Source organism: Triticum aestivum, chromosome 4B, assembly GCF_018294505.1.
Source record: "Triticum aestivum cultivar Chinese Spring chromosome 4B, IWGSC CS RefSeq v2.1, whole genome shotgun sequence".
Classification (NCBI taxonomy): Eukaryota; Viridiplantae; Streptophyta; class Magnoliopsida; order Poales; family Poaceae; genus Triticum; species Triticum aestivum.
The window spans coordinates 666693120-666765208 of NC_057804.1; the positions used below are offsets into that span (position 1 = coordinate 666693120).

A 72089-nucleotide genomic window follows, 5' to 3' on the forward strand; every position below is an offset into this window, starting at 1 on the left:
TAAAAGCGCCCCAGGGTTCGTATGTCGTGGAAATCACTTTGGGACCCGAAACAATGAGTAATAATCCATGAAACGGGCCAGAATCAGCCAAAATTGTGTGTTGATGACCGACACATAAACGCACGCTGGGGTTTTTCAATCGTGGAGATCACTCCGGATCCCAAAACAGTGATTAATAGTCCACAAAACGGGCCAGAATAAGCCAAAATTGCGAGTGTTGATGACGGGAACGTAAGCGCACACTGGGGTTCAACAACCGTGGAAATCGTTTGGGACCACAAAACGGTGAGTAATAGTCCACGAAACAGTCATAATCCACAAAAACCGCGAGTGTCGATGACCGACACGTAAATGGATTCCGGGATTCGTCAATCATGGAAATCACTCCGGGAAACCAAAACAGTGAGTAATATTCCACGAAATGGGCAAGAATCGTCCCAAATTATGAGTGTTATTGACCGGAACGTAAACGCACCCTGGGTTCGTCAATCATGGAAATCACTCTGGGACCCCAAAACCGTGAGTAATAGTCCATGTAACGGGCCAGAATCGGTCAAAATTGTGATTGTTGATGACCAACACGTAATCGCACCCTGGGGTTCAACAACTATGGAAATCGCTTCGGGGCCCCAAAACGGTGAGTAATAGTCCACGAAAAGGGTCATAACTGGACAAAATTGTGAGTGTTGACAACGCACACGTAAACGCACCCCGGGATCGCCAATCGTGGAAATCGCTCTGGGACCCCAAAACGGTGAGTAATAGTGCACGAAAGGACAAGAAAAGACCAAAATTATGAGTGTTGATGACCGACACGTAAATGCACCCCGGGGTTCGTGAATCGTGGAAATCACTTTGGGAATCCAAAACTGAGTAATAGCCAAGAAACGGGTCAGAATCGGCCAAAATTGCGAGTGTTGATGACCAACACGTAATCACACACTCGGGTCACCAACTATGGAAATTGCTTCGGGACCCCAAAATGGTGAGTACTAGTCCATGAAACGGGCTAGAATTGGGAAAACTGTAAGTGTTGATGTCCGACACGTAAACGCACCCCGGGGTTTGTTAATCATGGAAATCACTCTGGGACCCCAAAACAGTGAGTAATAGTTCATGAAACAGGCCAGAATCAACCAAACCTTTGAATGTTGATGATGTTGGAAATATGCCCTAGAGGCAATAATAAAAGTATTATTATTATATTTCCTTGTTCATGATAATTGCCTTTTATTCATGCTATAACTGTATTATCCGGAAATCGTAATACACGTGTGAATACATAGACCACAATATGTCCCTAGTGAGCCTCTAGTTGACTAGCTCATTGTGATCAACAGATAGTCATGGTTTCCTGGCTATGGACATTGGATGTCGTTGATAACGGGATCACATCATTAGGAGAATGATGTGATGGACAAGACCCAATCCTAAGACTAGCACAAAGATCGTGTAGTTCGTTTGCTAGAACTTTGCCAATGTCAAGTATCTCTTCCTTTGACCATGAGATCGTGTAACTCCTGGATACCGTAGGAGTGCTTTGGGTGTATCAAACGTCACAACGTAACTGGGTGACTATAAAGGTGCACTACAGGTATCTCCGAAAGTATCTATTGTTTTATGCGGATCGAGACTGGGATTTGTCACTCCGTGTAAACGGAGAGGTATCTCTGGGCCCACTCGGTAGGACATCATCATATGCGCAATGTGACCAAGGAGTTGATCACGGGATGATGTGTTACGGAACGAGTAAAGTGACTTGCCGGTAACGAGATTGAACAAGGTATTGGATATCGACGATCGAATCTCGGGCAAGTAACATACCGATAGACAAAGGGAATTGAATACGGGATTGATTAAGTCCTTGACATCGTGGTTCATCCGATGAGATCATCGTGGAACATGTGGGAGCCATCATGGGTATCCAGATCCCGCTGTTGGTTATTGACCGGAGAACGTCTCGGTCATGTCTACATGTCTCCCGAACCCGTAGGGTCTACACACTTAAGGTTCGATGACGCTAGGGTTATAAAGGAAGTTTGTATGTGGTTACCGAATGTTGTTCGGAGTCCCGGATGAGATCCTGGACGTCACGAGGAGTTCCGGAATGGTCCGGAGGTAAAGATTTATATATGGGAAGTCCTATTTTGGCCACCGGAAAATATTCGGGATTTTTCGGTATTGTACCGGAAAGGTTCTAGAAGGTTCCGGAGTGGGGCCCACCTGCATGGGGGGACCCACATGGACGTGGGTAGTGGGGGCAAGGCCCCACACCCCTGGTCAAGGCGCACCAAGATCCCCCCTTAGAAGGAATAAGATCATATCCCGAAGGGATAAGATCAAGATCCCTAAAAAGGGGGGATAACAATCGGTGGGGAAGGAAATAATGAGATTTCTTTCCTCCCACCTTGGCCAACGCCCCAATGGACTTGGAGGGCAAGAAACCAGCCCCTCCACCCCTATATATAGTGGGGAGGCGCATGGGAGCTATACACGAAGTTCTGGCACAGCCCTACCTCTCTTCCTACTCCTCCTCTCCCATGGTGCTTGGCGAAGCCCTGCTGGATTGCCACGCTCCTCCACCACCACCACGCCGTTGTGCTGCTGTTGGATGGAGTCTTCCTCAACCTCTCCCTCTCTCCTTGCTGGATCAAGGCGTGGGAGACGTCACCGGGCTGTACGTGTGTTGAACACGGAGGTGCCGTCCGTTCGGCACTAGGATCATCGGTGATTTGAATCACGACGAGTACGACTCCATCAACCCCGTTAACTTGAACGCTTCCGCTTAGCGATCTACAAGGGTATGTAGATGCACTCTCTTTCTACTCGTTGCTGGTCTCTCCATAGATAGATCTTGGTGACACGTAGGAAAATTTTGAATTTCTGCTACGTTCCCCAACAGTGGCATCATGAGCTAGGTCTATTGCGTAGATTCTTTGCACGAGTAGAACACAAAGTAGTTGTGGGCGTTGATGTTGTTCAATATGCTTACCGTTACTAGTCCAATCTTGTTTCGACGGTATTGTGGGATGAAGCGGCCCGGACCGACCTTACACGTACTCTTACGTGAGACAGGTTCCACCGATTGACATGCACTTGGTGCATAAGGTGGCTAGCGGGTGCCAGTCTCTCCCACTTTAGTCGGAACGGATTCGATGAAAAGGGTCCTTATGAAGGGTAAATAGCAATTGGCATATCACGTTGTGGTTTTGCGTAGGTAAGAAACGTTCTTGCTAGAAACCCATAGCAGCCACGTAAAACATGCAAACAACAATTAGAGGACGTCTAACTTGTTTTTGCAGGGTATGCTATGTGATGTGATATGGCCAAGAAGAATGTGATGAATGATATGTGATGTATGAGATTGATCATGTTCTTGTAATAGGAATCACGACTTGCATGTCGATGAGTATGACAATCGGCAGGAGCCATAGGAGTTGTCTTTATTTTTTGTATGACCTGCGTGTCATTGAAGAACGCCATGTAAACTACTTTACTTTATTGCTAAACGCATTAGTCATAGAAGTAGAAGTAGTCGTTGGCGTGACAACTTCATGAAGACACGATGATGGAGATCATGATGATGGAGATCATGGTGTCATGCCGGTGACAAGATGATCATGGAACCCCGAAGATGAAGATCAAAGGAGCTATATGATATTGGCCATATCATGTCACTACTATATTTGATTGCATGTGATGTTTATCATGTTTATGCATCTTGTTTGCTTAGAACGACGGTAGTAAATAAGATGATCCCTTACAAAATTTCAAGAAGTGTTCTCCCCTAACTGTGCACCGTTGCTACAGTTCGTCGCTTCTAAGCACCACGTGATGATCGGGTGTGATGGATTCTTACGTTCACATACAACGGGTGTAAGACAGGTTTACACAGCAATACACTTAGGGTTAACTTGACGAGCCTAGCATGTGCAGACATGGCCTCGGAACACGGAGACCGAAAGGTCGAGCATGAGTCGTATAGTAGATACGATCAACATGAAGATGTTCACCGATGATGACTAGTCCGTCTCACGTGATGATCGGACACGGCCTAGTTGACTCGGATCATGTGATCACTTAGATGACCAGAGGGATGTCTATCTGAGTGGGAGTTCATAAGATGAACTTAATTATCCTGAACATAGTCAAAAGACCTTTTGCAAATTATGTCGTAGCTCACGCTATAGTTCTACTGTTTAGATATGTTCCTAGAGAAAATATAGTTGAAAGTTGATAGTAGCGATTATGCGATCGGTAGAAAGCTCATGTCCTTAATGCACCGCTCAATGTGCTGAACCCCAAACGTCGTTTGTGGATGTTTCGAACATCGAACATACACGTTTTGATAACTACGTGATAGTTCAGTTAAATGGTTTAGAGTATAGGCACCAAAGACGTTTTCGAAATGTCACGGAACATATGAGATGTTTCGAAGGCTGAAATTGGGATTTCAGGCTCGTGCCCACGTCAAGAGGTATGAGACCTCCGGCGATCTTCTTAACCAGCAAACTAAGGAGAGAAGCTAAATTGTTGAGCTTGTGCTCAGATTGTCTGAGTACAACAATCACTTGAATCAAGTGGGAGTTGATCTTCCAGATGAAATAGTGATAGTTTCTCCGAAGTCATTACCACCAAGCTGCTAGAGCTTCGTGATGAACTATAACATATCAGGGATAAATAAGATGATCCTTGAGGTATTCACGATGTTTGACACCGCGAAAGTAGAAATCAAGAAGGAGCATCAATTGTTGATGGTTGGTGAAACCACTAGTTTCAAGAAGGGCAAGGGCAAGAAGGGATACTTCATGAAACGGCAAATCAGCTGCTGCACCAATGAAGAAACCCGAGGTTGAACCCAAACCCGAGACTAAGTGCTTCTGTAATAAGGGGAACAACCACTGGAGCAGCATTACCCTAGATACTTGGTAGATGAGAAGGCTGGCAAGGTCGATAGAAGTATATTGGATATACATTATGTTAATGTGTACTTTACTAGTACTCCTAGTAGCACCAGGGTATTAGATACCGGTTCGGTTGCTAAGTGTTAGTAACTCGAAATAAAAGCTACGGAATAAAACGGAGACTAGCTAAAGGTGAGCTGACGATATGTGTTGGAAGTGTTTCCAAGTTTGATGTGATCAAACATCGCACGCTCCCTCTACCATCAAGATTAGTATTGCACCTAAAATGAATGGTTTATTGAATCTCGATCGTAGTGATACACATTTTCATGCCAAAAGATATAAGATAGTAATGATAGTACCACTTACTTGTGGCACTGCCATGTAAGTCATAATGGTATAAAACGCATGAAGAAGCTCCATGTTGATGGATCTTTGGACTCACTCGTTTTTGAAAAGTTTGAGACATGCGAACCATGTCTATTGGTATATATGCATGAAGAAACTCCATGCAAATGGACCGTTCGGACTCACTTGATTTTGAATCACTTGAGATATGCAAATCATACCACATAGGCAAGATGACTGAAAAGCCTCGGTTTCAATAAGATGGAACAAGATAGCAACTTGTTGGAAGTAACACATTTTGATGTGTGCAGTCCAATGAGTGCTGAGGCATGCAGTGAATATCGTTATGTTCTTACTTCACAGATGATTCGAGTAGATGTTGAGAATATTTACTTGATGAAACACAAGTCTGAATTATTGAATGGTTCAAGTAATTTCAGAGTGAAGTAGCAGATCATTGTGACAAGAGGATAAAATGTCTATGATATGATCATAGAGATGAATATCTGAGTTACGAGTTTTGGCACACAATTAAGACATTGTGGAAATTGTTTCGCAATTAATACCACCTGGAACACCATAATGTGATGGTGTGTCCGAACATCATAGTTGCACCCTATTGGATATGGTGCGTACCATGATGTCTCTTATCGAATTACCACTATCGTTCATGGGTTAGGCATTAGAGACAACCACATTCACTTTAAATAGGGCACCACGTAATTCCGATGAGATGACACCGTATGAATTATGGTTTAGAGAAACCTAAGTTGTCGTTTCTTAAAAGTTTGGGGATGCGACGCTTATATGAAAAAGTTTCAGGTTGATAAGCTCGAACCCAAAGCGGATAAAATGCATCTTCATAGGAAACCCAAAACAGTTGGGTATACCTCCTAATTCAGATCCGAAAGCAATATGGATTGTTTCTAGAATCGGGTCCTTTCTCGAGGAAAAGTTTCTCTCGAAAGAATTGAGTGGGAGGATGGTGGAGACTTGATGAGGTTATTGAACCGTCTCTTCAACTAGTGTGTGACAGGGCACAGGGAGTTGTTCCTGTGGCACCTACACCAATTGAAGTGGAAGCTTATGATATTGATCATGAAACTTCGGATCAAGTCACTCCCAAACCTCGTAGGATGACAAGGATGCGTACTACTTCAGAGTGGTACGTAATCCTGTCTTGAAAGTCATGTTGCTGGACAACAATGAACCTACGAGCTATGGAGAAGCAATGGTGGGCCCGGATTCCGATAAATGGCTCGAGGCCATAAAATCCGAGAACGGATCCATGGACTTTGGCGGACTTGCCCGATGATCGGCAAGCCATTAAGATAAATGGATCTTTAAGAAGAAGACGGACGTGGATGGTAATGTCACCGTCCATGAAGCTCGACTTGTGGCGAAAAGTTTTTCACAAGTTCAAGGAGTTGACTACGATGAGATTTTCTCACTCGTAGCGATGCTTAAAGTCCGTCGGAATCATGTTAGCATTAGCTGCATTTATGAAATCTGGCAGATGGATGTCAAGACAAGTTTCCTTACTAGTTTTCGTAAGGAAAGGTTGTATGCAATACAATCAGAAAAGTTTTGTCAATCCTGAGGATGCTAAAAGGTATGCTAGCTCCAGCGATCCTTCTAAGGACTGGAGTGAGCATCTCGGAGTTGGAATGTATGCTTTGATGATGATCAAAGATTTTGGGTTTGTACAAAGTTTATGAGAAACTTGTATTTCCAAAGAAGTGAGTGGGAGCACTATAGAATTTCTGATGAGTATATGTTGTTGACATATTGTTGATCAGAAATGACGTAGAATTTCTGGAAAGCCTGGATTAAGCTGCTTGAGCATTGAGCATCAAGATCTATAAGGATAGATCAAAACGCTTAATAATACTTTCAAATGAGCACATACCTTGACATGATCTTGAAGGTGTTCAAGATGAACCAGTCAAAGAAGGAGTTCTTGCCTGAGTTGTAAGGTACAAAGTTAAGACTTAAAGCTCGACCACGGCAGAATAGAGAGAAAGGACGAAGGTCGTCCCCTATGCTTAAGACGTAGGCTCTTCAGTATGCTATGATGTGTACCGCACCTGAAGAGTGCCTTGCCATGAGTCAGTCAAGGGGTACAAGAGTGATCCAAGAATGGCTCACAGGACAGCGGTCAAAGTTATCCTTAGTAACTAGTGGACTAAGGAATTTTCTCGATTATGGAGGTGGTAAAAGAGTTCGTCGTAAAGGTTACGACGATGCAAGCTTGACACCTATCCGGATAGCTCTGAGTAGAGAGACCGGATACATATAATGGAGCAATAATTTAGAATAGCTCCAAGTAGAACAGTTGTTTGGAATAGCTCCAAATAGAGCGTGGTAGCTGCATCTAGGAGATGACATAGAGATTTGTAAAGCACACACGGATCTGAAAGGTTCAGACCCATTGACTAAAACCTCTCTCACAAGCAACATGATCAAACATAAAACTCATTGAGTGTTAATCACATAGTGATGTTAACTAGACTACTGACTCTAGTAAACTCTTGGGTATTAGTCACATGGCGATGTGACCTGTGAGTGTTAATCACATGGCGATGTGAACTAGATTATTGACTCTAGTGCAAGTGGGAGACTGTTGGAAATATGCCCTAGAGGCAATAATAAAAGTATTATTATTATATTTCCTTGTTCATGATAATTGTCTTTTATTCATGCTATAACTGTATTATCCGGAAATCGTAATACACGTGTGAATACATAGACCACAATATGTCCCTAGTGAGCCTCTAGTTGACTAGCTCGTTGTGATCAACAGATAGTCATGGTTTCCTGGCTATGGACATTGGATGTCGTTGATAACAGGATCACATCATTAGGAGAATGATGTGATGGACAAGACCCAATCCTAAGACTAGCACAAAGATCGTGTAGTTCGTTTGCTAGAACTTTGCCAATGTCAAGTATCTCTTCCTTTGACCATGAGATCGTGTAACTCCTGGATACCGTAGGAGTGCTTTGGGTGTATCAAACGTCACAACGTAACTGGGTGACTATAAAGGTGCACTACAGGTATCTCCGAAAGTATCTATTGTTTTATGCGGATCGAGACTGGGATTTGTCACTCCGTGTAAACGGAGAGGTATCTCTGGGCCCACTCGGTAGGACATCATCATATGCGCAATGTGACCAAGGAGTTGATCACGGGATGATGTGTTACGGAACGAGTAAAGTGACTTGCCGGTAACGAGATTGAACAAGGTATCGGTATACCGACGATCGAATCTCGGGCAAGTAACATACCGATAGACAAAGGGAATTGTATACGGGATTGATTAAGTCCTTGACATCGTGGTTCATCCGATGAGATCATCGTGGAACATGTGGGAGCCATCATGGGTATCCAGATCCCGCTGTTGGTTATTGACCGGAGAACGTCTCGGTCATGTCTGCATGTCTCCCGAACCCGTAGGGTCTACGCACTTAAGGTTCGATGACGCTAGGGTTATAAAGGAAGCTTGTATGTGGTAACCGATTGTTGTTCGGAGTCCCGGATGAGATCCCGGACGTCACGAGGAGTTCCGGAATGGTCTGGAGGTAAAGATTTATATATAGGAAGTCCTGTTTCGGCCATCGGGACAAGTTTCGGGGTCATCGGTATTGTACCGGGACCACCGGAAGGGTCCCGGGGGCCCACCGGGTGGGGCCACCTGCCCCGGGGGGCCACATGGGCTGTAGGGGGTGCGCCTTGGCCTTCATGGGCCAAGGGCACCAGCCCCAAGAGGCCCATGCGCAAGGAAACTTGGAGAGGGAAGAGTCCTCAAGGGGGAAGGCACCTCCGAGGTGCCTTGGGGAGGATGGACTCCTCCCCCCTCCTTAGCCGCACCCCTTGCTTGGAGTAGGGGGCAAGGCTGCGCCTCCCCCCTCTCCCCTGCCCCTATATATAGTGGAGGGGAGGGAGGGCATCCACACCTGAGCCCTTGGCACCTCCCTCCCTCCCGTGACACCTCCTCCTCTCCCGTAGGTGCTTGGCGAAGCCCTGCAGGATTGCCACGCTCCTCCATCACCACCACGCCGTTGTGCTGCTGTTGGATGGAGTCTTCCTCAACCTCTCCCTCTCTCCTTGCTGGATCAAGGCGTGGGAGACGTCACCGGGCTGTACGTGTGTTGAACGCGGAGGTGCTGTCCGTTCGGCACTTGATCATCGGTGATCTGAATCACGACGAGTACGACTCCATCAACCCCGTTCACTTGAACGCTTCCGCTTAGCGATCTACAAGGGTATGTAGATGCACTCCCCTTTCTACTCGTTGCTGGTCTCTCCATAGATAGATCTTGGTGTTTCGTAGGAAAATTATTGAATTTCTGCTACGTTCCCCAACAGATGACTGACATGTAACCGAACCTTGGGGCTCAACAACTATGGAAATCGCTTTGGGACCCCAAATCGGTGAGTAATGGTCCACGAAACGGGCCAGAATCGACGAAAACCGCGAGTGTTGATGACTGGCACGTAAACGCATCCCGGGGTTCGTCAATCATGGAAATCACTCCGGACCCCAAAACAGTGAGTAATAGTCCATGAAATGGGCCAGAATCGGCAAAAATTGCAAGTGTTGATGACCAACACGTAATCGCACCCTAGGGTTCAACAACTATGAAAATCGCGTCGGGGCCCCAAAACAGTGAGTAATAGTCCACGAAAAGGGTCAGAATTGGACAAAACTGTGAGTGTTGACGACGCACACGTAAACGCACCCTGGGATTGTCAACCGTTGAAATTGCTATGGGACCCCAGAATGGTGAGTAATAGTGCACGAAACGGACCAGAATCAGTCAAAATTGTGAGTGTTGATGACCGACACGTAAACGCACCCCGGGGTTCGTCAATCGTGGAAATCACTCAGGGGCCCCAAAATAGTGAGTAATAATCCACGAAACGGACCAAAATCGGCCAACATTGCGAGTGTTGATGACCGACACGTAAACCCACCCAAGCGTTCGTTAGTCGTGGAAATCACTCCGACACCCCAAAAAAGTGAGTAATAGTCGACGAAATGGGCCAGAATCTGCCAAAATTACGAGTGTTGATAACCAACACGTAATCGCTTCGGGGCCCCAAAACGCGTAATAGTCCACGAAAGGGTCAGAACTGGATAAAATTGTGAGTGTTGACAAAGTACACGTAAACGCACCCCGGGGATCGTCAATTGTGGAAATCGCTCTCGGACCCCAAAACGGTGAGTAATATTGCACGAACGGACAAGAATAGACCGAAATTGTGAGTGTTGATGACCGACAGGTAAACGCACCCCGGGGTTCGTGAATCGTGGAAATCACTTTGGGAAACCAAAACTGAGTAATAGCCAAGAAACGGGTCAGAATGGCCAAAATTGTGAGTGTTGATGACCAACACATAATCGCACACTCGGGTCACCAACTATGGGAATCGCTTCGGGACCCCAAAACGGTGAGTACTAGTCCATTAAATGGGCTAGAATTGGCCAAAACTGTGAGTGTTGATGTCCGACACGTAAACGCACCCCGGGGTTCGTTAATCGTGGAAATCACTCCGGGACCCCAAACAGTGAGTGATAGTTCATGAAACAGCCATAATCGACCAAACCTTTGAATGTTGATGACCGACACGTCAGCGCACCTTGGGGCTCAACAACTACGGAAATCACTTTGGGACCCCAAATCGGTGAGTAATGGTCCACGAAACGGGCCAGAATCAACAAAACCCGCGAGTCTTGATGACCTTCACGTAAATGCATCCCAGGGTTCGTCAATCTTGGAAATCACTCCGGGACCCCAAAACAGTGAGTAATAGTCCACGAAACGGGCCAGAATCGGCCAAAATTGCGAGTGTTGATGACCGGAACATAAGCGCACACTTGGGTTCAACAACCATGGAAATCGTTTTCGGACCCCAAAACGGTGAGTAATAGTCCATGAAACAGTCATAATCGACAAAAACCGCGAGTGTTGATGACCGACACGTAAACGGATCCCGGGGTTCGTCAATCGTGAAAATCAGTCCGGGAAACCAAGACAGTGAGTAATATTCCACGAAATGGGCAAGAATCGGCCCAAATTACGAGTGTTGATGACCGCCACGTAAGCGCACCTTGGGGTTCAACAACTATGGAAATCGCTTTAAGACCCCATAATGGTGAGTAATAGTCTACAAAACGGGTCAAAATAGGACAAACAGTGAGTGTTGACAACGGACACGTAAACGCACCCCGGGGATTGTCAATCGTGAAAATCGCTCTGGGATCCCAAAACGGTGAGTAATAGTGCACGAAACGGACCAAAATCAGTCAAAATTGTGAGTGTTGATGACCGACACGTAAACGCATCCTGGGGTTCGTCAATTGTGGAAATCACTCCGGGACCCCAAAACAGTGAGTAAATAGTCCATGAAACGGGCCAGAATCGGCCAAAATTGCGAGTGTTGATGACCAATACGTAATCGCACCCTGGGTTCAACAACTATGAAAATCGCTTCGGGGCCCCAAAACGGTGAGTAATAGTCCACGAAAAGGGTTAGAATTGGACAAAACTGTGAGCGTTGACGACGCACACGTAAACGCACCCTGGGGATTGTCAAACGTGAAAATCGCTCAGGGACCCCAGAACGGTGAGAAATAGTGCATGAAACGGACCAGAATCAGTCAAAATTGTGAGTGTTGATGACCGACACGTAAACGCAACCCGGGGTCCGTCATTCGTGGAAATCACTCAGGAACCCCAAAACAGTGAGTAATAATCCACGAAACGGGCCAAAATCCGCCAAAATTGTGAGTGGTGGTGACCGACACATAAACCCACCCTGGGGTTTGTCAATCGTGGAAATCACTCCGGGACCGCAAAAAAGTGAGTAATAGTCGACGAAACGGGCCAGAATCGGCCAAAATTGTGAGTGTTGATGACCAACACGTAATCGCACCCTGGGGTTCAACAACTATGGAAATTGCTTCGGGGCCCCAAAACGGTGAGTAATAGTCCACGAAAAGGGTCAGAACTGGATAAAATTGTGAGTGCCGACAAAGCACACATAAACGCATCCCGGGGATCGTCAATCGTGGAAATCGCTCTCGGACCCCAAAACGGTGAGTAATAGTGCACGAATGGGCAAGAATAGACCAAAATTGTGAGTGTTGATGACCGACAGGTAAACGCACCTCGGGGTTCGTGAATCGTGGAAATCACTTTGGGAACCCAAAACTGAGTAATAGCCAAGAAACGGGTCAGAATCGGCCAAAATTGCGAGTGTTGATGACCAACACATAATCGCACACTCGGGTCAACAACTATGGAAATCGCTTTGGGACCCCAAAACGGTGAGTACTAGTCCATTAAATGGGATAGAATTGGCCAAAACTGTGAGTATTGATGTCCGACATGTAAACGCACCCCGGGGTTCGTTAATCATGGAAATCACTCCGGGACCCCAAAACAGTGAGTAATAGTTCATGAAACGGGCCAGAATCGACCAAACCTTTGAATGTTGATGACCGACCCGTAAGCGCACCTTGGGGCTCGACAACTATGGAAATCACTTTGGGACCCCAAATCGGTGAGTAATGGTCCACGAAACAGCCCAGAATCGACAAAAACCGCGAGTCTTGATGACCGACACGTAAACGCATCCTGGGGTTTGTCAATCGTGGAGATCACTTTGGGACCCCAAAACAGTGAGTAATAGTCCACGAAACGGGCCAGATTCGGCCAAAATTGCGAGTGTTCATGACCAACACGTAATCGCACCCTGGGGTTCAACAACTATAAAAATCGCTTCGGGGCCCCAAAACGGTGAGTCATAGTCCACGAAAAGGGTCGGAATTGGACAAAACTGTGAGTGTTGACGACGCACACGTAAACGCACCCGGGGATCGTCAATCGTGGAAATGGCTCTGGGACACCAAACGGTGAGTAATAATGCACGAAAAGGACCAGAATCGGTCGAAATTGTGAGTGTTGATGACCGACACGTAAACGCACCCCGGAGTTCGTCAATCGTGGAAATCACTTCGAGAACCCAAAACTGAGAAATAGTCCAAGAAACGGGCCAGAACCGGCCCAAACTGTGATTCTTGACGACCAACACGTAAACACCCGTTGGGGTTCGACAACCATGGAAATCGCTTTGGGACCCTAAAACGGTGAGTAATAGTCCATGAAAGAGCCCAGAATCGGCAAATCTAGGATTATGGATGAACGATACATAAACACACCCCAGGGTTCGTCAATCATGGAAATCTCTCAAGGACCCCAAATCAGTGAGTAATAGTCCATGAAACTTGCCACAATCGGCAAAACTGCAAGTGTTGATGACCGACACATAAGCCCAAATTACGAGTGTTGATGACCGCCACGTAAGCGCATCTTGGGGTTCAACAACTATGGAAATCGCTTCGGGACCCCAAAATGGTGCGAAATAGTCTACAAAACGGTTCAAAATAGGACAAACTGTGAGTGATGAAGACGGACACGTAAACGCACCCCGGAGATTGTTAATCGTGAAAATCGCTCTGGGATCCCAAAACGGTGAGTAATAGTGCATGAAATGGACCAAAATCAGTCAAAATTGTGAGTGTTGATGACCGACACGTAAACGCATCCCGGGGTTCGTCAATCGTGGAAATCACTCCGGGACCCCAAAACAGTGAGTAATAGTCCATGAAACGGGCCAGAATCGGCCAAAATTGCGAGTGTTGATGACCAACACGTAATCGCTCCATCGGGTTCAACAACTATGAAAATCGCTTCAGGGCCCCAAAACGGTGTGTAATAGTCCACGAAAAGGGTCAGAATTGGACAAAACTGTGAGTGTTTACGACGCACACGTAAACGTTCCCTGGGGACTATCAAACGTGGAAATCGCTCAGGGACCCCAAAACAGTGAGAAATAGTGCACGAAACGGACCAGAGTCAGTCAAAATTGTGAGTGTTGATGACCGACACGTAAACGCACCCCGGGGTTCGTCAATCGTGGAAATCACTCAGGGATCCCAAAATAGTGAGTAATAATCCACGAAACGGGCCAAAATCGGCCAAAATTGCGAGTGTTGATGACCGACACATAAACCCACCCAGGGGTTCGTCAATCGTGGAAATCACTCCTGGACCCCAAAAAAGTGAGTAATAGTCGATGAAACGGGCCAGAATCGGCCAAAATTGTGAGTGTTGATGACCAACACGTAATCGCACCATGTGGTTCAACAACTATGGAAATCGGTTCGGGGCTCCAAAACGGTGAGTAATAGTCCACAAAAAGGGTCAGAACTGGACAAAATTGTGAGTGTTGACAACGCACACGTAAACGCACCCCGGGGATCGTCAATCGTGGAAATCGCTCTCGGACCCCAAAACGGTGAGTAATAGTGCACGAAAGGATAAGAAAAGACCAAAATTATGAGTGTTGATGACCGACACATAAACGCACCCCGGGGTTCGTGAATCGTGGAAATCACTTTGGGAACCCAAAACTGAGTAATAACCAAGAAACGTGTCAGAATCGGCCAAAATTGCGAGTGTTGATGACCAACACGTAATCGCACACTCAGGTCGCCAACTATGGAAATCGCTTCGGGACCCCAAAATGGTGAGTACTAGTCCATGAAACTGTGAGTGTTGATGTCCGACACGTAAACGCACCCCGGGGTTCGTTAATCGTGGAAATCACTCCGGGACCCCAAAACAGTGAGTAATAGTTCATGAAACGGGCCAGAATCGACCAAACCTTTGAATGTTGATCACTGACACGTAAGCGCACCTTGGGGCTCAACAACTACGGAAATCGCTTTGGGACCCCAAATTGGTGAGTAATGGTCCAAGAAACGGGCCAGAATCGACAAAAACCGCGAGTGTTGATGACCGACAAGTAAACGCATCACGGGGTTCGTCAGTCGTGGAAATCACTCCGGGACCCCAAAACAGTGAGTAATAGTCCATGAAACGAGCCAAAATCGGCCAAAATTGCGATGTTGATGACAAACACGTAATCGCATCCTCGGGTTCAACAACTATAAAAATCGCTTCGGGGGCCCAAAACGGTGAGTAATAGTCCACGAAAAGGGTCAAAATTAGACAAAACTATGAGTGTTGACGACGCACACGTAAACGCACCCTGGGGATTGTCAAATGTGGAAATCGCTCTGGGACCCTAGAACGGTGAGTAATAGTGCACGAAACGGACCAGAATCAGTCAAAATTGTGAGTGTTGATGATGGACACGTAAACGCAACCCGAGGTTCGTCAATCGTGGAAATAACTCAGGGACCCCAAACCAGTGAGTAATAATCCACGAAACGGGACAAATTCGGCCAAAATTGCGAGTGTTGATGACCGACACGTAAACCCACCCTGGGGTTCGTCAATCGTGGAAATCACTTCAGGACCCCAAAAAAGTGAGTAATAGTCGACGAAACGGGCCAAAATCAGCCAAAATTGTGAGTGTTAATAACCAACACGTAATCGCACCCTAGGGTTCAACAACTATGGAAATCGCTTCGGGGCCCCAAACCGGTGAGTAATAGTCCACAAAAAGGGTCAGAACTGGACAAAATTGTGAGTGTTGACAATGCACACGTAAACGCACCCCGGGGATCGTCAATCATGGAAATCGCTCTCGGACCCCAAAACCATGAGTAATAGTGCATGAAAGGATAAGAAAAGACAAAAATTATGAGTGTTGATGACCGACACATAAACGCACCCTAGGGTTCGTGAATCGTGGAAATCACTTTGGGAACCCAAAACTGAGTAATAGCCAAGAAACGTGCCAAAATTGCGAGTGTTGATGACCAACACGTAATTGCACACTCAGGTCACCAACTATGGAAATCGCTGCGGGACCCCAAAATGGTGAGTACTAGTCCATGAAATGGGCCAGAATTGGCCAAAACTGTGAGTGTTGATGTCCGACACGTAAACGCACCCCGGGGTTCGTTAATCGTGGAAATCACTCCGGGACCCCAAAACAGTGAGTAATAGTTCATGAAACGGGCCAGAATCAACCAAACCTTTGAATGTTGATGACTGACACGTAAGCACACCTTGGGGCTCAACAACTATGGAAATCGCTTTGGGACCCCAAATTGGTGAGTAATGGTCCACGAAACGTGCCAGAATCGATAAAAACCGCGAGTATTGATGACCGACAAGTAAACGCATCCCGGGGTTCGTCAGTCGTGGAAATCACTCTGGGACCCCAAAACAGTGAGTAATAGTCCATGAAACGGGCCAAAATCGGCCAAAATTGCGAGTGTTGATGACAAACACGTAATCGCATCCTCGGGTTCAACAACTATGAAAATCGCTTCGGGGCCCCAAAACGGTGAGTAATAGTCCACGAAAAGGGTCAGAATTGGACAAAACTGTGAGTGTTGACGACGCACACGTAAACGCACCCTGGGGATTGTCAAACGTGGAAATCGCTCTGAGACCCCAGAACGGTGAGTAATAGTGCATGAAACGGACCAGAATCAGTCAAAATTGTGAGTGTTGATGACGGACACGTAAACGCACCCCGGGGTTCGTTAATCGTGGAAATCACTCAGGGACCCCAAAACAGTGAGTAATAATCCACGAAACGGGCCAAAATCGGCAAAATTTGCGAGTGTTGATGACCAACACGTAAACCCACCCTGGGGTTCCTCAATCGTGGAAATCACTCCGGGACCCCAAAAAAGTGAGTAATAGTCGACGAAACGGGCCAAAATTGTGAGTGTTAATAACCAACACGTAATCGCACCCTGGGGTTCAATAACTATGGAAATCGCTTCGGGGCCCCAAAAAGATGAGTAATAGTCCACGAAAAGGGTCAGAAGTGGACAAAATTGTGAGTGTTGACAACGCACACGTATACGCACCTCGGGGATCGTCAATCATGGAAATCGCTCTCGGATCCAAAACGGTGAGTAATAGTGCATGAATGGACAAGAATAGACCAAAATTGTGAGTGTTGATGACCGACAGGTAAACGCACCCCGGGGTTCGTGAATCGTGGAATCACTTTGGGAACCCAAAAGTGAGTAATAGTCAAGAAACGGGTCAGAATCGGCCAAAATTGCGAGTGTTGATGACCAACACATAATCGCACAATCGGGTCACCAACTATGGAAATCGCTTCGGGACCCCAAAACGGTGAGTACTAGTCCATGAAATGGGCCATAATTGGCCAAAACTGTGAGTGTTGATGTCCGACACGTAAACGCACCCCGGGGTTCGTTAATCGTGGAAATCACTCTGGGACCCCAAAACAGTGAGTAATAGTTCATGAAATGGGCCAGAATCGGCCAAAATTGTGAGTGGTTATGACCGACACGTAAACGCACTCCAGGGTTCGTCAGTCGTCGAAATCACTCAGGGACATCAAAACAGTGAGGAATAATCCATGAAACGGGCCGGAATCGGCCAAAATTGTGAGTGTTGATGACCAACACGTAAACGCACCCTGAGGTTTGTCAATCATGAAAATTACTTCGGGACCCCAAAACAGTGAGTAATAATCTTTCAAAATATGCCCAATTGTGAACTAATTATAGCGTGGAGGGTGCCCCCTGCTCATCCAGTGGCCGTGTACGCCCTTCAATCCAATGGCTTGCTATTGGTCTGATAAGAAACTAGATCAGTAGTTTGATCCCTGGCGGTTTCCAATTTAGAAACGCCTGGTTAGTGGTTTCTCCGATCACCAGCCTCCCTGCCTGCCCAGGTGCCCTGACCTTGTACGAGGTGAGCGATCAGAAGGGTGTTCGGGTGGTTGCATGATGGTGAGACTTCTACACTACAACAACGGTGGGTGCACATCTCTTTTCTTTTTTGTAGCCCAAGGTATCCACCAAATAAGATCCAATTAAAAAGAAAAATAAATGTAGTCACCTGCTTCGGGATTTTTAGGGTTTCATACTTTTAACTACCTTAACTTCCCCAAATATGTTGTTTTGGTTGTAAAATCCATGCCATGACACTTGTGTCAAAAAAGGTGGATGAGCTTGCATGTTAAAGAAAAAATGAAACTGTATTATATAGATTGATGAGTGACTTTTCATTGCCTCTTTGGAATGATTAAGTTGTTCTGATATCATGGGCACTCAGTCGAAACTCGTAGTTGGTAAACTCCAAGATTGCAGGACCTATATCAAATTTTGTATGTGTATGTTGTGTGCATCCTTGGCTTGATTATATGCTGTGAGCCGTCCCCGCTAGGTTTCCCTCCCCGCGCCGCCACCCGTGAGGCGGCCGGCGAGGGCCCCCAAATCTGCTCGCTGTGCGCCTCCCCTCCTCCTCCCTCCTCCCTCGCCGTCGCCAGGGGACGCGGCCGGGCGAAGCCCGACCGGCGCCGGTGGCGGCGGGGCCTGGTCTTCCCCTGGCACGACGGGGCGGCGCGGGCCGCTCCTTCGGGTGCGGGCGCGGCGTGGCCGGCTGCGCGGTGGTGTGTGCCTCGCCGTGGCGGCCGTCCCGTCCGGCAGGCGACGCGGGCTGCGGGCGGCGTGGGCGGCGGCTGGGGTCCGGCTTCGGGCCCTCGGCGGCTGCGTTGGTTCCCCTCCGTCGCGGGCGTGCGGTGGTGGTGCGGCTCGGCCGGTGGCGGTCCGGCGACCTGGTGGTGGTTGCCAGCGGCACGTGTGGTGGTGGTGCTTCCTCTTGGCGGCTCTCTATGCGGGGAGGCAGGGGAGCGGCTTGGACAGGGGTGGCGGCGTCGACGGCGTGCCGGCTGCAGCACGAAGGCGGGAACTTTACGGGCCTCGGAGATCCCGATTGGGCCTGTGCGGCCACGTGCCTGGTATGTTCCTGCTATTCCGTCCGGTTCAGCTACCGTCGAGACGGTGGAGGTGAGGCCCTCCCGCGTGCCGACGGTGCTACTGCCCTAGTCCCGGCTCCTCTCCTTTGTGCAGACCATGGTTCACGGTGCCGTGGTGAGACGGCGTGAGAAGCTTTGAGACCGGGTTGGCGCAGGGTGAGGGTCTATTTGGTGGCGAGCTCTGGAGTGCCTGAGGTGGTGGTTGGGATTGGGAGAAATCTCTGTTGGCTTAGCCGACACTGACGCGGTGGCGCTTGTGGGTACCGCCTGACCTTCCTGAAGGGCGTCGGGGCTACCCTTCCTCTCTCCTCACAGCGTACCGGGGGAAACCCTTGGCAGCAGCGTCGTCATCGTCGCGTTCCTTCTTGGAGGTGCTAATTGGTACCGGCGCTTCGGAAGATCGAAGCTTGGTGGGCGATCTTCGGTGGGTGCAGCGGCCTCGAGGCTTCTTCGTTTTTTTGTCGATCCGCCATTGTTGGCATTAGTTTCTTTTCTATTTTCTTTTTCTTTCCTTTTGGGCGTGACTGTGCTGCTTCCGCCCCAGCACCTATCGTTGGATGTTCGGTTGGTTGCTTTGTATACAAAGCGGGGGGGAACCCTTTTTCGGTGATTATATGTTGTCCAGTGTTGTAAGATGGACCAACTGTATCAACACCCAACTTGTACCACCAGAGATTATAGCTGGTAGCGATAATCAGTATCAAAGTTATTCAGAGAAAATAACTTTTTGGGGAGCTTTTTTTAGCATATTTGTTATGGTTCCTGTGGCAACTATCATCTTTCATATTCAAATGATACATGGCCATTGTCATTGCGGATGTCACAAACCATCTCTAGAGAGATTGAATCACTGCATCAAACTTGAGTAGAATATAAGAAAAACATCACAATTATTTGTCCAAGATTTGAAAGGTATACAAGAATAATAGTGCACTATTTTCTCGCCACGAGTCTGCAATACAAAATAGGTAGCCAAACAATGTTGATTACATATAAATTACAAATTAGTGTCTGAAATCGGAAAATCTTTCATATTCAAATGATACATGGCCATTGTCATTGCGGATGTCACAAACCATCTCTAGAGAGATTGAATCACTGCATCAAACTTGAGTAGAATATAAGAAAAACATCACAATTATTTGTCCAAGATTTGAAAGGTATACAAGAATAATAGTGCACTATTTTCTCGCCACGAGTCTGCAATACAAAATGGGTAGCCAAACAATGTTGATTACATATAAATTACAAATTAGTGTCTGAAATCGGAAAAATCAGACAAATTGTTGAGATCACACCATGTCTAAGAGATCGGAGTTGAAAGTTTCTCCCAAACGGAGTCTGAGCTTCAAAACAGGCCATTCGCCAAGAAGCTTGGTTAGAATGGGCAATAAAGCTACTAAAACGGAAATTCCTGTGGCCAACCAATGGAGACGCGGGGCTAACACCGTGTATAAACCAGTTGAAAAAGCCATAGTAGTTGCCACATATGCAAACCACATGAGCTTCTTAGTGAAAGATGTGTAATAAATCAAGAACTCATAATCCTCCCACCTTGCTATGACACATATGAAAGCAACGGCAAATGAGGAGCACATTGCTAAGGTGTCAAAGATCAAGAATGCTTGAAATGCAACCTTCCGAGACATGATCGGAAGTCCCTCGCTTCCATCAACACTGCTGTATCCTCCGGGCAGGGTGAAAGCAGCAGCAAAGGTGATTGTCGTAATGAGAATGGCCACTAATGAAATGTTGGTTGTGTATGTCTTAGTTAGTGACTTTGCATCCTTCCTTCCAGCATCGATTGCTTGTTGCTTGGCTTTCCCGTGAAGATTGTAGAGAGATCTGGCATTTTGGGCATCTGCTTTTAGCATAAGCATCAAGACTTCATTCTGCATGATTTTGAATGAAGGTATAAATGCAGTTCACAGGATAATAAAGCTTAGCTATTCTACTATATGTGAATAAAAGAGGTGTTCCTCCTAGTCTGTAAGTTTTTGGTGGCAAACTAAAGCTACGTCAGCTAATAAATGAAATAATCGAACTTGTTATTATAATATATTGAGTGTAGAACATCAATAAGGCATACATTTCTGCACCATAGAGCAGCAGCACCCGTGAGGTTGCCAGAAACGACGTCGGTTGTCATTCTTGATCCGGCACGGCCTGGAGTCCGAGACCTTGGGGCCTGTGGATAGCCTGTTTTTAATTGCTTCTCCTTTACTGTTGTTGGGTGTTAGGGACGTCGGCAACTAGACATTAGCCGACTAACTGGTCATCTATGGCATATTTGGCCTGTTAGTGACGGGCATGTGTACAGTGTACTAGTATTGTGGACATTAATTTATCTAGGTTAATGTTTATATTGTCAAGAATTTCCTTATAACATGGAAAGATTTGCCCAGAAAAGGGGGGAGGAGGCAGGCATGCTCTGCAGCCGAGCAACAATTGGGTAATAGGCGTGGACTTAGACGTTAAATGTGTGCTTGGACTCTATCCAGATAATTACAATGTATCTAGCAAAAATCTCACACATTTGACAAATAATTGGCAAGGATATGAATAAAAATGACCAAAGGGGGCATTGACAAGCAACAGCTTGGTAGCATAGCAAAGTGACCCATATTCTTGAGCGCTAGTGGGTGGTAGGCTGATTTACACACAAATCAAGCACATCCAGTAAAAAATGTCCTGGGGGTGGGTCACTTTTGATGATGATTATATGACCAAATATGACTCCAGTACCTATATGATCGATTAACCTTTGCTAAAAGCCCGGGTGAGTAGTCATCCTAAGTAACAAACACAGGAAACAAGAAGGAATATTCCTTCATCCGACCACTAGCTAGGATTAGGTCTCCAGGATTAACAATCAAGGCATACTATTAAAAAACATATACATAAATAATTTTAAGAGCCATGTAGTAGTGCCAAGTGTCAATATGTATATATGTATTTAAGCAAACGGTTTTATTTGAACAGCAAATGGTTAACTAGACTTGAAAACATGTCTAATGTATGTGCATACCCAGTTTAAAGTCTTGGCATTCTCCATGACGTACTTCAGTTCCCAAGCCGCTGAAACACCGATGTTGTCAAGCACTGTCGCATCTATATCCTCGTGAGATAGTAAAATACTAACTAGTTCCGGATCACACTTCCGGACTGCATAATGTAGAGCGGTTTTTCCAGTCTTGTCTTGCATGTTGATGAGTTTGCGAAGTAGCGGTGTCGTCAGGACAAATTTAACGAACTTTATTTGGTTATCCCATACAGCTCTATGAAGCAATGTCCCACCATTTTTTTGGCGGTAAGGAGCATCAGGGCAGTGTTTCAGAAGCTCTCGAGCAGCATTAATTCAACCTCGATATGCGGCAGCGGCAAGGAGAGGATCACCCATGATGTTTATTTCATATCCTTTGGTTGGATCATGTAACAGTATTACTTGTAACATGTCAATCTTGTCAAAAAGTACAGCATGCCTTGTTGGAGTAACTTTATTAATGTCTTCAGTGATCATTAGTCCAGGATAGTTGAATCTGCTTTGCCATTTCTGAAGAAAAATTATCAAGAAACGACTGTTAACATCATGAAATGATATTGCAACAATTAAGTTGATGTTTAGTAACTGTAATTTGCACTCCACGTATTAATCAAGCCTCACCTGGATTCCCATTTCTGACTGCAGCATGTAGGCAATTGCGTTCGTGTAGTCCTCCCGTGTAAGAAGAAAGAGGATCTTGAACTAGTTGCTCATACACACGTGTAAAATTCCTTGTCAAGGCGAAGAACATGGGTGACTCGTTGCGTTCGCTCACAGCTCGCAACAGAGAAGGCTCTGCTGTAATCAGCTCCAGCGCAAGCTCCTCATGCCCGTTGCGAATGGCATGGTGTAGTGCGATAAATCCACATTTGTCTTGTTTTAAGATTGCTTGCTCCATTCCTAGATGATTATTAAGGGGACATCATACACCGGACCACACCATATTTAAGATCGATTGGAGAAAATACTGTAAAGATAATCAAAAACAAATAACCGAAAAGACAGTTAAAAAGTCAATCAACTGAAGCAAAAAGTGAGCTTGTTATTAAGCATGAACGCTGAAAAAAGTAACACACCTTATACAATAGCACCGGGTAGTCGCAAGATGAAGATAGCTTTGCAGTAATGCTGTGTTGGGATGGCAAGTACTTAAGGCACCTGGAAGTCGATGTACCACTTCAACTATTCATGGATGGAAACCAAGTTAGTTTATCATCTGCATACGTACAGAACGACTTGACTGCTCGTTCGACAACACGGTAAAATTGTCTAGGATTACCACTTGCCAGTTATTTTAGCAATTACATCTCAATCATTAAGTTTTAAACAACATCGCAATCTTTCCTGTTTACAGATCACAAGTTGTTTTACTAAACAAAAGTCAAGTGGTTTGTTGAACCTGATAAGAACAGGCTGTAGTTTGTTGAACTCAACTCCCCCTATGGGAGTGGGAGGCCTATGTAAAAACAATTACTGCAAAGTAACAAATTGTGGCCATGAATTAAATATGTAGTGAATACCATGAGATCCAAATCAGTGACGAGCAACTTACGACTAATCTAAGTTATGCTTTAATTTAATTATTTGATAGATCGACAGTGGCTTTTCTTCCCCTAAGTCCAACAGAAAAGTACAAATGCCAGTTTTAAATGAACACTCCAGGTCCATAGGACAATGGCGAGTTCTGAATCGTCAGCATATATACTACTCACTCATTTGGGCAATTTGCTTATTCAACTTTGACGAATGCGTAAGAGGTAAGACCATGGATGTGCAATTTCTCAGAAACTGCCGATTCCATGCACACCATTTCTTGCTGCGTCTGCAGGCATAAAACAGTCCTCAATACGGAGTATCACTTCATACTGTGTGTGATGGAGAACCAACGCAGGAATGCTTTCTCGTCGCTTTGCTTGTAATGGCTCATCTCGTCTGTAAGGAACATAACGGCAGGGTGTTCATTCTTAAGGTGTCGAGCTTCTTCGACATCTGCAATTGCTTATGAAAATGAGCCGAAGATCTGCGTAATAGTGCTGCGATCAAATGAAAAGAACATTAACAGTTCCAACAGATAGAACCAAATACAAAAACCTACGTGTTAGCTGCAATAAATCAAAAGGTTCCATGGTGATAACAGTCGGTATTGCACAGGGTAAATATAAACATCTGAATTATCTTTGACCTATGTTGTCAGTCTTTCATAGATGTAAAACAATTTCTTGAGAAAATCAAATATATCTAGAACAAAGTTTAAAGGTATCATGATAAAGTCATACTCCCTTCATCCCAATTGACGTGGCACACGCGTTTCAAATTACAAGTTTGACCATCAATTTAACCGACTAAACATTAGTTATCTGTCACAAAATGTGAATCACCAAAACTGTATCCAGAAAAAGTTTTCAATGGTATGATTATTATGACACATACTCTCTCCATATCAAAATATAAGACATTTTTGTAGGCTAGTTTAGCCTATAAAGTCTTATATTTTGGTACAGAGGTAGTATTATTGATGAAATTAGTGGTCACAGTTAAATCACGAAACGTGAGGACGCCGTGTAAATGGGGATGGTGGGAGTATTACTCGAGAATCCTACAGATTAGTTCTTTTTCTTCTTTCAGATACGAATCGGACATGGACAAGTTTGAAATCGATACTCCCCATCTAACCAGTACTAAGATCTGGTAAAACCTATGAGATCAACCATGTACATGATGCATCACCCCTCCAAATTAATCAATGGATGGCAAATATACAAACAGAAATACTAGCTAACAAATACAATCTAGATCACCCGCAATGCAACTGGTGGTCTCTACAAGAGAACGGGGCCAAAATTTCCATGTACAAGGTAGACTGATCAGTGTGTGTCAACATCGTTGGATCCACTTGGATGGAAAACAGAGCAAGAACCCATATAATATCTTATAAGGGACATGTACACTTAGATCACCTTGATTTCCAGAAAAGATGGCACTACAAAAATATTAAGCAGAAAAATAGCCAAGATAATTGACTAGATCTTGAGAAGATCAGTACCACCAAATGCTGGATCTGTGATGCATTGAGCAAATAAGTAGTAGTATGTGAGAAAATGGAGTAAAAGGGAGACTCACCGTGCACTGTTCAAGCTGCAACTCACTGGTATTCCTCCTGCGCTTTTGACTCTTCTTTGGACTAGTCTCCTGTTACTAAACAAACTCTACACAATTAGCACTCCCAGAAGTAGAGGTTCCTACATAGATAATTCCTCACTTTACAATCAGTTTGTGTCTCCAATGGCACATGTTTCATGCAGGTAGCATATCAAGAATCTAGATGTTTATGCCTTTTAGCAACAAAAAGGAAAAATAAAGCGGCACACAATGAAATATGATTCTTGGTCTATAAAGGACTAGAATATTGTGTATGCATATCAGTAAAACAGCCAATGATCACATGTCTAGAGGCAATCAACTAAACTACAAGCAGTGTTTAGTGAATTTGGTTAAACATCGCATTTTATCAATGTTACCATCGACCAACCAGGTTACCTACAAACACGATATCGTCCATCGACTACATATGTATCTGTAGAAAGAGAGGATCTGCTGTGGATATGTGCGCCATAAGCAGATCACTCTGTCACTGGACAAATAACAGGGAAGGAAAACAAGGTCATTTCAGAATATCAGGTTGCCCATTTTTGTCTTTCTGGATTCCATAATTTTTCTTCTTAGTTAAGAGTGCATTTCTAGTAATGTACCCTCAATAGCAAATCTGTACCTTGTTTTCTGCATCAACTGCTTCTGCTCTCAATCTGCCAATCTCATCATCCTTCTCTCTGGCTGCCACTTGCAGCTCCTGTATGTTCTGCTGAAGCTTTTGTGCTGCTTCAGTAGCTTTTGCTGCCTCCACTTCTTTTAACTTGTTTATCTCTGCTCGTAAGTCTCTTGCGATGTCCTCGTGAGCAGAATTGTTTTGCATGCTCTACATGACTTGCAGCTTCCTTCAGTTGCATCTACAGTGTTGAGAACAGCCATGCTGCCCATGCACGCAAAACAATGATTACATGCACAAGCTAGATCGAATACTTTTGATCTACAGAACCAATATTTCTGTAAATACCTCTGGTCCTGTGTCGAAAAGAGCTACACATGTACTGGAATCCTCCAGGTCGCTCTGTTAGAGTTCTACATTGAACACGTAAGGTATGATATCAGCAGCAACATAACTTGATAGAAATTCAGTATTTCCTTCTACAAGTTAAAATCCCACAGAGATGCACAATAAAAATCCTCAATTAGAAGGGCATAAGCCTACACAAACTCCTCCCTCAGAGATCGAGCCAGAACAAGGCCAAAATAGTGATCAGTTTTTCCACCACAAGCAACATGCGTCATTGAAAATAACTAATTAAGTCAAGAGGAAGGCATCAAATCATCGGCGAGCTTGGGATTAGCACCAGGACGCATCTCCGTGTAGGCTGCCTTCCATCTCACAAGGCTAACACACAGATAAATCATACTGAGATGGAAGCATTTGAAACAAAATCAAGCATAGTGCTTCCGTACATTGTGTTCTTGCTGTCAGCTATAGCAATGGGTAGAGTTTCAGTTTCAGAGTTGCACTTTGGTGTCTCCTAATTTCAGCTAATTAATCATCATCATTTGGTGAGCCTACCTTGAGCTTCTGATTTGTAATGCACCAGGTAAGTTAAGTAGGTAAATAAGATGAGAGATCCCAGTTTTTCAGAGCTACTACCTCCGTCCCAGTGTCAAAAACGCTCTTATATTATGGGAATGGAGGGAGTAATTTACTGAACCTAAGGTATGACTGAATGATCAAATTCAGGGCAATTATTTTCAGAGTCCCAGGAAAGTAACCACGACAGGCTTTAGGGTATCAATTTACTGAACTAAAATTGAACAGAAAGGAAGCCAGTTTTCAAAGCAATTGATTACTTTGTCAATATCTCTTATCCCCTACCAAATCCATTCAAGGCAGAATGTACCGGGTCTGAAATATTTATGCATGGATGCAAGCGCAGAAGCCTTACTTACATCCTTGTACGACGTGCTCTCCTTGAATAATTTGATGCAGGAGACAAGCAAAAGTTGTAGTGATCAGCCCTGGTGATTGGTGAAGATCCCCATCATCCAATTTTCCTCTGCATCTATATGGTTTAGGGATTCTGAGAAGAAACAGAAACAAAATGTAGGCAAAACAGAGCAGCACAATGCTCATGAACATTTAATGTCTGGACATCAAGGGAATAACCATATACATATATTTCTCCTTAATACTACCAAACTCAAGATTACTTGTCAGGCTAACGACACCATAAGCACCACACTGAAATTACCAAGTACTTACACACAAGCATATATTATTTCCTTCAGAGAAACCCCACGTGCATACCTACGTACACAGGTCTGTTATTACGAGCCCAGAAACTACAACACTTCACTCATTTTACGCCCTGCATATTGTTGTACTAAAATAGCTACCAAGTCTGACTAAGCGAGCTCTCACCAACGGTACCACCAAAAGCAAAGGACCAATTTACATCCATCTCACCAACCACCAGGAGGCCGGATCTGCAGAACAACGGTGCACGAACGACGGATCACTTCCGCCAGGGGGGCGCCGTCCTCGCCAGAGAGCTGCTGCTCCTCCGGGAGAATGCACAACTCAGAGTAGATCCACGCTTTGATGTTGTCAACGGCCTGTCTGCGCTTCATCGCACGTTCAATGACTTTCTTCCCGGTCACCGTCCTGACAGAGATGCGCATCTGACCGCTCCGACGCGTGATGCCGCGAAACGCGACACGAAGGGTAGATTCATTTTGCACGTCGTAGTCAGCCAAGGTGCGGCCATCCTCCAGCTGCTTCCCGGCAAAGAAGAGACGCTGCCTGCCTGGGGGGATGCCAGTTTCATCGAAAAACTTTGCCTTGACACTGTACAGACTATCTTCTCCCTCAACACCCATCGTCATGATCTTGCCACTCCGTGCCCTAATAAAGATGTGCATCCCTTGGGGAACAAGGTGAAGGGTGAGGGTGGACTCCTCCTCGATGTTGTAGTCCTCCAGGCTGCAGCTGTCCACCAGCAGCTCACTGCCAAACATGAGTCTCCTTGTCTTGTATCTTTTCCTTGACATCGTAGATTGTATTTGATCTCATGACCTCAAGAGTGATTGTCTTTAAACAGTGGGTCTTTCTGTTTCTGAGAAAAATTGAACAGTTGATCTTGACAAAGATCTGCATCTGTTGAACAAGCACACAAAACATTAGCATCTTATTAGACAAAGGCTTTCATTGAAGACACCAAACGGTAAATAAAAAGAACAGTGGCAGTTCTAACAGATAATAGAACTAAAAAAAGAAATCTGCACATTAACCACAACAAACCATCAGGTTCCACGGTGATAACTGTCGGTGTTGCGAATTTAGTGATAAATACAATTATCAGGACAGTTTGGGCTATGTTGTCAGTTCTTCACGTACAACCATGTCTTAGGAAAATCAAGTATCTTACACAAAGTTGACAGATATTGTGATATAAATACATAATACTCAAGAATCCTACAGTTTGCAAATTAGATGATTCACTGGCCAGAAACAAGTGTGGGGCAATGTTAAGCGATGAATTGAACAGAAGCAGGAAGACCTTCAAGTTGCTATAGTTCTCATGTGCAACTTGCAAGGTTAATTCATTAGGGAGCCTGTCAGCAATGTTGGATCCACTCAGATGACAAAGGGTGAAAGAAACAGCTATCTTATAAGGAATATGAACACTTGAATCCACTCGATTTCTAGAAAAGATAACACTACAAAATTGTTTACAGCAAATGAACCGAGAAAAATCGTCTAGATCTCGAGGAGATAAGCAACACAAATGCTGATTCTGGGATGCATCGGGCAAAGGTGGAGCAGGGTGAGGGCGTGAGAAAAGACGAGCGAAAGGGAGACTCACCGTGCACCGTTCAAGATGCATCTCACTGGTAAGCTTCGTGCGCTTTTCTTTACTAGTCTCCCCATTGGTAAGCTTCCTGCGCTTTTTTTGACTAGTCTCCTCATTGGTAAGCTTCCTGCGCTTTTGACTAGTCTCCTGTTACGAAACAGACTCCAGTCTGTTAGCACTCCCCCAGAAACTGATTATCCTATATGGAAATCAAACTTAATAATTCCTAATTAGCTTTCCAGTAACCTTCCTTTGGTTGTATATCTTGCATTATTAACAAAACAGGACCCCATGGAGTTTTAGTAAGTACCTTCAGTAGAGAGTTATCAGCATCAGGAAGAGCTTCTTCATGGGCTTCCGAATCCACCAAGTCGTGCTCTTGAAGTTCTGCGTCATCAGTCGCAGCAGCATGATTTCACCGAAATTGGGCGCTTCGTCGTACAAGTTAAAATGACAACCAAATTGATATTGAGCAGGCAGGTCATAAACCTACATAGACAAGTCCCTGACCCAAAGGGATCGAGAAAAAAACGGGAAAATGATGCCAATTTCTTCACCCAAATCATCCAAAAGAGAGAAGAGGAGATCCAATTCTCACCAGCGAGCTTGGGATTGGCACCGGGAGGCAGCTGGGCGTAGGCCGCCTTCCACCTCTCCCTGCTCGCCTCCGCCTGCAATCAATCACAAACACAAGAGCCAGCATTATTCATGGAAACCCCAAATGGATAAATGGAAACCCTAGAGGAGAGGAGAGGAAACGAAACTCGCGAACCACCTGGAGGAGGCGGGCATGGAGGCTCTTCTCGCGGGCGTCCGACAGCGTGACGGCCTCCTCCAGGCGCGCGCGGTCGGCGGCGAGCGCCTCCACCCGCGGCAGCAGCCCCTGGAGCCGCTCGTACACGCGCCGCCACTCCGCGGAGGGGAACTCCAGCGGCGCCGCCTCCGGGCCGCCGCCGCTCATGGAGACGAAAGATGATTTATTTGTTCCCCCCTAGCGGTTGCCCTGGAGCGGAGAGCAGATGAGATCAAATGCAGGTGGGCGAGGCTGGGATCGACGGGAAGCTCGCGGGACGGGGGATCCGATGGTGCGGCGCGGGTGAGGAGGGGATTTGAACTTCTCGGTCACGAGCAGTCGCAAGGAAGCTCCTCATCCATCCATGGCGGCGGCAGGAGGAGGGTGGAGAAGACAGAGACAGAGATGAGTCCTCTTTTACTCCTTGACCGTGTCTTTCTCCCTTTCTCCCCTCTTCTTTTCCCTCTTCCACCACAAAATGACCGATTTGCCCTTGATTCACTGTATCATGTCGGCTTTCCCCCTCTCTCCCGGTCCCGGCGAGCAATGTCGTATGGGCGGCGACTCCAGTCCTCCCGGCGAAGCCGTTGGTCCCCTCTCCCTCCGCTTGCACTTCGGCGGTGAGACCCTATGCTTTGGCATTTTAGGCTTGTGGTTAGGGTTTGAGCCGGCACGTCATTAGGCAGTGTTTTATGTGATAGCGATGGCGCGGTGAAGAAATAAGTCCCTTTGACGGTAAATGTAGGGTTATCGACATCGTGTTGGAGTTTGTGAAGATTGCTTCGGAAGCATGGTCAACGATTGTTGTCTTTTCGACTGTGGCGTTGGCGGGTGAGAGATGTTAGTTGTGGTTGATCTAGGCAAGCGGCTAATGGACAACGCCTTTCTCCGGCAAGGTTGAACCAGTGTGTCAGATCTATAGAATTACGAAACTGCTCCACACACGACACTGCAGTGCCCGATCTGTGCACGGCCAGCAAATCCAGCGGTCAGTGCCCTTCCAATCCTAGGCATGTCCGGCTGGATGTAATCGTTGTGCATGAATCATCTGTTGTTTCATCGTTCGCATATAGCACTGCTCATAGAATTAAGAGGCGCATGGACACACCTCTATTCGACGTGCCACAAAAACAAGGGCTTCTATATTCGCGCCGCGCCGACCATCTTTGTCGACTCGCAAAGTGGGTAATGGTGCATCCTGACTCCGTTGGATCTCCAATGAATGCCTCGGCCATGCTGGGATTATGCATGTTTTACCTCTCGAGGCCTTTTTTTTTTTGCACTGCTAAATGCTGGCATACTGTGTGTGCTTAAGGGCTGCATTTTGATGTGTGAGAATAATGGTCATCTTACTTAATTCACTTCACATGATGCACCATTAGCAATTCTATGTCACTGTTTTTTATTCATAGCATTATTTTTCAGAAATTAGTAGTGCATTTAAACCATATTTCCCAGGAAAAAAAACAATTATCATTTTGTAGCAACTTATAATTTCGACTTGTAGCAACTTATTATTACATCATCCTAACTAGTACTAGTAACCGTCTGGTTTGCTTTCGCCTCTCAATGATTTTATTTTCCACATATCGATTTTTTTTATAACATTGAGCCAGTCCATTCATACCGAGCAAGAAGAGAAACCTTGCAACAATTCATGCCGAGTCCGTCAGAACCCCGCCAAAAAAAAGAAAGAAACCGAGTCAATCGGCGAGTGAGACTGACTCGCGGGGCCCAATTTGGACACGAGCTGAAAGAAGATAACCCTATCAGTGGCAGTGACAGACAAAGAACACTGACTAGACAACAGCATTGAGCATTCACAGGCCGAAGAAGTATGCTGACGAGGTTCAGGTTCAGAGCACAAGGGCTCAGGGATCTACATCAGCTGACGCCCACGCGACAGGGTCGACGGCGAAATGCAGCTCCATGTCCGGATCAAACTTCGATGCCCGCAACTGCATCTCACAGCGAAAACACAAAGAAATTAAATCGAGCATCGACACAGTGGAGCATAGCACTAGCTGTCAGCTATAGCAAGGTGTAAAAAGTTTCGGTTTCAGAGTTTTTGAGCTCGGTGTCTCCTGATTTTAGGTCACCAATCGCCAGCGTTCTGCACGCCTAGCTTGAGCATATCTGGTTTCCAATGCGATAGGTAAGATCAACTAAGATATCCCGGCTTTTTTCTCTCTCTCGAAAAAGAAAAAAGAAGATATCCAGGTTTTCTGAGCAATTATTTACTGAACTGAAGATGGAACGGTCTATTTTCAGAGCTCCAACAAAGTAACCACGACAGGTTCCGAACTGAAGGGATAGACGGTCTTATTTTGTTGGGTGTGGATGATCCAACTTTACTGAACTCAACTTACCCAAAAGTAAATAAAGTTTTCCGAGCACTACTCTACTTCTGTTAATACATCTTATTATTGTCTTGCCCTTGATGAAAAACAAAGTTCCCCTTTATTCAAACCAGAACTTACCGGCTCCCTAATTTCTATGGATGCAAGTGCAGAAATCTTACATCCTTGTAAGCTGTGCTCTCCTTGAATAATTTGAAGCCGTCAGCTGTTAAAAACAAGAGAAAGGTAGTAAGTAATCAGCCCTGGTGATTAGTGAAGATATCCATCATCTATCTTTGCTCTACAATCTAAATAGTTTAGGGATTCTCAAATGGAACAGAAACAAAATGTAGTGAAAACTTACTTGATGTAGAACGGGTAGCGGCAGCGTGACTGCACATACTGTCCACACGACCCTGGCAACAACCTGATTTGAAATATATCATCAGGAACTGTTCTTTCAGACCAAGAATAAACTATGCAGAGGAATATGCTTGTGCAACTTATAAGTTGTCAAGCAGATCAAGATAGAAGGTGTGGGCAAGTGCAGTGGAGATACAGAGTCATATGTAATGGATGATCAACTTGTGAAGATGAGATAATGCATCCTCCACTGCCTTGTGGGACCTTGCAACACCCACTCATCAATTAGTCAGTGAGTGGGTCCCAATTTGGATACGAGCAGAAGACAACCCCAGCAGGGTCAGGAGAAGAACACAGGCTACTACAAGCAGCAGCATTCACAGGCCGGAGAAGTGTGCTGACGAGGTGTGACACACAGCACATTAACACAAGAACTCAACATCAGCTACGGCTCAGGAATCAGGATCCATCTTTTAGATGTGGCAAAGTTCGATTTCAGCTTCAGGTTCAGAGCACGACCGCTCAGGATCTATCTGCATCAGCTGACCGCCCACGGCCACCGGGTGGACGACGAATGAAATCCAGCTCCACACATCTCTCCGCAACTGGATGCACATGTGCATCGATTTCACAAGGAAAAATAAAGAGTTTGTAGTGAGATCTGCATCGACGAACATGGTTAGGTACTCGCGACACAATCCAGTTTCAGAGTTTCAGTTAGAGCATCTCTTGGTGTCCGCTAGAGCAGTGTGTACAGTTTCAGTTTCAGAGTTGGACTTGGTGCCTCCTGATTTTAGGTAACTATTCAACTAAGCAGTACGTAAAAGTAACTAACAGATACCAGGTTTCAGGGCAACTATTTACTGAGCTGAAGGTATGGATGGTCTAATTTCAGAGCAACTGTTATCAGAGTTCCAGGAAAGTAACCACAACAGATTCTAGGGTATGAATGATCCAGTAATTTACTCAATTGAAGTCACACAGAAGCGAAGCCGTTCTAGTGAAGATGTCCATCATCTCTATCTTTGCTCTACAATCTACATGCTCTAGGGATTCTGAAATGGAACAGAAACAAAACGTAGTGAAACCTTGTGCGATGGAAGACGGACAGCGGCAGCGTGACTGTACATATTGTCCCTACGATCCAGACAACAACCTGATTCGAAATATACAACATTAGGATTCTTTCAGACCAAGGAAAAATTATGCAGGGGAATGTCTGTCCAGATTATAAGCTGTCAAGCAGATCAAGATAGAGGGTGCAGTCAAGTGCAGTGGAGATTCAGAGTCATATCAGCAATGTGACGACAGAAGCAAAAGATACCCGTTTTCATCTGCATCCATTCACAAGTCAAACATGATGAAATTATATTCAGATGGAACTTGATTAGGCATTCGTGAAATTATGTTCAGTATTCTTGCTGTCAGCTAGAGCAAATGGGCAGAGTGTTTCAGATTTTAGCCTAGCTTGAGTTTCAGGTTTTGCAATGCAGTAGGTAAAGGTAACCAAGATGAGAGAGATCCCAGTTTCCAGAGCAATTATTTACTAAACTGACGGTATGACTGAATGATTCAGTTTCAGAGGAATTATTTTCAGAGCCCCAAGAAAGTAACCACAGCAAGTTTTAGTGTATCGAACTAAGGATGATCTAGTAATTTACTGTACTCTTGTTAGTCTCTTAGTATTATCTGATCCTTGATAAAAACAAAGACTCCCCATCAAAATCCATCCAAAACAGAATTTACCAACACCGAAATTTCTATGGATAGAAGTGCAGAAACCTTACATCCTTGTACGCTGATGGAAACCTTACAAAATGCAGTGAAAACTTACTTGATGGAAAACGGATAACAGCATCATGACTGTGCATGTTGTCCATATGATCCAGACAACAACCTGATTTGAAATATAACATAGGATTTGCTTTTTCAGACCAAGGACAAACTATGCAGGGGAATGTTTGTGCAAATTATAAGTTGTCAAAGGAGATCAAGGTAGAAAGTGCAGTCATGTGCAATTACTCCTTGCCTGTACAAAAGTAGGCTCTGGAAGATTTGAAGGGGGCTGCAATAGTGCTTTTCCAAATAAAGATGACCAGGCCATAAATTAGTTAGCAACAATAGATCGTACAGCTAAATGTTAATGTGATCTTTCTCCCCAATAAACATCCTCCACATCAACTCAATGTTTAAACACAGATCGGTTACAGCTCCATGCATTTTATCAAACTCCCAAACAGGGTAACAACAAGATTATATACCAAACAACAGTTTTCACTGCTAAACTCTTGGAATAATAAAGAGACAGTAGCATTAGTCGCAAGTGTTGTAGATTTGCAAGTTCAGATGATTACCGCTAAATTAGACTGAAGAACAACACTGTCGGTCGTCATGCTGGATTCAGATATAACGATGAGTATTGAAGAGAAATAGTGATAAAACAAACTACAAGGAGACAGTAAAAAAGAAGGAACCACCATTTGCCATAAATTCGAGACAAACCTGCAAGGTGATAGCCTTCTGCCCAGGGATCCAAAAAAGAGCAGACCGGCAGGCAAGATGCATGTATCCTTGATAACTTTATACGTGCTTCGTGGCTGGAAATCATGCTAATCTGTTGTCGTTGAAAGATAAAAATAAGTTTTTGCAAATTTAGTGGCGACATCAATTCATTTGACAAAGAACATGTTCCCCACCACATCAGGTGTCTTACCAGAAACATTTATGTCCATGGCTCGAGCACCGTCAAAAAAATAGTTCATTCTGCAAAGCATTGTAAAGAAATTACAAGAATGGCATGGTTAAATTTGGAAAGAAAGAAATCCATCCAGAATCCAACTGAAAAATTGGTGGAAAGAATATGTCGGTTCATCAAACAAAAAAGATAATCCATGAGTTAGCAGTACAAATTCTGAAGGTCTTTTACAAATAGCTAACCATTTGGTATTAGTTTGCATTAATATATTTCAATTATTCTCCCCAGGCATGAAAGAAAACCAGACTGCTAACATATACATGAGATGGGACAATACTGAAGTATTGACTATGCAGTGATCGATCACCTGATTGAGATGGTTGTAAGCCATGAAAAAGTAAGATATCCAACAGTTCTGCAAATTTCTTTTCTTTTACGGGTTTGGGGTGGGGTCATGTTCCTTTGTGCAGAGCACACATTTTTATGGCCAAATTGAAATAGTTCTAAGATCTCACAATCGACACAACCAACAGTTCCAGCTTCCTTTGTCACAAAAATTAAGGTAGGTACTTATTATGGCTTTTTCAGATATTGGTCAACCTCCTTAACCACAACATGCAAACAAAACAAGGTTTGTATGTGTCATTTTGACCAAAATAATCATATTTGACAAACATTCTTCAGTTTACACAATCTTACAGAAGCTGGGCCAGAATCATAGCAATTTCTACTTCAATGTTGCTATTACTCAAATGACCATATGTTTCACGTCAGACAAGATACTAGACAGCAATGATCAGTAAAAGATCCAGTATATATTATAGGCAAGTGTTCGCTGCTGAAAAAAGCACTTAACAAATATTCACCTGAAAGACAAAGTGACGGTTATATTCTGCTCTGGCTGAGGCTGGCGGAGTGACGGTTCCAGATATGTTACTTCCATCCATGTGCTCTGCTATTTTCTCCAAATTGGAGGAAGGAGATGTGGCATATATGTTCATGTAGCATTATGTTGACCTGCGATTCTGCAAGGGACATGGCATAAGCAAATGTAAGCATAAATTTCTCACAGAAGTGACAAGTATTAATAATTGCTACATTAACTTTCTGATACAGGAACAGTCAATGAATAGAGCAAGAAAAGAGATGTATTAGTTCAATATAAAGAACCTCATCTTCTTTTCAGGTGCAAACATACTACCTAGTGACACAATTGTCATCATTCAGAATTTGGACAGTGAAATAAGCAACTGAGGTACCTTCTCAGTAATTATCTCCTCGAGCAACTTCCCCTGTTTCAGAACCTTACGACAAGATTAAACAAAACATGTTACCAGGAAGTTACCAATACAAGCTAGCAAGAGAAGTATTTTGTTTTTCACTCTAGTAACAGAATGGGAATACATGGTAAGAAACTAAAGAAGCTCATAGATGGCATAAATAAATTACTTCACTTCCTCCAGGGATTCGACCTTTTTCCTGCAACACAATAATTGCTGCAGACATGCAACAATGTTCAGTTCATGGCCAACCAAAATATACAGACAAAGTGAAGAAACAAACCCAACCTTTCCAAATTAGTTAGCAACAATAAACCATATGGTTAAATGTTAATGTGATCTTTCTCCAAAATAAACATCCTCCACATCAACTCAATGTTTAAACACAAATAAGTCACAGTTCCTAGATATAAGCATTAAACGATAGCATATGTACTACAGCGATTAGGCTACATGTTCGCCATAGCCGACTTGACGGAATTCAAGATTCTAAAGTAGTCGTAGAACAAAGATGAGTGCTCGCCCTCCAAGCCATCACGATGGTGTCGGTTGCTTCCGGCAAGATTGTTACATGGGCTGCCCCCAATCACCAAGTCGAAGCCGCCAAATCGTCTAACATATGTTGCAATTTCATCATCCTTGAGGGATTTCACATCAGCTATCTCAATCAATGTGCCCGTCTGGGTCTGATCCCACCAACTCCTCAAAATCTGCCTATTAGCTTCGCCTATCTCAACGGAAACTACTACCCTCATGTGGATCCCAAGCTTGTGCAAGGCAACCTCTCCTCCTCCAATACCGGTGAATAAGGACAGCACCCTCACACCATTGGGAAACATGCCCCTCAGCACTGACAAGTGGTAAGCGACAGTATCGACTTGGAATGAGTTGCCGAGAGACTTGTATCTCTGTGTCTTGCCGACTCCTCTTTTGTGGTCCTTTGGGAAACCAAGAAGATACTCCATCTCATGAGGTTCCAATGGAGCAGCTTTGTCTTTGCCAACCCAGACAAGGTTCCATTTTGAGCACTCATGCCTGACATATTTCTGTACACTTTGAGGTGGTGGATTGCCTGAGCTTGAAAGTTTCTGCTGGATCCGTTCTGTCACCGTTGCAGGGGCCATACATGTTTGCAAGCAATTGAGGTGCGTTCTCTGGTCCCAGGATGGCCACCACTTCTTGTAATGAGGGAATGCCTCAAAAATTGTCTTTGGAGGCAGAGGGAGAAGCGGTGACCTGTTCTCGGTTGGCAAATTGTGGATATATCCCCTTTTCCTGGCAGCTGCACACAGATGAAGAGAATCCACAAACTCAGGCTGGATGTCAAACAGAAATCTTGTAATTTTTGCCCATACACCTTTTGGAGCTCTGGCCACATTTTCATAGTAGAAATAAGGTGGTCCGGTAGCTAGTTCAGGAAGCACTCGGGTCATTGATGGTCCCCTATAACCAGGAAGGTTAAACCCAACCATTGGTTTTGGGAGAGGCATTGATTCCTCATCGCTGCCATCCAAGGAAGGTCGTTTGCCTTGTGCTCCACCTCCATATCGCTTCCTCTTTTTCTTGCTCTCTTCAATCAATCTTGCCCTCTTTCTCCCTCCAAAGGAATCGAAGCATCTAGCTGTAACCTGCCAATGTACACAGATTCCAGTGTCCTTCATCAAATTAAAAGAGCGAAACCATTTTCCTGTTCGAATGTGCATCAAACCACAAGATACCTGATGGTCAGATAAGTTTCTAGAGTGACAAACTTCTGTAACCTGTGATGCACTAATCGAGTCGACCAATACAGAGAGATCAGCATCCACACCTAGGAAAAATTCAAACAGAAGTACATAGCATAAGGTGGTGCCTTTTCCATGAAGAAAGAATGACGGTCAAACAGAGGCATACCGCATATCGTAATGGCCATGTTTGCTTCATCTTCAGAAAAGCCCATGTCTCGCAATGAGTTGATCTTCTCGTCCTTGTCTGACATCTCTCGTAGAAACTCCTGCACAGAGGTACGACAAAAGCCGAGATTAGATGTCAGCTCTAACAGGTAGATGTTGCTTTCCTGAGGTTGGTCTTGGAGGGCAGTTTGATGCAACTAATTAATGTGGTAAGTGATGTTCTTTTCCAGCATTATGATCATTTTCAAATAATTTGCTTGTAGCAAAATAAATCCACAAATCGTAAGACTTGTTACTGATTTTCAAATGCATACGAACTGAAGAGAAAACAAGTGGTGTCTAACAGAAATTAATTCTCTGATTCATGAAATTCACAAAGAAGCAGGACAATAATACACTCAGTTTTCTACTGTTTTTCCAGTTTGTTTGATTACTCTGCGGGAGATATTGTCTAACGTTATTCAACTCACTCCTTATATTACGCTCTTATAGGAAAAAAGAACTTTAACATGGTGAAAATTCTATGTAGAAAAATCAAGTGCTCAAACTTCACAATGCAATACTACACTGATGAAAGCTCAAAACAGTAAGAATTCTTTGCTGCTGAACTGGAGATAAGAAATCAATTACCTCATAACCAGAGTCATCAGAGCTTGATACTCTACCACCAGTATCATCATCGTCATTCCAGTTCTCAAAATCAAGATCATCATTATCTTCAACAATAGGGGGGTTGCAGCCAGAAGTAGAGTGATTGCCCACTGCATCATCATCATCACCTAGTGCCTGCATTTCACATCTCAATCGGAATAAACGACCCTTGCCATGAATCAAGAGCAGTACAGAATAAATTCAGTAATAAAGCACATGGATAAATAGTCAAATACCTTGTACGTGAGGAGTAGCTCGAGCAGTGCCTCTGCATCACTATGTCCTGAAATCAAAAGGCGTTAAAAAAAGGTACAAACACAAACAGGATAAATAAAATGGAACTGATTACTTTTATATTACCAATCTCCTTAATACTCCTCACGACCATCTCCTTTGGGAAGCCCATTGCCACATATCCCTCGATCAAAGAAGTAGGCGGCGCTTCCCCGTTGATCCACCCATTGGAACTCTTTAGGCAGTTACACGAACAAATATCACACCATGACCATAATTATAACAAACCATGTATAGCTCTTGAGATGAAGTACAAAATTTATATCTCACTTACGAGTGTGGATGGGCCAGGAGCATCGAAGTTCCTCGTAGCCGGAGCCGATGAGGGCTCAGCCTCACCATCACTGTCCCAGTCAAACTTATCACTATCATCACTACCACTGGTCCAGTCCTGTGACATGAGTTAAGCACAACTCGATTAATATTGAAAGCAGACAACCAGAAAAGCAATTATAGAGAATAAATTGATGCGAGAGAATAATAATTTTATTATGCCACAAATCCACAACAGACACAAGATATCACAATTGAAATCTCCGCCATGAAAACAGTACAACTACATTTGACTCTAGGGTTTAGAATGCATCGAAAGGGAAGAAGAAAAAACCAATTTTTTTATTGAACAAAGTCCCCTCGACCACAATCACAAGAAGAAATTAAGCTAATACCCAGAAAATATACATCAGTGCAACTAGAATCTGATTTGTAGTTTTGGGGATGCCTAACTAACCAAAGTATGCTATGTTTCAGATAGTGGGAAGGATAGTTCGCTGGGCAGTATGACACAACATGCATAGTATTTACAAATCATGATGGAGTAAACTAAAGTGATCAAGTAGGCAATTCTAAAAAGGTGAGCAGATTGACCAGGATTGACCATTATCATGCCTAGAGTAAGATTAACTAAACAAGCACTACTGCAGTGCCATTTGATGATGCTTTTACCAAATGGATAAACGACGGTGTTTGCAGTCCAAATGAACCGCACAGATGCATGAGCTGAAGCGCTGGACAAGTAAGATTTTTCTTCATTTTACCATATAGGTGGATCACGGCAACATAAATTAAAACAACAGAATCCCGGCAATAAAGAGGGTCAACCTGGTAATGCTATGGTTGACTACAGGACTGTCAATTCGTCAACATGAACATCATATGAAACAAGAGGTCATGCGAAAGTCGTAATTCGTAACGCGAAAATCAGCAGTCTCATTCAAATCTAGGGTCCAGAATGCATCAGATAAATCAAAAGAACATATATTAAAGCAAATGGATTGTAAAAAAAGATTCAGATGAGAGCTCCCAACAAAGAAGGTGTTTAGCTTGTGGTGCTCTCTCTGCTATACAGACCTGTATTCTTGACAAACTAGTACAAGCAATGCATGAAGAGGACCCCGGCTGGTATCTTATCAGATACATGAACAATGTGGGAAAATGCAGATAAGGACTGACAACAGATGGAGGAGTTCACCAGCCGATGCAAGAGGTGGATCCTATTCTAGTGTCTGGAACGCATCGAGGAACTTTCTTTCTTCTGATCAAACAAACAACAAAGAAGCCCATATGCAAAACAGAGTCGCGGGCGGAACTAAAACAGCAGGACCCCGGCCGGTATTAGACAGTCTCCACCTGTTGATGCTGCTGCCTGATCAAAAGAGTGTCAATTTGTCAACATGAACAGCATGTGTGAAAGAAAAGACCATGTGACAGTCATCCGCGAAACCAGCAGAGTCTCGTTCAACTCTTATATAGGGACCAGAATGCATCCAGTAAAATCAAAAGAACATTCGGTACATATTAGATTAAATGGACCTTAGGAAGGAAAAAAAGAGAACAGATTTGAGCTCTCTACAAACTAATAAGGTGTTTATCCTGTGCTACAACTGTCTGTATCATTTGGACAGCAAAGTGCAGCATCTCATCTGGAGTGATCCTGATGCAGAGCAACTTAGCAAGTGTGTGAGGCAAAATGCAGACAATATAATTGCAGGTAAACTGACCTATAATGGTCTCTACTTTGGAAGTGCAGACAAGTGCAGAGTCTGATTTGGTGTGATCCTGACAGACACATAGCAGGTGCGAGGAAAATGCAGACAAGTTGAGGTAAACTGACCCCAGGCTGTGGGGAACAGATCGAGGAGCTAATGACCGGCCAATGCGGCAGCATCAAGCCCGGTGACGATCCAGTTCTACTACCGCCTGTGACGACGCATCGAGGAAGGGGGAAAGAAAACCCCAAAAACCCCATCCATGTGCAGAACCAAATCGCGCACGCACGGAGAGAGCTACGTCGACGACGAGAACAACAGACAAACACGAGAGATTTTTCCCCTGCATCGGAACGGAGGGCCTGTACGGTCGAGCGGCAGGAAAAAAAGGGGGAACCTTTGGTACGGACGCTGCGCGCAGAGGAATCGCAGCAAAGATTGTGCGGGACACAATCCAAGCACAGGAGGCACTTCGACCGCCCACGATTCCCCCGGAATACTTGGAATCGGAGAGGCTGGCTGTGAGTGGAATCCAAAAGAAGGGGAGGAAAGGAGAGGTATCCCACCGCCATTGTTGGTGCCGGAAGCAGAGGCCCCCTCCGTCCGTCTATCTCCCCGCCGCGAGACAGAGGAGGAGTGGGGACAGCTCGAGGAGTAGCGGGGGCGGAGGCGGCGGCCGAGGAGGAGCGGGAGCAGATCGCGAGGTGACGGCGGCGGCGGCGGGCTCGTCCGGCCCTCGCTGGCCCGGAGGAGGATGGGAGGAGTGTGCCGCGGCGTGTATGCGGGCGCGTGGTTTGTAGCTGAAAGAAACAAGGAACGGGCACACGCGGGCGGGAATGTGCCTCCGACATGTGGGCCCTGGTGGGGGTGCTTCCCCTGTTTTCATGGGATGTGCGGCCGCACACAAAACTGGCCACACAGTTCTGTGCGCAGCGCACATCCCAATAATGAAGGAGGAGCGAAAGAGAGGTGTGGATCGAGGAAGGCATGTGTGAATGAAGTATTAATGGTGGTATAATTACGTTGCTAGCTAGCTTAGGGTTGAAGCAAACTGCAAAAGTTAGGGTTGGCGCATATATATCCCAATATTGAAGGAGAAGAAAAAAAAAGGTGTGAATGGGAGAAGGTGTGTGGATATATTCATGGTGGCTACAGCAACTCCAATGAGGCGACCCAAACGAACGTCATTTTTGTCCGCTTTTTGTTCATTAGGGTCGCTCGTCCACTTGTCCGCGTTTGCTTTTTCGTTTGGGTCGGCAGGCGTGCCCAACGGGGAGCCAAACGCATTTTGTGTATGTCCGCGTTGACATTTAGTCGAACACCTTGTTGGCGAGCTCCCGCGCTACCTCGCCCCGCCACTGCGCAGGCGAGTTCGCCTCCGCGCCGCCGCCCCGCCCCGCAGCTCGGTCGTGCCCCGCCGAGATCGCCTCCGCCGCCACCCGCCCCGTCGAGCTCATCTTCGCCGCCACCCGTCCCACAGGCCGAACTCGCCTCCACCGTCGCCCCGCCCCGCCCCGCCGAGATCGCCGCCACCGGTCCCACCGAGCTCGCCTTCGCCGCCACCCATCCCACAGGCCGAGATCGCCTCTGCCACCACCCGTCCCGCCGAGCTCGCCTTCGCCGCCACCCGTCCCACAGCCGAGCTCGCCTCTGCCGCCACCGGTCCCGCCGAGTTCGTCTTCGCCGCCACCCATCCCACAGATCGAGAACGCCTCCGCCGCCACCCGTCCCGCCGAGCTCGCCTTCACCGCCACCCGTCCCACAGCCGAGCTCGCCTCTGCCGCCACCGGTCCCGCCGAGTTCGTCTTCGCCGCCACCCATCCCACAGATCGAGAACGCCTCCGCCGCCACCCGTCCCGCCGAGCTCGCCTTCACCGCCACCCATCCCACAGGCCGAGATCGCCTCCGCCGCCACCCGTCCCGCCGAGCTCGCCTTCGCCGCCACCCGTCCCACAGGCCGAGCTCGCCTCCGCCGCCGCCCCGCCCCGCAGCTCGGCCATGCCCCGTCGAGATCGCCTCCGCCGCCACCGGTCCCGCCGAGCTCGTCTTCGCCGCCACCCATCCCACAGACCGAGATCGCCTCCGCCGCCACTCGTCCCGCCGAGCTCGCCTTCGCCGCCACCCGTCCCACGGGCCGAGCTTGCCTCCGCCGCCGCCCCGCCCCGCAGCTCGGCCATGCCCCGCCGAGATCGCCTCCGCCGCCACCGGTCCCGTCGAGCTCGCCTTCGCCGCCACCCATCCCATAGGCCGAGATCGCCTCCGCCGCCACCCGTCCCGCCGAGCTCACCTTCGCCGCCACCCGTCCCACAGGCCGAGCTCGCCTCCGCCGCCGCCTCGCCCCGCAGCTCGGCCATGCCCCGCCGAGATCGCCTCCGCCGCCACTGGTCCCGCCGAGCTCGCCTTCGCCGCCACCCATCCCACAGGCCGAGATCGCCTCCGCCGCCACCCGTCCCGCCGAGCTCACCTTCGCCGCCACCCGTCCCACAGGCCGAGCTCGCCTCCGCCGTCGCCCCGCCTCGCAGCTCGGCCATGCCCCACCGAGATCGCCTCCGCCGCCACCGGTCCCGCCGAGCTCGCCTTCGCCGCCACCCATCCAACAGGTCGAGCTCGCCTCCGCCGCCACCCGTCCCGCAGCTCGGCCGCACCCGCCCTGCCGAGCTCGCCATCGCCGCCACACGTCCCGCAGCTCGGCCGCGCCCCGCCGAGCTCGCCTCCGCCACCACCTGTGCTCCACGTCGTGCTCCCGCCCTCTCTCCCCGTTCTCCCGGCGTCGCGCGCTCGCGCCCGGCCATGCCTGTACTCCGCGAGACGTGCTCCTGGTCGATAGTGTGCCCGGCTGCGTCGGCACCGCGGCGTGCTTTGGGCCGGCGTGGGTGGACAAGAAAAAGAGAGAAGAAGGAGAGAGAAAGGGACGGGATGGATGGTGGGTCCTTTTGTTTGAATGACAGATGGGCCAGCATCCATGTGCAGCGGACGCAGCCGGACAGAGGGGGGCGAAGAGGGCACAAAGAACGTCCACTTTGTGTCCGTTTTTGACCCAAATTTTCCCAGGTTTGGGTCCAAAATGGGTCCGCCGAACACCAAACGGACAGCAGGCGGACGCGGTGTCCGTTTGGGTCGCCCCGTTGGGCTGAGTTTTGTGTCCAAATGACCCAAACGGACAAAATGGATCGCCTCATTGGAGTTGCTCTTATAACGTTGCTAGGTTAGGGTTGGTGCAAAGGTTGGGCATAACACCGCGTGTTGTCATTTTTTGGCCGATATTAATGTTGATTTGTGTAAAAAAATTTGATAAGCATTTATTGACTTACCAAAGGATACATCCTCCATGCGTGTGTTTTATTACAAGTGTTTGCAGTAGCAACTTTGATTACGATCCGGTCTGAAAACTGAAATTAAACTCTCTCGCAAATGTTTGGTAGAATCACTTTGCCATAAGTGCACGTCTTCTCGTGGATCACACCTTGAGAGCGAGCAGGAGAATCGACCGTGCCTGCACTGCCCTGCACACAGGGAATCCGTGCATGCCGCGTTCCTCACAAGTCACAAGCTCATCGGTCTCTTTGAAAATTTTCAAAACGCAGAAACAAGAAAGAGCGAGCAGCATAAAATAGGAATGACCACGTGCTCTTTAATCCTTTTCGATTATCGAATAACGGAGTTGAAAAGCTTCCCTCCGTCCCATAGTATAAGATGTTTTTTTGGCACTGGCGTGGAGGGACTAGTACAACATTTTCTGGCAAATGTTGCAGGTTTAGGGGAGTTGTATATTAGAGAGAACAACAACAAAGATAAGAGCTTCCCGCGCCTCAATCTCGAAGGGACCATCCAACCTTCCCCTCAAGGTCTTTGCTCATCAACTAATAAGAGTCAATACCCTCTCCAATAGTGTTCACACAAGCTTTAGAAACTCTCGCTTCAAATCCTTTACCTCTTCCTTTATCTCCCCCCCCCCCCCCCCCCGGGTAGGTGGCTCCTTTCCCCACTCCTTTTGGGGAGGCCCAAGAGCAAATAACGGAATAGGTCCTGACATGTTGAACCGATAAAAGGTTTGGAGGATACTCATCTGGAGTGGATTCTTCATCTCCCTATTGTGCCGGTTCTCCCTCCTTGATCTCCAGCATCTTCACCTTGTTGCCGGTATCCTTTTCGGGCGCGGTTCATCCTTAAGGCTCAGCTTCCTCAAGTCCTCCCATGCAGCAGGCACCACTTCATCAAGGTTGGGGAAAGGGATGATGCGGTTGGTGGTTGATGAAGATTTGTTGTTCATGGCGGCGCTCGTGCTCGTCATTTGCAACTAAAGATTTTGGGAGGAGGTGGCAAGCAAAAGAGAGTTGAGACTAGATTGGTTTGAGGCGGAGGGACATAAAGAGTTACTCCCTCTGTTTCAAAATAGATGACCCAACTTTATACTAACTTCAGAATAAAGTTGAGTCATCTATTTTGGAACGGAGGGAGTAGTTAGAAAGATATCGAAACTAAATCGGGAAAGAATCGTGGTAACAGACTAATCGATGACCTTCTATATGAGCGGGACCTTCTATATGAGCCAATAAAACAAAACACATCCCAGTTTTTTTTAACATAAAACACACCCAAGTTTCTTTAACCCATATTCGCTGCTCTGGCGAAAGCAAACCGCTTCGTAGAGGCGACAGTTTCTGCCGCCCTTGGACGCCGGGAGCAGTGATCTCTATTCCTCTATGGCTGATGCTCCCGCTGTTGGTGGAGGGGATGGGGCTCCTGTTTTTCTTCCTATTGTTCCATAGGTTTAGTGCTTCGTCTTCGTCTAGTAGCACCAATTTGATCACGTTGATGCTGCGTCGAATAAGGTGGCACCGGTCTCTTCCTCATCACGACGACGTTCTTCCCGACGACGCCGTTCAGCCAATGCCCTCGTCTGCTTGCCGTTCGTTTGGACCGGTAGGCCTTATGATTCCTGTGTCTGGCGGTACCTGTCCGCCCACGCGTACTCGTCGTCCGCCGCCGCTGCCGTCGATTCCACCGACAGCTGCTGTTGCGGAGAGTCCACCTGCGGCGACGGCGTCCGCTTGCGCGGGACCCTCACCCAGATGTTTGCTCCTCTCCCGACGGTGGTGGCCGTATCTCCGCTCCCGCCGCCGGCAGCCGTCACGGGCTTTTCTTGGGAACCCGTCGGCGTCGGCGCTCGGGAGACCGCGACGGCGGCGGCCTCCTCTCTCTCCCTCAAAGGCCTCCTCGCGGCGACATTCGCCGCGCCCGCGTGGCCCTGGCGTGCCGGCACCTGCGCCGCCGGGGGCGTCGACGCGGCGACGGTCGGGTCTGCGTCTGCGGGGGCGAGGTGGCGGTGCGGGCGCGGGCGCTGAGAGCGGCCCTGTTCTTGGGGAGGCAGGCGGCGCCTCAGCGGTGGAGCATGAGCTTGACGAGCCCGGCGGGCACGGCCTCGCGGCGGCGGTCGTCGGCGAATGCCGCGAAGAGGGTGCGGGTGGTGGGGGAGGCGGTCGGGGTCTCGGTGGCCATGGCGCGCTGTTGTGGGACGGCATTGGCGCGGGGTGGTGGGAGGTGATGGGAATGGGGAGGCAGCCGGCCGGCACGACCTCACCGAGGAGGAGGAGAAGGAAAGGCAGCCGGATTATGCCGCGCCGGAGGAATCATTCCGTTTGGCTAAGCTAATAAATATTCCGGTGTCGCCTGTCTAAGCATCACGGTCGCCGTCGGGACGGGAGATTGGCCCGCCGGCCGCCGTGGGTTGGCTAACCGGTGAGTCTTTTCTTGATTTGTTTTTAGCCAAGAGCATCTCCATGAGCTCCCCCTATTCAAAAAAAAATATCACATAGAAAAAGTTTTTTCTTTAACAAAATACAAATACAGACGTTCGTACATGCGCATATATGCACACCCCTATGAACATACGCACGCACACCCTACACTATGAGCACCTCCGGAAAACTGAGTCAGCACATTTGAGATTGACAAAGTCGCCACAAACATCTTCATAGTCGACGGGAGAGTCTCCTACATATAGAAGAAGTTGAGCCAACGAAACAAAACACACCCTGATTTTTTTAACATAAAACACACCCAAGTTTCTTTCACCCATATTCGCTGCTCTGGCAAAAGCAAACCGCTTCGTAGAGGCGACAGTTTCTGCCGCCCTTGGACGCCGGGAGCAGTGATCTCTATTCCTCTATGGCCGATGCTCCCGCGGTTGGTGGAGGGGATGGGGCTCCTGTTTCTCTTCCTATTGTTCCATAGGTTTAGTGCTTCGTCTTCGTCTAGTAGCACCAATTTGATCACGTTGATGATGCGTCGAATAAGGTGGCACCGGTCTCTTCCTCATCACGGCGACGTTCTTCCCGACGACGCGGTTCAGCCAATGCCCTCGTCTGCTTGCCGTTCGTTTGGAGCGGTAGGCCTTATGCTTCCTGTGTCTGGCGGTTGTCGCATTTCATGGCGGCGCCGACAAGTGGGACAGCTTGGTGCCAATACAAGGTTGGTCGCCCCACGGGGGCGGATTTGGCGTTTTCCCCCGGCAACAGCAGCATGATGCGTCATATCTTAATCCATGTCTGCGCTGACACGCCACGTCGTCAAGTGCCTATTCTGCAGGTCCGGTCTTCGACTCACGGCGCCTACAAGGCTATGGTGTTGCCCTAGATTTTCGCTTGTTGGTGCTTTGTCTCTTCCCTCGTCAAAGGCCACGGAGAGGGTGCGGGCGGTGAGGGAGGCGGTCGGGTTCTCGGTCGCCATGGTGCGAGGGACGGGGACGGGGCACTGTGGGAGGCATTGGCGCGGGGTCGTGGGAGGTGATGGGAATGGGGAGGCAGCCGACTCAATCTGGCAGGGGAAGAGAGGGAAAGCTGGTCGGATTATGCCGAGCCGGTGGAATCCTTTTGTTTGGTGAAGGGCATGTACAATGGTTCTATCTTAGCAATGCCACGTAGGATAAATAATGAGGTGGAGGAGAGAGAAATCATAAGAGAAGGCTTGTCTTCTCTTAATTAAGAGAAGAAGGCTTGTCTTCTCTTAATTAAGAGAAGGCAAGAGATGATCTCTTAGCACAATATGTCTCACCATATTTTTAGGAATAACTAGTTATTGAAGATAAGACTAAGAGATGACCCATTGTAGACATGTTTTTTGTCATCTTTAAATTACATGCAAAATTTAAGATAAAACCGCCTTATCAACCATTGTACATGCTCTAAGGGCATGCACAATGGTTGATAAGATAGTTTTATATTAAATCTTGCATGTAATTTAGATATGACAGAAAAAATTGTCTACAATGGGTCATCTCTTAAGTCTTATCTTCAATATCTAGTCATTCCTAAAAATGTGGTGAGACATATTGTGCTAAGAGATCATCTCTTGTCTTCTCTTATTTAAGAAAAGACAATCCTTTTCTTATGAGTTCTCTCTCCTCCACCTCATCACATGTCCTACGTGGCACTCCTAAGATAGCACCATTGTACATGCCCTAAGCAAATAAAAATTCTGGCGTCACGTGTGTAAGTATCACGGTCGCTGTCGGGACGGGAGATTGGCCCGCCGGCCGTGGGTTGCCTAACCGGCAAGTCCTTTTATTCTCTTTTTTTAGCCTACCGGCAACATGAACCAGATAATCACTATTTAGCAATTGCATCGATTAATAAGTGAAAAATTAGTATTTAATATCATAGTTGAATGTCCATGCATTCGTTGCAACGAAATATATATTACCATGATGGTCAAAGGCGTATGAAGCACGAAAATGGAGCACAACTAGATACTTCCCCAATAACTGCAAAACAAAATTGAGCTCGCAATTTAGGGCCTGTTCGGCAATCCTCTACTCCAGAAAAACCAGTAGCTTCGCTCCGATCCGCGCATGAAGCGCTCTCCCTATCGAACGCCCCGTGGAAGGACCGTTCGGCTGGCTCTCCGGCAGAGCGCTGGTTCTCGTCTCTGTTTTATTTTTGGGACTTCCTTTTTGGCGACAGAGAGAGGAGAAGAGAGAAAATAGACTCATACCGTTTCGTTAGGTGGCACTTGGCGGTGCCACTTTTCATTCTAAGTATGATAAGTATAATGTTAAAATTTATTACCTTGTGAGATCAGTGTATATTCAGGGACATATGACAACTCCGGGTGATATGACATTGAGACGCCCTAAATGACATACAATTATGCAATGTTGGCATTGTTCAACCAGCCCTAGATCAGTCTGTTTGGTTACATGATACTTACACACGACACCGGAATATTTATTAGCTTAACCAAATATTTAAGTTCTAGATTAGTCTGTTCTATTCTTTTTTTAACTTGCTAGCAAAAGGGTCGTGCATTGCAACGTGAGGGAAAAAAATCATAATCTCTAAAGGCCATGACAACATTTTGCTGCATCACCGATAACATTTTGCTGAACAATTTGTTTAATTTCATTAATACTTTTTAATACGTGAACTTTTTTAAAAACTCATGAAAATATTTTGATTTCCCAAACATTTGTTTATAAATCGTAAACATTTTTTAAAAATTACGGATATTTTTAATCCACAAACATTTTATAATTTATTGAACATTTTATATAAAAAATCACTTTATAAATTCTTGGATCTTTTTTGAAGTGCCAAATTATTTAAAGGAGAAAAAACGAAAACATAAAAGAAAAAGAAAAATAGAAAAATGAAATTTAAAAACACGCCACCCACACATGGGCTGGCTCAAACGGGCGCCCTCCTTCTTCTCCCAGCGCGCACAATGTAGTATAGGAGGTCCCTACTCCGTGGGCCGACCCAGGCGGGGGATTTCCCTGTGTGAAACGTCTTCTCACTTATGGGTAGCATCGGAGGATAATATTTTACAACTTTGAGGGCATTTTATGTGACGTACTGCCAGAATCACTAATGACTTTATTATTAGGTAGGTATGGATAAGGGCTTCTTTAGGGAAGTTATTTTTCTCGATAGTTGACAATTTTAATCTAACTTTTTTTTATACAGAGAAACTTAGTGCATATGTTCGCATATCTTTTTTACTTAAAGAAAACATAAGTTTGTGTCACCGCTCCTTGTTCGCCCAACCTTGGAGCATCTCCTAGAAACAGCAGCATACAAAAGGCGCAAATGTGAGATTTTTTTTGTGGGGCCAAAAAACGGCTCCAACAACTGACCAATACCTGCATGGCCACCAACTATTTTTTGCTAATGACCAAAAAAAATGCTAGGAGTAGTAAATTTGGGCCACTGCTAGTAGCCGACCAAAAACTAGAAATGCAGCCATGGGAACCCCAACCGTCTGATCTTAAGGTCCCTATCGCCGATCCCTACCACCCATCTCCACGGTGGTCGATTCAAGCCGCTAGAAGCCATCGCCGCCACTCCGACGGCCGGCAGCTGCCCCCATCTCCGCTTACTGATACGTCCATTTTGCATCATGCTTTTATATCAATATTTATTGCATTATGGGTTGTTATTACACGTTATGTCACAATACTTATGGCTATTCTCTCTTATTTTACAAGGTTTATCATGAAGAGGGAGAATGGTGGCAGTTGGGATTCTGGCTGGAAAAAGAGCAAATATTGGAAACCTATTCTGCACAGCTCCAAAAGTCTTGAAACTTCACAAAAGTCATTTTTGGAATTAATAAGAATTATTGAGCAAAGAAAGTATCATAGGGGGCCCACACCCTGGCCACGAGGGTGGGAGGCGCCTCCCCCCCCTACTGGGCGCGCCCCCTGTCTCGTGGGCCCCCTGGTGACCCTCTGGTGCCCATCTTCTGCTATATGAAGGCTTTTACCCTGGAAAAAATCATAAGCAAGCTTACGGGACGAAACTCCGCCGCCACGAGGCCGAACCTTGGCAGAACCAATCTAGGGCTCCAGCGGAGCTGTTCTGCCGGGGAAACTTCCCTCCGGGAGGGGGAAATCATCATCATCGTCATCACCAATGATCCTCTCATCGGTAGGGGGTCAATCTCCATCTATATCTTCACCAGCACCATCTCCTCTCAAACCCTAGTTCATCTCTTGTATCCAATCTTGTATCAAAACCACAAATTGGTACCTGTGGGTTGCTAGTAGTGTTGATTACTCCTTGTAGTTGATGCTAATTGGTTTACTTGGTGGAAGATCATATGTTTAGATCCTTAATGCATATTAATACTCCTCTGATCATGAACATGACTATGCTTTGTGAGTAGTTACGTTTGTTCCTGAGGACATGGGTGAAATCTTGCTATTAGTAGTCATGTGAATTTGGTATTCATTCGATATTTTGATGAGATGTATGTTGTCTCTCCTCTAGTGGTGTTATGTGAACGTCGACTACATGACACTTCACCATTATTTGGGCCTAGAGAAAGGCATTGGGAAGTAATAAGTAGATGATGGGTTGCTAGAGTTGCAGAAGCTTAAATCCTAGTTTATGCGTTGCTTCGTAAGGGGCTGATTTGGATCCGCTAGTTTCATGCTATGGTTAGGTTTACCTTAATACTTCTTTTGTAGTTGCAGATGCTTGCAACAGGGGTTAATCATAAGTGGGATGCTTGCCAAGAAAGGGCAGTACCCAAGCACCGGTCCACCCACATATCAAATTATCAAAGTAATGAACGCGAATCATATGAGCGTGATGAAAACTAGCTTGATGATAATTCCCATGTGTCCTCGGGAGCACTTTTCTCATTATAAGAAATTGTCCAGACTTGTCCTTTGCTACAAAAAGGATTGGGCCACCTTGCTGCACCTTATTTACTTTCATTGCTTGTTACCCGTTACAAATTATCTTATCACAAAACTATTTGTTACCTACAATTTCAGTGATTGCAGAGAATACCTTACTGAAAACCGCTTGTCATTTCCTTCTGCTCCTCATACGGTTCGACACTCTTACCTATCAAAAGGACTACGATAGATCCCCTATACTTGTGGGTCATCACTTACCATTCCCACCAGTCAAGACATCCGTTCTGACCTGCGTGATCACCACAGAAGCTGGGGACGCAGCCACCAGTTCCCAGTGATTACAAGCATTTCATTGCCATCCACCAGGCATAATGCTCGCCACTGAACTGCAGTTGCCCTTCGTGGTCAATTAATTACCGGCCGGGCAACCCCCACTCGATCACCGACCACCACCGAGCCACGGCTCAATTCAGAGCTCTCGATGCTCAACAACACGGCGCTGCTGAAGTTGGCTGCACCCGGGCTTCCCCTCAGGCCCCTAGTCCTTCATGATGCCTTTCCTAGGCGGCGTAGCGATTGTCTCAGCCTCGACGTGTCACGCCAACGGGAATTGAGCTTGGTGCCCATAAGATGATTAAAGAATTTCCCTTCTATGTTTCGTGTTTGATGCACTTTATGTTATGTTTGATGAAGAATTGTATTGAATTTGGGGTTGTTGATTGATGAACTATGTAATAATCAATTACTATTTGCATTTTATTTTTTGAATTAACTTACATGAGTTTGATATTATTTACAACATTGCATATGCAGAAATATGTGTGATATGATAGAAGAAGGCCAAATGTTTGGTCATCAGTGTTTTATCTGCCGAAAAAGTAGAATTTATTTTGGAGAACAAGAACCTTCTCTCTCCATCTCTAAAATCTGTTTTGGTCACCAAATTTTTCATCAGATGTGGGAAATACTCTTATGTACTCTCTCCTTATGCCCTAATGGAGCACATACACAAAAAATGTTCTCTTTCTTTTGATTTTTTTTCCTCCCATGTCTGCTTTTGTCACCGGTATTTCCTGAAAAACAGCATGAACTGCCCCACCTCTTATTATACTTATCAAATAATTATTATTTTATTTGTTAAACCTTACCAATCAAGTGTTTACTAAATATTTATTTTATTTCTTTTACACAATCAAATTGATATGGACATGTAAATCACAGGCTAACCTATTAAAATATTTATGACTCCATTACATGCAATTATTTAGTATATATAAAAATATGTGCATAAGATAAAGAAAAGAAGTTGAACTAGTAGCCTATGACATACACAATTCGAGGCGAGGATGCTCCAGAAAGTAAACCAATTTTTGCCAATAAGAACTAATGCTCAAGTAAACAACTACTCCCTCCGTTCCAAAATAGATGACACAACTTTATTCTAACTTTAGTACAAAGTTAGTACAAAGTTGGGTCATCTATTTTGGAACGGAGGGAGTATTTTTTTAGAACTCTCAGCACCTTTGCACTGTGCGTAATCTAAGGCTGTGTTAAGCAACTCAGTGCCGCTGAGCAAATCTGGCTTCCTGATTCGCGCTACTCCACTGTACGGCTACCTTGTTGGTGGCGAGAGGAGGGGCACCTTCCCTAGTTCCCCCTTTCATTACTCTTAGTTCTAATTGGTCATTGTTTGCTTTAGTTTTGGTTCCCGACTGATATCAATGAAGTGGTGACGATGATGAAGCGGACGATTGCGACTAAAATTTGAAGTCTTGTGCTTCTGTCCTCTTCTCCGTTGCGTCATCATCAACTATCTCTCTGATGGGTCGGCGCATATGGTGGTGACTGCGTCCCCTTCTGATGCCTTCTTTCTCTCTCCTCTATTTCCTCCCGCAGTCATAGCGGGAGTGACGTAGATGCTATTGAGGACGCAGACGCTGTTGACTGGAGTTGTTGCCGTCTGCTGGTTGTTCGTGTCCTTGGGAGGCTACGCCATGCATACCTGGCCCAAATTCTAGATCACACGCCTGGATAGATGTCGATGAAGTCCCGTGCTGCTGGGATGTTAGATCGAAGCCAGCTGGAGTTGCACCCGTGTACAAGATGCCGATCCGAAAGCTGATCTTTTTTCTGCTGTAATTTCTCCACCGGTGAGCGGGGTCGATCTGATTTATTTGGTGGCTAATACGATCTATCTAGCGGATGGATCTGAAGAACTCGAAAATTAAAAACCTACGGAATTTGATCTAAGCTACGAAGATATGATCTTTGATCGATCGGGTGCCACGCCTCCGGGGAGCGGAGATTAATCTCCTCGGGGGCGGGGCGTTGCAGAAGTGGTGGAAGGTCTTAGGATCGGTGTCGTGAGACAAACTGATGTAATACCATGTGAAAATTATAGGATGGCTAGAATTGTTATTGTTTGATCTAAATACATGAGGGGATAGAGCTTGGAGTACAAGACAAGTTATACATGCTTTAAACCTATTCGATCTCTACTTCTTATCTCTATTTTTAAATCCAAATTACATTCTAGTAATGGTGAATTGGAAAAAAATGTCTTTTTTGACATCTCCTTATATGTACGACGTCCTCGTTTTCTCAAATGTCTTCGTAGACCTCTTTCCGATGAAAAATCTTTTTTGTGTAATTCCAAATGTGAAGCAAGTCTCCGGCGCCAGCGCTTTTGTAGTGACCCCGGAGGGGTCCCGGGTTGCTTTGGCGCCCTCGGATATGTACCTGACGCCAGGGAATAACGTAGTTCTAAAGTAGTGACTCGTGTCTTGGAGGTCGTCCATCCAAATGTCCCTCTTTGCCATTGCCCGCGTCTACTCCTATAACCGAATCGATGGCCTATAGCGCCATGCCATAATGAAATTCTTGATCATTTCGGGAGCAGAGCTAAAAAAGATGGACAGTAACGACCGCATAATATCAATTTATCGGCCTCGTCATCGAAAGCGGCTTCCAATATCTTGCACCGACGAATGGCATGTAAGGGTAGATGATGTCAGCTATGTTGGCTCTTTTAAGTCCTGATCGTTGTGTCAACTTAGGGTAAGTAGGAGTAGTTGGCTAGCTTTTGGTGCCGTAGCATCAACCTCTTTTTTTTGTTTGTTTTGCAGGAATGTCAGGCTTCTCGAACCCTCCGTATTGATGGTGAAGAATTGCAAGGTTGCGATGCTTGGGGTGTACCCAGTCGATGTTCTTTAACGGTTACTAGATCGATCTCCGTGAACATCCGGAAGGAAGAAGACTACTTGGGGTGGTACCCAGTCGTTGTGTGTCAAGTTACCTTTTTTTTCATTATTTTCCTCGATGAATATCAAGTATGATATGCCCTTTTCTTTTTAGAGAAAAGGCACGAAGGCCCGACTTCAAATTAATGAAGCCATCAACCGGCTAGGATACAATGGTGCTGAATTACAAAGGCAAAGACTTGACCAAAATCTGAAAAATACATGCCAAATCCACTCCGACCGGAGCAGCAGCGAACAGAGCATCTAAGAGAACCAACGATCAAGCCACCGGAGATCTTGTGCAGACAGAACAGCAGGGCCGAAGCCACCCTACGCCGACAATTGCCGTGGACATGAAGGCCCAGACCGCTTGAAGGAAACCATCGACTCCGCCGCCCACTGCCTCGGGCCACTGCCGGAGGGGAGACCACTATCTCCCCTACGCCCAGACCGTGCCGGACGCCCACCACCGGCCGGCCGCCAACCAGCAGACAAGGCGGGGAGCCACTGAAAGATGCGGAAGAGCCAACATCCCACCACCAACGCCGGCAACCAGGGGATCCGAGCACAGCTGCTGCCACCCACCACCAAGCAGCACGCCCAACCTCCAACCTCCCCTTGAACGGCGCCTCCAAGGAGGATCAAGACGCCAGAACGCCTCCGCCGTCCGGCCAAAAGGCCAAGACTTTCGCCTGGAGCAGGAAGGGGGGAGAGGGGGACAGATCTGGAAGCTCGACCCGCCCTCAAGAGGGGAACGGCACCGGAGCGCCGCCGGCGTCGAGGTCGACGAAAAATTGACCAGGGGTTTCCCCCGATCCAAGAATCCACCACCCCATCCTCGACCAGATCCGACGGGCCAGCCACCAAATCAGGAGAGGAGGCCACTGCGAGGGGAAGGGGCCGAGAGGAAGAAAGCCGCCCGCCGCAGCAGCAAGGCCTCGCCGCCCTCACGCCACCCACGCGGCCGGAAGGGACGACCAGCACCTGCGCGCGCCATCCACCGGAGAGATCGACGCCGCCATCTCCAACCAGGGCCGCCACCCTGGCTTCCAGAGCCCCTCACATCGGCGTGAGGCAGCAGATCCTCGCCGCCACCTTCACCGGAAGACGCGCAACAGCCGGCGAGATCCTCGGGTGGCGGCGAGGCGGGGGGAGGGGGGGAGGAGAGGTGACGGCGGCTAGGGTTTGGGGTCGCTCCCGAGTCGCCCGAGAGGGGCGACGCGAGAGCCGGGCTCGAACAAAATCATGATATGCCCTTTTCAACGTTTTTCTAGGATCCTGATAAGTATCACACACATGACACGAAGTAACTTGGACCAAACGCCCCCATCACCATAGAACGCGTCACGCCACCGCATGATTGCACAAATAACGAAATTGAGGATATCAACGGGAAATTTTTGGGTTTTCAGTTTTAAAATGTTTTATCTCTTAAATTTAAAATCCAATTAAAAACACCAGTAAATCTATCGCGGCGAGATCTTCGAAATTAGATTCCATATTGATATGTCTCGACGACTTTCTTTTAAATTAAAAGTTGCCATGTCTATGAACATAAACTGCCATGGCATTTATGCTGAAGTTGCGATGATATGTTTCAACTACTTTTTCCTTCTACGTTTAAAGTAAATTTTGACATGTTATATAAAGGGAATTAAGAAACTAAACTTGCCATAGTGAATTACTAAAATTTGCCATGATCCATGAAATAATGTTGACATGGTTCATAATTAAAAACAAATCTGTCGTCAATTACTTTAGAAATGCATGGTTAGTGACTCAAATCTGGCATGGGCCATAAACTAAAATTGCCAGATTCTATAAATTAAATTTTCCATGATATAAAAATTGCCATGATTCATGAAATAAATTTGGCATGATTAATTAATAAAAATTGCCATGGTCAATGAATAAAATTTGGCGTGAAAATTAGTTGAAATACAATGATAGGTTAAATTCTAGAGAAAAAAAAGATAAAACATATCATAGCAACTTTAGTGTAAACCCTGTGGCAATTTCAGTGTAAAAACCATCACAAGTTTTTGACAAAAAAAGTCGTCAAAACATTCAATAAGGGATCTAGTTTTGAAAATCCCATCGAGACGGATTTAATGGTAAAAATGAATTTTTAATTAGATTTTTTATTTAAGAGATAAAATATTTTAAAGTTTGAAAACCCAAAAAGTTTCCGCTGACGTCGTATGGTTGGTTGCGTTTGACCTGACCCAAATTGCTTCGTACAACTGTTATATATATATAACGCATCTAATCTCAGCCCACAACTCTACGTACGTGCGCACGGAAGAGAATCGGAGGAAGCTGCGACGTCCGCGATCGATGGGCGACATCGGGAGCCGGCGGTCGGACTACTTTATACTAGCGGCGCTCGCGCTCGTGCCGATCGCCGCAATGGCTCTGCTCGTGTGCCTCGCCCTACTAGGCGACAGAGGGCCGCTCTACTCCGCCGCCATCGACGCCGCCACCGGCCTCGACGCCGCCGACCTCGGCCGCCACGATCTGAGCCCGCTCTTCAACCTCACCCTCCGCGTCGCCTCGCGGAGCCTCTTCAGCGGCGACTGCACCGCGCCCGGCGCCGTCGTGGAGGTGAGCTACGCCGGCGTCCCGCTCGCCGCGGGGCCCGTCCCGCGGTTCTGCACCAAGCCAAGGGAGGCCAGGGAGCTGCGGGCCGTCGTGGCGTGGGGGGAGGCCGTGAAGGTCCCTGGGTTCGTGCTCGACGGCCTCGCGGCGGACGCGCGGCGAGGGACGCCGGTGTTCGACGTGGCGGTCACCATGCCGGGGACCCACTGGAGCGGACACCATGGAACGATGGTGTCGTGCAGCGCCCTGCGCGTCGGGGACACGGCCTCGTTGGGAGCTACGTGCGCCGCTTCGGACGTCGACACCGTCGTGACGCTGCCCAGGCCCAGCGGCAAGCTCGACGGCGGCGCCACCTGAGCTGACCTGTGCTTGCTGGCCTGGGTCGTGGCGGTTGGTTGTTTGATCGATCTAGCTAGGGTTTTGTCGTCAGTGATAGATTCCGTTTTACTGCCCGCAAGATAAGTACAGTTTTACCCTTCATAACCAAAGGGATTTATTTTGTATTCATATAGTACGTAGCTACTAAGCTTGCTTGTGTAACGCACGATAACTTAGTACAAAATTGTTTTCGCATTCATTTAGTTAAGTTTATGATGTTTCCTGCCCTCACGCACGACAAGCAGGACACTATTTCTTGGGAATTCACAACCAGTGGGGAACACTCCGCGTCGTCGGCGTACTTGGCCCAATTTACGGGTCTTACCTTTAGTCTCAATGCTGCCACGATTTGAAAGATGTGAACCCCTACGAAGTCTAATTTTTTTGACTGGTTAATTCTTCAGAACCACGTTTGGACGGCTGATCGCCTATCGATGCGTTTGGTTAGAAGGACATGCTAGGATGGATATGGCCATCCCTATCCAGGTGGATAGGGATAGCCAATTTAAAAAATACACACACAAATTAAACCCATTACAGGTCGCGCAAGGAGCGAGCTCTCGCGCTAGCCACGTCGGCATTCGAGCGAACGGGTTGGGCAGGAGCGTCTCGTTTTGATTGGAGAAAATAATGTTTGTGTATCGTGGCAAGATAACCAGGAGATTTGCCTTCCTCACGAAGGAAAACCTCACCCCTTCCCTTCCCTCGCCACAGCCATTCCCTCCTCTTCTCCGCCGCCTCCCTCACCGCCCTGCCCCCCCCCCCCCCTCATCTCTGCACCATGGTGAAGCAACGCGGCGACTCTCCCCAATCTGCACCTCTCTGACTGGCTCGGGCCCGACGCCTCCGCTCGCCGCTGCGCCTACGGATCCGAGCTCGCGTGCAGTGGCCGTGGTAGGAAGGTGCGGCGCTGCTCGTTCCCACGGCCGCGACGGCAAGAGCTAGAAGGCGGGTGGTGCCGCGAGCTCTTGTCCCTAGGATGCAGCCCGTCCTCTCTTTGAGCTCGCCGCCGCCATCGCCGGGAGGATCACCACGTCGTCTTCCTCGCATCCGCCGGGTTGTTCATGGGAATTCGCAGGCGCCGATCCCGTGCATCGTTTCTTCCTCTCCTCGAGGACTCGCGACGAAGAAGCTGGCGGAGAAGGAGCCCGACTGGAGGACAGTGAGATGTAGGGAGCCTCGCCACCATCGTCCTCCTGGAGTCAGGGCTGGGCAGGGATGGCGGATTCATTCTATTTCTGAGTGGTGAAGTCATCTTATCCTCCGGATCCCCTGCAGGGCATCAAGTTCCTAGGAGATGGAGGGCTCGAGGAGCCGCACGCACAGCCGATGATTGGAATGCTGGTGCCAAAGATCCTCCCCATACATAGGTACTGGCTTCTTCTTTGTCTCTCCCTCCCTCCGTGCCTTGCCTCCCACTATCATCATGGATGGCACATTGATATGCGTAAGCAAGTTACATTTCACTGGCCTGTTGTAAAGGCTTCTTGCATGTACTACTGAATTTCAAAATTATCTATGCACATACCTAGAAGGGAAGGTAGACATCAATAGATTTCTGTTGGTAAAGTTTCAACCCGCTCTCATGCTACTTTGCTTTATATTATGCTTGCCATATTATTGTTTATCGCTGAGCAACTGACGATTGGACTGAAAGCAGCGCAATTCTGGGTAACTTTGACCAAGATAATGTATTTTGTTGCATAAGGTTGGGTTTAAATACCCTTGCCAGAGAAGTGTAATGGAGTTCATCCTTCAATCATGAGATGTGCTGATGCATACTTGTTGAGAGTTGCTGCAGTGTACATACAATGGATAACGAATTATTATGAAGACTTCTCATATTGTGTATATGAATCTAGATCAAACCATCTATCTCCAATACCATGCACCAATGCTTGGAATTCACTCAAGTGTCATACTCGCACTACCAAATCAGGCTGCGAAGACAAGTCTTCGTGCGCACATGTATGACCTTACCGCCGTCGTTGTTATTCATTTTTTCTAGAGAAAAAACAGCTGTCATTAGGCTCTAAATTTGCAAACTAACTAAACATTATATACAGACCATATCTGAATTTTCAAAGATTTTGATGGTCCATACACCAGAAGAGTATAGCATTTAAAAAGCGACTGGCATTTGAGGAATTGCTGAAAGGTGGATGCACACTTTGGGGGACAGTATTCCAAGAAATTGATTTCTTCTTCTGGTTTAGGGAGATTTTCAGAATCTGACAAGAAACTGATGCAATATTTATTTTCCTATTATTGGAATCTCCTGCTATGTAGAATCATAATGCTCTTCTCATTGTACAGGCAGTGCAAGGTCCAACATGATTGTGCTGATGCTCTCTCCTTTGTAGATGACCATCCCAATGTTTGGGGTTTACATACTTGATTTCTTCTTCTGGTTTAGTGAGGTCTTCAAAATTGGACAAGAAATTGATGTAATATTTATTTACCTATTCTTGGAAAGTCCTGCTTTGGAGAATCATAATAATCTTCTCATTATACACGCTGTGCAAGGTCCAACATGCTTGTACTGATGCTCTCTCCTTTGTAGAGAACCTGAATTAGGTTCCCGATCTTTGAAGCATGTTCACAAGGCCGTGACAAACCTTCTCTTGAAGGTATAAATTATAAAAATAAGGCATGTGTGTGTGACGGTTCATTTTGCTTCTAATAGACACTATGGCAAACCTTTCTTCTCTTATCCGTTTCTTATTACGTGGGGCCCATTTCGAATTTTCTTATTACCCTAAGCCAAAGGACAAATGCAAAACATATCAAATAATGGCGTGGGAGGGAGCCTTCAGAAGAAAATAGATTACTGAAACAGATAACCGATAACCGATATACACTATGGCAATGACGGCAGGAGGTGGTGATTTAGTTCTGCTTATTTGTTAGGTACGCCATTCCATAGAAAAATCTTGGACTGAATTGTCGTATATTTCTCTTCTCATGTCATTTTTGTTTAGCAGATGATATATTGTTAATTGCTCCATGACTATTTGGATCACTGAAATGGCTACTTACTTCATCAATATGATTTATTTGTTGGTCTCATATAATCCCCTTCTCTGTTTCAGATTTCTTTGGGAGGGAGGGCCTGGTGGATGTGTGCTCTTTTTGCGGATGTAGGCTGAGGTTGGGATACCTTACCGATCGTGCGGTTTTTGTTATTCTTACTCCTCGGTTTCTAAGGTTCGCGGTTCCCGTATGTGTGTTGCAGGTGGGATTTGTATCTCAGTATATGCCATTGGTGGGGTGGAACATATTGATTTGGTTTTCAAGATTTTGTGATCGGGGTCAGCCGACCTGCTGCATACAAATTATTGGACCATTCTCTTCTCATGGCTGCTTCTCCTTTAGAGTCTATGCAGGTCGAATCTTTTGTCTTCCCCGTTATATTACTTGTGTGCACTTTTTCCCTGTTTCTGTTAAGAGGGAGTACCAAGTAAAAAAATGTCAGATTATATTTCTTCTTCTGTTTTAGTTATGAAGTAACGAACTATGCTTATTATACTCTTCAACATGTGCATGGTTAATACCTGCCTCCCCATCCCCAGTCCATTATGTGATTTATATTTGTTCTGTTTCCCCTTGGAATGAACTGACTCCAGTGAAATATTTGCAAGAATCCTGTTCTAAACTTGATTAGTAATGTCTGGGGTTTCAGCTTGGTGGTGAGGTGCTTGAGGTCGTGTCTCCGCGTCAGGAACCTCTTCTTAAGCATGCCAGTACTTCGTGGTGGTGAGGTCTGTCTTGAAGGTCCCGTTGTTTGATTCTTAAATACCAATAGGAGTCGGTCAGTGAACAAGTGATGCAATAACATTCAGGCAAGCATTGTTCTATGCATTTTCATCGTTGTACGTAGTTTTGAGAAAAGCTTTGGAGAGTTCAAACCAACCCTACTCTTGCATTTTCTGAACTCTCTGTGAAATATGCAGTAAAACTCGGTTACAATGTTTATCATTGGAACATAAACTACAATATTGCATTACTACTAGCTTCATGGGTATTAGTGTTCTGATAACTGTTCTTTCTAAATGAAGCTTTCATATATTTTCACTCAATGGCCAAGCGGTGAATTACTAATCTCTGTTCTATAGAATCATACTGAATATATTCACTCATTTTCAAGTACTATTACAGAGCTTTCACATATCCTGCTTGACCGGACAACAGTGGTTGTGAAGTCTGTTGAGCAGATGACCATGGTGGGGAGGCGGGTGTTGAGCCGCTGATGGAGGCACTACCCAACCCCTATGTTTTATGCATGTTTCTTTGTGAAAATTGTGATTACTGGTGATGATCAAGTCGAATGGAATCTTGATTAGTCAGATTGCTTTACTTTTGAACCACCTGAACTATCTGTAATGGATCATCAGATATCAACATGCTACCTATGGGTTCGTATGTGTTTAATTATCACCATGATTAATATCATTTCTTCCACTGTCACTTCTCTTACACTTGCATGAAGCCAACCATTATTGTCATGCAGATGTGCTAACAGGTACAGTGACCTAATTAGTGACGCACCATAACGTCTCATGAGGCGCCACCAGGTGGCGCCCCAGTCACTAGTTCACATTATTGGCAACACAAATGGCCCCATCTACTGCGGCACTGCGTTGACTCTACCTCCCACGCAGCACGAAAATCTACTCCCGCGTCAAGGCCAGCAGCCGATGTAACCACGTGGTCCAGCTACATGAACAGCCACCGCCCCACCCATCTGTGGCTGTCGCCGGCACCACACCCAGCCGCAACAAACGCCACCGCCGTCGCATCCATCTATGGCTGTCGCCGGCACGACCCTTTCCGCGGCAACCGCCAACACCGCACCCATCTCCAGTTGCCGCCGTCGCCGCACCATCTGCATCTGCCACCGCCGCGATATCTAGAACGGGGGAAATGATAGGAAACAAATAGGACGCCCGATGCACTGACCTGGAAACTGCAGCCGCCGGCGTTGACGAGAGAGGAGATCAAAGGGAAAGAGGGGGAAAGATAGGGTTGAGAGGTGAGCGAGGCCGTTTTGCGGAGGTGGGCAGAGCCGAAAACGTTTCAGCGTGAGCCTGGATGCCCATGTCCACGATATTCTCGCGTGCTTGCGGAGCCGGATTTTTGATGAATATTCAGAGCATCTGGTTATCCATGGCCTGCCTCATCCCAGCTTGTCCATGAACCAAACATCTGGTATCCAGCCTAAAAATGGCTATCCCTGTCCATCGAGGATGACCTAACTGCGGCCTTTGCCCGCTTTGCAAGCAAGTGCAGGAGTCAGCTGTCCAACTTCTTTTCCAGTGTATATTTTCTGCCCAGTTTGGAACGAGATCACCGTTTGGCTAGGCATTCACGACCACTCGCCAATGTCGTGGGGGCATGAAGATTGAGTTCGAGCAGGGTGGCAGAAGGCGGTGAGTGCTGCAGGTCAAAACAGGAAGGTCATCGCTTCAGTTATGATGCTTGTCTCATGGGAAATTTAGAAGGAACACAACGCGAGAATTTTTTGCAACACGGATGTTTCAACCTCCATCGTAGTCAGCAAAATCAAAGAGGAAGCCCATCTTTGGGCTTTGGCGGGAGCCAAGCATTTGAGTCTTCTTATGTCGCAGGAGTAGGTTTCATTTTGCCGCTTATGTCTAAACCTTCTCCTTAATTAATGAAATGGCAAGTCTTTTGCATTGTTTTAAAAAATGTTTCTTGCCCTTTTCTTCATGTTTTAGCAGTGACATGTATTGACATAACAATCTCACAAATGTAAGCTACCCATCACAAAGAAACAAATCACCCTCGAGGGGGCTTTTCCTGATCCTGATGTTGTGCTCGCGACGCTCTGATGTTGTGCCTCGTCCATCGGAGTTAGGGGTGGATCAACGAGTTGCTCGGCTCGTTAAGGCTCGATTCATTAAGCTCGCTAAGATTAACGAGCAGAAAACCCTGTTCAGCTCTGCTCGTTAAGCTAGTGAGCGCTCGCTAACAGATTCTTATGTGTTACAGTCTACAGAATGAGTGTGTGGATGTGATCTTTTAAGAAGGAAAATGGTGACTATAAAAGGAAATGCACTAGTTTCTTTTGCCTCTTATGTGGATTAGATTGAATAGATGGACTGAGGTGCTATGAAAATTTTGTCACGTAACATGAAAATATGTGTTGTGTTATTATTAACGAGCTTAACGAGTTACTCGTGAAACTGTTAGCTCGTTCGTTAAGCTCGTTAAGCTTAACAAGCTGAAATTGATGATCGGTTCTGTTCATTAAGAAGCAAACTACGATCTTAACGAGCCGAAGTATCGAGCGCTCATTAAGCTCACGAGCTACGAGCTTTTGGTCCAGCCCTAACTGGAGCAACACCTTGGTCCAGCCCTAACCGGAGCAACCACCATGTCGGGGGCGGACGCGGCCTCCGTGCACCGCTTCGGATGTCGAGGCCGTCTTGTCTCTGCTGCCTAGGCCCCTAGGGCTGGAGACAGAGGCGTGGGTGATAGATCCTGTTTTACTAGCCGCTATAGTTTTTGCTGTTTAAATTGTAGGAGCAAGTAATTAGTGATTTTATTCCTTTATTGTTGAATGAAAGAGTCTATCCAATATATGGCAGGTGCAGAGTTGTCGGAATACCACAGTGCAGCCAAGGTTTCAGGGCCACCGTCCCTTTAGCTAACTGGGAGGGTGCATAGGAACAACTTTGGATCAAGGTGGATGTGCATTCTCAGCCCTTTGAATTCTGCAGCTTCATCCCTTGCCAGTGGTGATCGATACAATGCATGCGATCAAATAACCCGAGGAAATTTATTCAGCGCGAATTCTCCAAAACATCGGGCTAGCCCCTTCAGACCTCGGTCGGTGGATCGGGAAGCAGACATTGGATATTGCACGGAAGAGTGGACACAACCAGCCAGCAAGCAAGAACACAGCTACTTTTTTGAAAATGTTGCTGGTTGTTTGCTGAATTTTACACGTATGTGTGTCGACCCAATGCAATCACAACTTGTCTACTAGTTCAAACTAGTCTACGCTGCAAGGGAGGCCACAGCATATTCATAAGGACAAACGCAAGCTAAAGTTTGTTCAAGCTCCTTTAATTCATAAGGACAAACTGGAAGTACATTGCAGAAAGGCAAGCTGCGGTTGGTCAAGTTCTTAATTACCAGCAGAAACATATAGCAAGCAATGATAAATCTGGATCGCTGAGGCAGCGCGATATACCAAATCCAATCATCTAACACATGCCCTGATGATTTAATGCAGCACGCTGAAGAGACGCTTTCAGTAAAAGCAACATTTCATTTGTAGTATCAGTAGGGCAAACCCAATCATCTACCAAATTTAATGAAGGCCTAGTGGTGAATGCAATAAGGTGAAGGCAGATAGTTTCCATAAAGCAAAATGATATGATATGCTGGTACAGGTCAGGGGTAACGACAAGAACTGGAGCCATCTAAGAGTTCACCGTTCACAAAATTTCAAGGGTTCAAGGGGGGCAACCGAATGCAGTTTATTACCAGGAATCTTAGCGTTAGATTATCGGCCTCGCATGCACTGCACCTAACGTTACCTAATTCAAAGCCATGCAGCTGCCAAGGAGGTTCCAGAGTCACCCTCACAGGACAAGTTTCAGTTAGAAATGATACAAACATAACTGCGTGTGGTGTCACTATGCAGACACATGACTGATCACTCCAGGATGATCAACATTACGCCCCAATTTCTGCACAACTGCACAAACAGCTTACTACGTTTCACCATAGGTAAGAACCAGCAGACAGAATCCAACAGGTCCCATGCTTCAGGATGGATACTAAGCATGCTTCAGTTTGAAAATGACCATATGCAAGAACAGATAGAAAGCACATATACAATTTCTTGTCCCAGACCATACACATAGAGAACATTAGACAGGTGCAACAGTGTGGACAGTATATTACTATGGGTCAGGGGTAAATTCAAGGGGATCAGAAATCAGTCTATTACTTAGGAACCAATGTGTTAGAATGTCGGTGCCATAACGTTATTAATATGGGTCAGGGGTACAGAGAAGAAATGGAGCCATCCAAGAGCTCACATTTCATAAATTTTCATTTCAGGAGTAGGTTCCGTGATTAAGTAGTGGAGTGGAGGAATTCAAGGGGATCAGAAATCAGTTTATTACTAGAAACCATAGCGTTAGATAGTCGGTGCACTGCACCTAACTTTGCCTAATTGGAAGCCATGCATACAGCCAAGGAGGTTCCGGAGTCGCCCTCAGGGATCAGGTTTTAGTGGGAAATGATACAAACATGACTATATGAGGTGTCGCTATGCAGACAAATGACCGATCACTCCAGGATTATCTACGCCGGGCCCCGATCCCGTCGACATCGACACATCACTCGACTGATACGATACCCCTGTGAGGGGTGAAAATTCTGCATATTCGGCGACGGCAACTGCACAAACAGCTTACCACAATTCACCACAGGTTGTTTACATGTTGCAATTTTTACTAGGCAGCAGAAACCAACAAGTTTCATGCTTACGGATGGATACATAATCATGTTTGGGCATGAGATTGACCATATATATGTAAGAACAGATAGGAATCACATTCTTCACAATTTCTCCTCCCCAATCACACACATATAGAACGGTAGACAGGCGCAACACGATATCATAGGTGCGAATGTAGTAATAAGAGTACTCCACAATTCCATGTAGTTATGCAGCCCGAATCATCTGCCTGCCGGCGACGGCAAGGCCCAGCCCTAGTTAGTTCTTACCGGCGGCGGCGACGACGTCCTCGGCGCCGTGGATGATGACGTAGCCGGCCTTCTTGGGGCTGTCGGAGGCGTCGTCGTCGTCCGACACGTCGTCCTCGCTGTAGAGCTCCTCGTAGGGGCTGGCGGCGCCGGCGGAGGCGACGAGGGACCAGAGGAGGTACATGGAGGCGGCGGTGAGGGCGCCGCAGCCGAAGCCGAAGAGCAGGCCCGAGACGACGACGAGGATGTCCTTGGCGCGCTCCTGGAAGGAGGAGGCGGCGTCGGGGGTGGCGACGGCGGCGGGGAGGGGCTCGGCGGGGCGGCGGATCTGGAGGTGGTTCTGGTCGTGGGCGTGGAAGCGGTGCGGGCCGAGGCGGCGGACGCGGAGGACGGTGACGACGGTGGTGGTGAGCGGCGAGGGGTCGGCCCGGTCCGGGTTGGGGCGGGAGAAGGAGGAGAAGGAGATGAGCAGCGTCTGCGCGCGGCCGCAGGGGCGCGCGGCGGCCGCAGGGGGCGCCGCGAGGAGGGCCGCGGCGGCGGCGGCAAGGAGGAGCAGCAGGACGCGGCGGGCGGCGGCCATGGCTGGCGTCAACGGCGGATCGGATTTGGGGAGGGCGGCGTCGCCGGTGGGGAAAATTTTGGGGAATGGGGATGGAATTGGGGAGGTTTGTTTGACTCGGCGCCGTGGGAGTAGACTTCCGATGCTTTATCGTTTTCCTTGGCCGACGGGGAGGGGAGGGGAGTTTTGCGGTTTGGTCCTCGGAGATGTTTCCGTATTGCGTCCGGGTCCTAAATCTGGGCATGGGCAGCCCGGCCCGGTGACCCGGTCCGGAAGAGGGTCAGGGTGGGTCGGCCATATCTCCCGGGTGGACTCGGGCTAGGACTTTCTATAAGCACAGCCCAAAGCCGGCCCAGATTGAGACCTCCTATTATACGACGCTTTATGCGCATTTGGGCCGGCCCACCAATGCGAGCCGATGACTCTCTCGGGCAGGCCCCCCCCCCTCTTTCTTTGAGTTAAAGATGTTGCTGAGGACAGAAATGTGGCAGCGAGCTCCGAATAGGCCTTGTACGACTGCTCGATGCTGGTTGCCACCGGCAGCGATGTTTGCCAAGATCAATGCGGATGATGAAGTGGCTCGGCATGGGCATGGAGGATCGGAGCGGCCATTTTCCATGACCATAACATTCTCTACATGAGGTTCTTCAGTTGTAGTAATCCAAGGTACGACTGACCCTACAATGGCTGAAACTTTTGATTGCAGGGAGGCAATGGCACTGGCGAATGCTCTTGATCTCCAGAACATGACTATAGCGTCCGACAACCAAGGGGTAGTGAATGACATTCTTGTGCGCACAGGAGGATCACATGCAACCATTGTAGATGAAATAATGGAGTGGAAGACTAGTTTTCTTTCTTGTAATTTTGTTTTCAAGCGTAGAAACTATAAATTTGAAGCCCACGATCTCGCCAAGCATGCTTGTAATTAATCTAGCTATAGGTCATTATGTTTGGTTGTGAGCCCTCCATGACCCAAACCTTGTATTTATGAACATTGCTTTGAATAAATAAAGTGGGCGAGATTTATGAAAAAAATGTTAACTTTACATGTTGATCACCGACTTGACCCTTTCGTTGACTTAGAGCCGGTGATTGTTGACCTGTTCAAAAAGTTCATAGATTTCAAAAAAAATATTACGGATTCCAGGAAAGTTCACTTGTGGCGCAGATTCAAATAAATGCAAAATTGAAAAATCAAGGAGTTTAAAAAGTTTTGTGGATTTCGGAAAAGCTGACACATTGATAAAATAATGGTTTTCAAATAAGTTCATGCACTTAAAAAGAGTTTGCAAATTTGAAAATTGTTTGGGATTATCAAAAAAGTTCATGAAAAAATGAAGAATTTTTTATGAACTTAAAAAATTACTTGAATTCCAGAAATGTTCACAAAAAGAGAAAATAAAAAAATAAAATGAAAAAAATAAAAATACATGGGCCCGAAAGAACTAGTAAGAACCAACTCAAAATAAACCATTCCCACAACCGCCATATATGCTAATGTGGGCTTGGGCGTCGCTATGCTTTTGTGCTCGCTCGTAACTTGGGCCAGCCCAACAGCGCACGCTCATGGACGTCGTCCGTTGCATTAGCTCGCGCATTCGACCAGTGACCAGAACAGTTTGAACATCGACTATGGTTATTGACCACTAACCACCATTGACCCGTTGACTTTAAATTTTTTATAGAATTCAAAAAAATCACAAAAAATGAGAAAAAACAATATTTACAAGTTTATAAAAATGTTCACGAATTCTAAATAAGCTCATGGATCTGAATTATTTTCCCAATTCTGAAAAATGTTCACGGATTTGGAAAATTATATGCGGATTTCAAAAATGTTCATAGAGTTGAACCAAGTTCACAGATTGCCAAAACGATGTTCACACATTTGCAAAATTTTCATGCATTTGAAAAACTGTTCACAACTTAAGAATAAGTTTACGAATTTGAAAATATTCATGTGTTCAAAAAAAAATCTTAATGGAACTAGAAAAATTTCAAGAATTTGAAAAAAGTTTGCAGATTCTAAAAGGTCCATGAATTTGAAAAATATTCATGAACTAGAAAAAATGTTTGAAATTTGTGAGAATAAATATTCAGAGGATGTTCACAAAAGTTCATGAATTTAAAAATTATGTGTGGTTTCATATAAAGTTCATGATTTGAAAAATAGTTCACGGATTTGAAACAAATGTTCACGAACTTAAAAAATCATGGGTTGGAAATAGTTCATGGAATTTATAAAAGGAAAAAAGAGGGAAAAAAACCCAGAGAAAACCGGTTGGGAGCTTCTAGATGTTTCACAAAACCATCTAGAAGCTTTGCAAAACTGGATGGTGTTGCTTCAATACAAATAAAAATGCACCCTACATGGGCCGGCCCATTTCCTATGTAGGCGTGCTAGGAGTGTGTGCGTCATTTGCAAAAACACCGATAAGTGGTGCCTGAAGCGCCAAATAAGAATTGGAGTGAGGTTGTATCCCTATAAAAATTATGCAATATTACACCACGGGGTCTATATAGGATAAAACATTACGCAATATTAAATCATCCCAACCTCTCTTAATTTTTTGTATGAAACTAAGTCAAGGTTACATCACTATAATCAAAAGGCCTATATAGGATAAAAATCTTTTTTAAAAGGTAGGTTATCTGTGGAAAAATACTAAAGATGCAAGTCTTACAAAAAAGAAACTCACTCATTTTTCTAAGTTGAATTAGAGGATCCCTAAGACGTTGGGTTAGTGGTATTCATTTTTTTTTCTCCGTTGAAAAGGAAAGCTTTTCTCAGGTTGTGTCATCAATAACTTATTCTCTTCGGTAAAAGATGTCTGATCACAAGTAAGATTAGTGGTACAAACATCAATATTTGTAATCATAGGCAAGTTAATATTGGCAGGAGAGTCTAGATGACTAAGTCAAAGTTTCTCATAACTCTCCTGAAGTTTGGTGTGCTCCCCTCCTCAACCTTAAAGAGACACGACAACAAGGAGCTCAAGATCCTTAGAGAGAGAAGCATGAGCTACCTTTGACTTGGCTCTTGGAAACTTTTAGCTCTTGTCAACTTTTAGTTGCCTTTTCAGGAAGACCAAGTTCATAGCATTTTTCATTAGTTCTTTTAGTCAACCATAAAATTATCACTCTTGAGCTTCCTCAAGTTGTACTTTCCGCTCGAGGAGATCACCATTCCCGTTTTCGTCGGCAACACGGGGCCTGTGTGTGTGTTCTTACCTACCATATCCATGAGACAATTGTTGGAAAACTTAGCAGGAAAAAAATCCCTACCTACGAATAAAACTTAGGATCACTATGAAAATGTAAAGAGGTTCAAATATGATATTTACCAACCACGCATCGAATATAAGAGTTGGTGAAGATGTTGATGTAGATTCCCGCATCTAATATTGAATCCCACATCTGCGAGAATTTTCTCCCATTCCAAGATCAAGGGAAAGATCCCTCTACCGGTATCCATGCATACAAAATCATCGATCCAATAGAGCTTTGCTATGCAGAACAAAGAAATACGGAAGACTAGAGGTGGAGTGGAGCAGCCTTGCGTTCGAGAGAATTTTCCAGAGGGGGGAGGGAGGGGGCGTGCAGCCTTCAAGCACAATGATGTGTTTGAAGGGTTGCCTCTCCTCGCGTATTTATAGGAGGCTGCCATGGAGGATGAGCTCCCTCGTCCCTAGGGCTGGCACCACCAAGGGGTGCGCCCCTAGGGGCGCCCCATTATTGGAACCCATAGGCCCATCTGGTTGCCTCCCACTTAGGCCTAGCCAAGGGATCAGCCCATGGCGCCTTCTAGAACTTTTTGAAAGGTTTCAGAATATTCGAGAACCTTCTCAGACATTTTGGTGCCTTTTAGAGTTTTTCGTGACTTCCCCGGTCTTCTAAAACTTTGTTGGTTTTCTCACTGAAATAATTTAAATGTTTTTGTAACTTTTTTAGCGCATTCTCTCATGCTCCTAACACTTCTAGTACTCAACAAATCGATGACCCTTAAGCGTGCGACCCCACAGGTTCGGTAATGTGCATACATGACACAAAACTCCTTCTAGTTAATCATTAGCGGGATCTTTGCATCCATATTGACACCTACACATATACGAATTATTTATCGAGCGAACCTTTTTTTTCCAGGAATGCAATTCCCTTTGCCTCGCAATACATAACAAAACCCGAGGTGAGACTTCGGATATCCATGTGAGTGAACAACTTGATCACTATACCAAATTATCCTCGTTATGAGTTTTGCCCTCTTCGCATTTTCGCATTCTGGTACCCCGTGATGATATCACACTATATATGGTCAGACGATGATGGATAGCGTAATACCGAGAGGGCTAGGGAAATCACATCCTTAAATTGTCGAGTCCTAGGCATACAATTCGATATACCTGAATGTTGTCGTTTACCCTCTTACATGTAACATTTGACAACCACAAAGCACATCGTCCGACATGAAGGTACACGCCATTCTCATTTGTTTAATGAAGTATATACATGAACCAACACCCGTTGCACAAGCTTCAATGTAGATTAAGAGAGCACCTTATTTATTAACTCACATTCTATTGAGCA

General features: G+C 46.1%; 2 protein-coding genes and 1 pseudogene across 3 annotated transcripts; all 3 read right to left on the reverse strand.

Moving 5' to 3' along the window:
• Positions 1-20208: 20208 nt before the first annotated feature.
• Positions 20209-30258, reverse strand: LOC123094030 (polyubiquitin 12-like; annotated as a pseudogene).
• A 6604-nt stretch (positions 30259-36862) lies between these two features.
• LOC123094032 (DNA (cytosine-5)-methyltransferase DRM2) lies at positions 36863-42137 on the reverse strand. Of its 2 annotated transcripts, XM_044516109.1 has the most exons (8): positions 41902-42137; positions 39622-39738; positions 39414-39522; positions 39290-39336; positions 39033-39188; positions 38404-38503; positions 38229-38320; positions 36863-38138 (listed from the first exon to the last, which is right to left on the reverse strand). In XM_044516109.1, exons 1-8 carry the CDS (start codon positions 41905-41907, stop codon positions 36960-36962), a joined length of 1806 nt encoding a protein of 601 aa, XP_044372044.1. In that variant the 5' UTR covers positions 41908-42137; the 3' UTR covers positions 36863-36959. The 2 variants fall into 2 exon arrangements, with proteins under 2 accessions (XP_044372044.1, XP_044372045.1); XM_044516110.1 differs by lacking the exon at positions 41902-42137 and having other exon boundaries at positions 39622-41870.
• Positions 42138-66647: 24510 nt separating this feature from the next.
• LOC123094033 (uncharacterized) lies at positions 66648-67636 on the reverse strand. Its single transcript, XM_044516111.1, has one exon. The coding sequence runs from the start codon at positions 67521-67523 to the stop codon at positions 66954-66956; it is 570 nt and encodes a 189-aa protein (XP_044372046.1). The 5' UTR covers positions 67524-67636; the 3' UTR covers positions 66648-66953.
• Positions 67637-72089: the final 4453 nt, after the last annotated feature.

What these genes read in the sequence shown, in the direction of transcription:
- LOC123094033 (XM_044516111.1), bottom strand. Translation starts at nt 67,523, where the DNA reads ATGGCCGCCGCCCGCCGCGTCCTGCTGCTCCTCCTTGCCGCCGCCGCC.
- LOC123094032 (XM_044516110.1), bottom strand. Translation starts at nt 39,747, where the DNA reads ATGTCACAGGACTGGACCAGTGGTAGTGATGATAGTGATAAGTTTGAC. An exon ending in CTCCTGGCCCATCCACACTC is followed by an intron (nt 39,523 to 39,621) that starts GTAAGTGAGATA and finishes AACTGCCTAAAG; the next exon opens with AGTTCCAATGGGTGGATCAA. An exon ending in AGCTACTCCTCACGTACAAG is followed by an intron (nt 39,189 to 39,289) that starts GTATTTGACTAT and finishes TGTGAAATGCAG; the next exon opens with GCACTAGGTGATGATGATGA.